Source organism: Catharus ustulatus, chromosome 29, assembly GCF_009819885.2.
Source record: "Catharus ustulatus isolate bCatUst1 chromosome 29, bCatUst1.pri.v2, whole genome shotgun sequence".
In the NCBI taxonomy this organism is placed as follows: domain Eukaryota; kingdom Metazoa; phylum Chordata; class Aves; order Passeriformes; family Turdidae; genus Catharus; species Catharus ustulatus.
This window is the reverse complement of record NC_046249.1, coordinates 5,580,606-5,649,110: the sequence shown is the minus strand read 5'-3', so window position 1 is coordinate 5,649,110 and position 68,505 is coordinate 5,580,606. Positions and strand designations below refer to the sequence as shown.

General features: G+C 58.0%; 2 protein-coding genes across 24 annotated transcripts in view; one reads left to right on the top strand and one right to left on the bottom strand.

The window, feature by feature from the left end:
* Positions 1-1,103, bottom strand: part of NFIC (nuclear factor I C) — a 40,643-nt gene extending 39,540 nt beyond the window's left edge. The window contains exon 1 of the mRNA XM_033082241.2: positions 801-1,103. Coding sequence (XP_032938132.1) covers positions 801-803 — 3 coding nt within the window. The 5' untranslated portion in view covers positions 804-1,103. The remainder of the gene's footprint in view (positions 1-800) is intronic.
* Positions 1,104-24,590: 23,487 nt separating this feature from the next.
* UNC13A (unc-13 homolog A) lies at positions 24,591-62,160 on the top strand. 23 transcript variants are annotated; one of them, XM_033081985.2, is made up of 46 exons: positions 24,591-24,697; positions 29,438-29,467; positions 29,785-29,884; positions 30,109-30,226; positions 30,409-30,532; positions 30,696-30,769; positions 30,849-30,903; positions 31,593-31,628; positions 32,185-32,395; positions 32,841-32,966; positions 34,349-34,972; positions 36,667-36,760; positions 37,732-37,778; positions 39,057-39,144; positions 40,133-40,138; positions 40,422-40,493; positions 40,793-41,012; positions 41,551-41,778; positions 41,962-42,103; positions 42,476-42,645; positions 43,505-43,620; positions 43,724-43,887; positions 44,618-44,768; positions 46,850-46,918; positions 47,029-47,118; positions 47,268-47,402; positions 47,667-47,800; positions 48,242-48,327; positions 48,561-48,687; positions 48,769-48,865; positions 48,986-49,129; positions 50,246-50,329; positions 50,561-50,638; positions 50,917-51,005; positions 51,131-51,283; positions 51,407-51,530; positions 52,873-52,878; positions 54,586-54,624; positions 55,582-55,611; positions 56,694-56,750; positions 56,966-57,046; positions 57,159-57,306; positions 58,401-58,457; positions 59,742-59,834; positions 59,912-60,071; positions 60,331-62,160. In XM_033081985.2, exons 1-46 carry the CDS (start codon positions 24,676-24,678, stop codon positions 60,617-60,619), a joined length of 5,388 nt encoding a protein of 1,795 aa, XP_032937876.1. In that variant the 5' UTR covers positions 24,591-24,675; the 3' UTR covers positions 60,620-62,160. The 23 variants fall into 23 exon arrangements, with proteins under 23 accessions (XP_032937876.1, XP_032937873.1, XP_032937877.1 ...); XM_033081982.2 differs by having other exon boundaries at positions 44,618-44,780; XM_033081986.2 differs by lacking the exon at positions 39,057-39,144 and adding an exon at positions 38,821-38,899.
* Positions 62,161-68,505: the final 6,345 nt, after the last annotated feature.

Below are 68,505 nucleotides of genomic sequence, written 5' to 3'. Positions count from 1 at the left end.
TTTTTGTTGTTTGTTTTGGTTTGTATTTTTTTTTTTCTCCTCTGCGGGGACGAGCCCCCGCAGCTCCTCTCTCCGCGCAACTGATTTTCACTCTCAACCTCTGCCGGCCCCCGTGGCCCATCTCCGCCCGGGGTTGGGGTTCACGCTACCCCCGCAGGAACATCCCCGTCCCCGCGGGATGCGGCGGCTCCGCGCAAACTTGCCCGGGCGGGCCCGCTCTCCGCATCCTCCCGGGGCGGCTCGGGCCGCGCCGCCGCGCTCCCCCCATGGCCTGGCAAGAGGCGAAGCGGACGAAGCCCCGCACTGCGGGGCCGGGGGAAATGTTTTTATTCTGCCATCGAAGATGGTGATTCCCCTCTCCCACCCCGCTTCGGGCAGGGCGGCCCCGCGCAGCGCGGACTTGAGCGCGACCCTCCCGGGCGTCACTTTCAAGTTCAAGTCGGTGCGGCTGGCGGCCTCTCCGCCCCTTTTTTAGCGGCCATTTTCAGCTCCATCCAGCCCTCCGCTGGCTGCGGAGGCTTCCCCCGCGCCGCGCCGCGACCTCCCCGCCGGGCGGCTCCCGCCGCCGCCTCCGCCCCCCGGTACCGCGGGGCGGGTGGGCAGGGGGAGGAGAGACGGCGGCAGCTTCCCCCCGCCCGCCCCCGCCGCCCCGCGCCCCCCCGCCCCGACACCGTATTAAACTCGCCCCGCCGCACCCTCCCCGGCAGCAACTTTTGCTCGTGGGGCACCCGCAAACACACGCACACGGGGGGAGGAGAGGGGGGAAGTAGAAGAGAAAACGAAAGTGTCATGGGACCTACCATCGCCAAGTGCAATTAACGGGCTCCAAGTTGCTGCGAAGCGCAAGGCAAAGAGGATGGATGGGCTGGTTTGGGATTTTGGTCTAAAACGTGTGTTTTCCACCGCGCCGAAGGAGGAGGAAAAAACCGCTGCCCCGCGAAAGAATTAAAAAATTAAAAACCCAATAATAATAATAATAACAATGATGGTAATTATAGTAAAAGTCCTCCGAGGCCAGCGGCACAGCACAGTGTCCCCCGCGGGCGGTCACCCTCGCTCCGGCTCCGTGGCGCTGCCGGGGGCCATGCTCCGGGCGGGGGGCCGGGCTGCGGGGCGGGGGGCGCGGGGCGGCGGTGACGGGCGGCGGGAGCGCGGAGCCCGCGCCCGGCCCGGCCTTATGTGCTGCGGGGGTGGCGGGGCTGGGGGATGGCGGGGGGGGGGGGAGGTTGCGATGGATATTTTTGGAAGGCAAGCAAAAAAAATATTTTTTCCTAAAAATTAATAAAAAGAAAAAAAACAAAAACTAAAAAAAAAATAATAATAAATAAAGCCCGGGAGCGGGGCGGGCGGGCGGCGCCTACGGCAGAGCAGCGCGGGCATCCCCCCTGCGCCCCCCCGGCGCAGCCCCACTCCGGCCGGGCACAGCTCCTCCTCGCAGCCCGCAGCGCCCCGGCCCCATCGCCGCCGCCCCCGCCTCCTCCTCCTCCTCTGCCTCCTCCCCTCGCCCGGGGCACCGGCGGCGTTGCGGCGGGGACGCTCCCGGTGCGGGGGCGGGGAAGGAGGAGGAGGAGGGAGAGAAGGAGGAGGAGGAGGAAGGCTCCGGCCCCGCTCGCCCGGCAGCGCGACGGCGGCCCCCGGATGGTGCGGGTAGGTGGCGGGGGCTGCGGCGCGGCCCCCCCCGGCCCGGCTGGCTGCGGGGCCGCCCCTCCGGCCCTGCCCGGCGCGGGGGGGCGGGGGGGGCGCGGCCCCGGTGCGGAGCTACCGCAGCGCGGGGAGGAGCCGCGGGGAGCGCCGGGCCCACCGCCCGCCCCCGCCGCGGGCATCCCCCGTGCGGCCCCGGCCCCGCTCAGCCCTGGCCGCCAGCCCCCAGCCCGGGCATCCCCGCGCTGCGGAGAGTCGCCCTCACCCTCACCCCCATCCCCGTTCCACGGACACACTTTACCACCCCGCTGAGGACACTCCCCGGTCACCCCAGTCCCCCGGTGCGGACACTCCTTTGGTCACCCCCCGCCTGTCACCCCTGTTCCCGGAGGCAGAAGCCTCCTGTGTCACCCCCCCGCCAGCCCCACCCCCGGGTGCCAACACCTGCCCTGGTCACCCTCCCTGCCCCCTGCCTGCCCCCCGACTCCAGCTCTCGAGCATCCTCCATCCCTGCCCCTCCATCCCCTCCGGGTTTCCCCACCCATCCCTGTCCCCCCATGCTCTCGTGCTCTCTCTTCCTTTCACCCCTTCCCCAGGAACACCCCCGGATTCCCCCCCTCTCTTAAAGCCACAGGCTGCTTTGCAGCCGGGGCTGGGCGGGCTGGGGGCTTTGCCCCCTCCCAGTCCCACTCAAAAGTTGGCAGCGACCTGGGTTTGGTCCGGGAGTGGCGAAGGGCTTGTGGGGTGGAGAGCGATTCCTTCATTTCTATCGACCCCTTTTGTGTCTGGACCTGGATTTTTAACCCTTGTTATCGAGTAATCCTTTAATCTCTTAATCCTTTCAAATAACCATATTTTTCTATAGGAAGGCAACAAAAATTAGATATTTTTTCAGTTTGCTGAGGGCCGAAGAATGCATCGTGTGCCTGGATTTTTCGGCACGCTCTGTAGTCCTGAACAAACAGGAGCATAATCTCTGTCTGCCTTGAGCTCAAATGGTTTCAGTGTGATAAATAATATGCTAAATAATTTATTATATATTTTAAAAATAAAATTAAAGCAAACTACTCAGTCATTTCGCTAGTTTTTATTCCATAATTTTCTCCCTCTTTTATACATGTATTTTTTAGAGGGGTGCTCTGAGCCTGATCATTTTTACAAGAGCTCAGCTCAAATTTGGCAGGGATTTTGGATACACGGGAGGTTTATTTTATCCATCCCCCATATCCCCTTTGCCTACTAAACCCACCACATACATACCAAGATACTGGACATTAATTTGCATATTCACAGAGTATTGTATTATATTATATAATATATATATTATATGTATAATATATATGCATATATTTACTGAGTTGTTTGTCAGACACAAGTACGTCCATCGGACGAGATCTAATTTTACTCCAGTTGTCTATAAAAAAAAGAGAAAAAATGATATAAAAAAAGAGAAAAATTCTTTAAATTTAAAACCTCCAGAACTTTTATTTTTTTTTTAATCACCATCTGCTCCCCCCCAAAAAAGCCACTTCCCTGTTTTAAAGATGAAAAAAAAAAAAAGGCTGAAATGAGCAGTTCCCTCGCCTCGTCCCAGCTCCAGAAGCCTTGAGGAATGTAAACTCGGCGGTAACTCTGCTCACAGAGCACAGTTTGCATTTTCTGCCCGGCTCTGAGCGCGATACGGCGCAAAAATAAACCCTGGGAAGAATTTGCCGATTTTTAACCGCTTCCAAGGCTGCCGTGGTGCCCGCTGGCAGCTCCTTCTCTCCTGCCAGGGTTTTATTTTTCTCCAGTGATTCCTTGTCTCCCCTAGCCTGGTGTGTTTTTGGGGGGGGATGTGGATGTTTGGGTTCAGGCTGTGGGAGGTTGCTGGGCTGCTACAGGCTGGCAGTGCCAGGGTGGGCAAAGAGAGAAAATGGGAGAGAAAGAGCAGGACTGGGATTTTATTTTCCCTTCTGCAAGGCCCTGGGGTGCAGGGTGATGGAAAAGGGGTTATTTATTTCTTCATTATAAAGAAGTTATTTCTTATTTCTTATTTCTTATTTCTTATTTCTTATTTCTTATTTCTTATTTCTTATTTCTTTATTATAAATAATAGTTTATATTTATTTATAATAAATAAACAACTGCTGTGGTTATTTATTTTTGTAATGCTGTTAAAAGTATTTCCTAGGTTATTCAAAGTTGGGGCTGAAGGGCTGCTGGCCTTGGTTTTTGAGACATCCCCTTGGGTTTCTAGTGGCCCAGGGGCACACCTTGTGTCCCCCCAAATTCATCCTGCAGTCTGTCCCCGCAAAATGATCCCATTTCTCCTCTGTCAGTGGGGACTCCTCCTGCAGGAACCATAACAGCAGTGGCCGAGGGAAGGAATAATTTCAGTGCAGTGAGTGACAGCTGTGCCCTGGCACTGGCAGGGCTGGAGGCAGAGCAAAGGGCACCCCAGATCCTGACCCCTGATCCGGGGCTCGCTCGGCCCTGGGGGTGCTGCAGGATTTGGGTACTGTGGGCTGAGCTGCCCATGGGGCCGGAGAGCTGCCACCAGACCCTGTGACCACCATCCCCATCCTGCTCACTGCAGCCCTCTCAACCTAAGCCTCAGTTCCCATTGTAACCTCAAGGCAGAAAATCACTAAAAATACAAAAATCCCTTTTTTTTTGTGTTTTCAGGCTGCCTGTAAACGACGTTTTGAGGATGGGGGTGGAATCCAAACCCAATTTAATTTTCCCATGCAGACCATCCCTACTGCCTCAAATAAAACAAAAAGTGTGGGGTGGATTTGGGGTGCAGTTCTGTTTCTCCCAGTGGTTTTTTGCAAGCATTAAAGCCCGGAGGTGGAAGCTGAGTTACTCCGGTTCTAGGGAGTGGCTGGATCGGGCCCTTTGTTCATTGCTTGGGTTTTTATCCCAGCCTGTTTGTGAGCTCACGACCCCCTGTCTATAAAACCATTGCTTAGAACAAGTGAAAATTTGTGGGCCCCCCCCTCAAAGCTGGATTTTATTTCTAAAGGGCATTTCATGGTTGATTTGTGCTGCTAAGACACCTCGATGCCAACTTTTGGGCTCAGCCAAGAGGGTTCAGATACCCATGGAGCAGCACAGGGCTGGATGCCCCCCCATTGCCACTGGAAAATATCCCCCAACCTCATTAACCCTTTTTTGGGGTTCATTTTTAGCATTTTTTCAGAGTTTTTTCCAGGATCCCATTCTGCTGGGCTCAACAGCACGGCCGAGCCACGTCCCCGCCAAAAAAGAGGGAGAGAAAGGGAAATAATCCATGTTGGGATAGTTTTGTTGCTGCCTTTCTTTGATTTTAAAATAACTTTTAAGGAGAATATTCTGGTTTTGACCAGAATTTATTTACTTTATTCCTGCATATGGCTCTTGGCCTAGGTCCCAAACAGGCAGAGGTCTGGCCTGGCTCGATTCAAAGCCAAAACGTGCAATGAAAAGAGATTTTTTTCCCCCTCCTTTTCTCTTTCTTTCTAAAGCAGGTTTTTAACTAATAAAATTGTTGCTGACAAGGGGGGGATTTCAGTTTAAAAATTGCTAGCAGATTTCAGGGAATTTTCTGCAGGAATTTCAAGGGGTTTTAGGATTTTTGCTGGGGGTTTTTATTGGTTTTTTCACTGCAAGTTAGATGTAAAAAGAAATACTATGAATCCCCAGTTTTTCCCCCAACTCTGTATTTTTTCCATTGGCTCAAACATCACCTTTTCCCTCTGGATTTGTTGGAAGACATCCCTCAAAGAGCTTGTGTAGCCCTTTCCCTGCTCTCACGCGGCGCGGCACAGGGAACTGTGACCTCACCAGAGGAAATCTCCCCCAAAAATGACCCTAAAACTTGGTTTTATATCAAAAGGGGACTTTGGGGAGGTTTCCAAATGGCTTCAAACACCACCACAGGGCCATGGTGCTGCTGCCCTCCCTATGCTGTGGACTTGGGCCGGGACTTTTGCATCCACGTGTGGATGGAGGCACCAGGAATTCTTGCAAGCCCTGAATTTCACTCATTTTGAAAAAAACTCCCAACAACAACCAAACCTCAAATGCAACCAGGAAACGTTTCCTCACTCTTTTTTTTTTTTTTTTTGGTTTTTTTTTGGTTTTTTTGGGTTTTTTTTTTGGTGGGTATTTTTGGGGTTTTTTGGGGTTTGTTTTTTTTTTTTTGTGTCCGCAGAAAGACATAAATCAAATCTGGCTACTCTCCCAGGGCTGGTTTGTCGTGTTGATGTTGGGGAATTTGGGGAAATTTCTGGAATGGGAGGAATGGGGAGGAATATGGCCCTGACTCTTTGTTTGGAGTGAGTGAATCCCAGTTTGTTTTTTGTCTCCTCCCTGCCGGCATAGCTGGCACTGGGGGGTCCTGCCATTGTCCCCATGTCAGGGTCACACTGCCATGGCAGCCCCTCGGCCCCTGCAGCTCAGTTTTGGGAGCAGGAGCACCTCAGTGGCATGACTGCAGTGACATCCTCGGCTCAGGGATGTGGCTCTGCACCACCACACTGAGCCCGGCACCGCCCCAGTGCCAGGGGGGCCCCCAAAATGTTTGTGTGCCAAGGGGAGCAGCACCCAGGGGTCAGGCGAGGACAAACACCCCCCAAATACAGCTTTGCTGGAGGGGAGGGCGGAGGAGCAGGGAAGCTTTGGGGAGCGGAAAGTGAAAGTGGTGAGCAGTGGGTGCGGCGAGCACGGTGAGTGTTTTGGGGACCCAGCTGGCACCCTGTCCCCTGCGGGATTCAGTCCCCAGGAGCTGGGCTGGGCAAGGCTAAAGCGGCCGGTGGTGTTTCAGAGCCCCAACAGAAGTGGGAAGGAATCCTGGGGGAATTTTAATCAGTTGCCAAAGCAAACAGAAGCGCAGGGAGGTAACGAGGTACCTGCTCCGCCGCCGGATCCAACACCTCCGGCTCGGCCCCCGCCCCACGGTGTGTGCTGGGCCCAGCACTCCAGGGCAATGCCGGGGCAAACACCCTGGCAGCAGCCACGCAGAACCACCATTGCCCACTTGTACCAGTTCAACACCAGGGCCAGGTGTGGGGTTCTCACTCCCAGTGCAGCCCTGGAGTGCAGCTCTGGCCTCGGACCCTCCAGCAGCCCTTAGATAAGGCCTTTGCTGTGGTAGGAAATGGTTTCTCTGAGGATTTTGTTTGCCAGAGGAGAAAACTGGGCTGGAATTTGCAAGAAGAAAGTTTGAGCGGAATGGCAAAGAATTATTATATTAGTTTTCCAGAAGGAGCTTCCAATTGTGCCGGCACACAGCAATGCGTCCCAGAGCGACACAAATGGGGGGAATACCCAAAAGTGATATTAGGTGAAGGGTCCCTTTCCTGGGAAGAATTTGGCAACTCTCAGACTCCGTTGCCAGCCTCTGTCTGCAGCTAAACTAATTACTGCAGACAAATTGGCGTGGACGTTCGCCTCACTGAGCTCTCGGCTGCACAAAGGGCTCGCTTTCCCTCCTCGCCTTCCCTCCTCGCCTTCCCTCCTCGCTTTCCCTACTCGCCTTCCCTCCTCGCCTTCCCTCCTTGCTGTCCCTCCCTGCTTTCCCTCATTTTCCCTCCCTTTCCCCCTTCCCTGACACGATTTTACGAGAGAGGAAAATTACTCGGATGCTGAGTGTACTGTAAGTAATAAGGGCTTTGAAAATAGGCTCCTAATTAAAAATGATACCACTGCTCGTTTGTTTTTAAGCACATATTAAACTTTTTCTCCCTTTCCTGCTGCATTCAAATGTTGGGGTTGCTGGCTTGGGTCTTTTTTTGTGAAAACTGGCTTTCCGTGCCGTGATTCTGGTTTGATTTGATTCCCCCCTTCTGCCCCTCCCCGGGGTCTGCTTCAAATTAACGAAAGCCAAATCCAAGAAGCTGGAAAGGGATATTATAGAATTTTCCATGTCCTTATTATTTTTTTTTTTTATTAGCGGGACCAGGCAGCTCGGCAGAGCAGGGAGGGAAAGTGGGGTTTGTGATTGGGGGGGCTGCGTGAGGCACTGGTGGGGGGGCGGCAGCCGCTACTGCAGCTCAAGGGCCTTGGGGGGATGTGGCCCAAGTGTTTAGCACAGGGCATGGAGCTGCACCAGGAGATGATGGGATGTTCTGCTTGAACATGGGGTTTATAGGGTCAGCCCTCTGCAGCACCCCAGGGTGGTGGCAGGGGACCCCCAGAGTTGGCGCGGCACCTGCCCTGTGGTGTCCTGGCATTCTCCAGTTTGGGCCCGTGGAGCAGGCACCAAGGGATGCTGTAACCTGCCCGAGGCTTCCTGGGGTTGTGGTGGCACTCGGGGGTGTGTTGCTGGCTGTGACAGTGCCCCAAGGCCAGGCATTGACCGGGGCAGGTGCCCAGTGGGCAGTGGGTGCTGTGAGACCCCATGGGGTCAGTGCCAGGGCCAGAACCCTCTGCAGAGTGAGGGGCCTTGGACAGCCCTGGGGAGGGGGCACAGGAGCTGTTCTGTGGTCCTGGCCCAGGCTTGACTCACAAACCCCAAATTATTGCAGGGCCAGGGCTGGGGGCATTACCGAACTGTGTGGGGACAAACACCACAGTTTCCCCACCCCGCCTGTGCCACGGCAAGGGGATTTGGTGGGTTTGGATTTGTTCCCTGCCTGTTTTGCACTCGGGGCACTCGGAGCAGGGCCTGGAGAGTTAACACCAGCCTCGCCAGCTCTTGGCCACGGGCACATGCTCTGCCCCAGCCCTGAAACGCCGCCAGCTCCCGCTCCGGCAACAACAGCCCCCATTGTGTGCCAGGCGCTCTGCGCCAGCACCCAGCTGCCGCCCGGGCCGAGGGTGCAGCGCAGGGCCACAAGTGGACTTTGTATCCCTGCTTTGGGCTGCTGGGTGGTGCTTTTTTTTTTTTCCTTTTTTTTTTTTCTCCCTTTTTTTTTTCCCTTTTTTTTTTTTTTTTTTTTTTTAATAGGAAGCAAGGAAAACAGGGCGTTTGGCTCCCGGCGTTTCGCCCAGCCGCTCTGCAGCGAGCCGGGAGGAAAATATTTTTTTAAAGACAATTGCTTGGCTCTTTTTGCCTTTTATTTTGCCTTTTTTTCTTTTTCTTTTTCTTTTTTTTTTTTGGCCTTTATTTTTTCTTTCTTTGGCCGTTCATTTTGCTTTTTTGTCTTTCATTTTTCTTTTCTTGCCTTTTGTTTTCTTTTTTTTTCCTTTCCCCCCTCTTTTTTTTTTTCCACCTTTAACCCATTTTATTCCTCCAGCTTTTTTTTCCTTTTTGTTTTTTTTTTCCTTATTTACTGCTTTTTTTCCTGTTTCTTAGGTCTCTCCCTGCCGTGGCCCCGGGTGCATCGCCTCTGAGGGGCTGTGTTTACCCAAGTGGCACCATGTTTGTCAACGGGGCTGGCTTGCTCCAGTGTCTAAATATGTGGTGGAGGCACGTGACAGAGGAGCAAACATCCTCTGCTGGCTGCCAGATTGGGACTGTTCCTTCTCCTCTAGGATTGGGGCTGAAGCTTCCCAGCTGCTGCACCCAAATGCTGCCTTGGGGCTCAGCCCAACCTTTCTGCTGTTTTGGGGTGAAGAAGGGGATCTGTGGTCCCCATTCCTCCTCCCAGGGTCTGAATCTCTCCTGCTGTCCCATTCTTGTGGAGGTGCAGGAGAAGCACCACATCCCTCTGTGGGGAAACTGAGGCACAGCTCCTTGCAGGGGCAAATCAGACCCACAGGGGATGATTTTCCTGCTGGATCCTGAATCTTTTAGAATCAACATTTTGGGGCCTTTTGGGGTGAAGGCTATTGCCGTGGCAGAGATAAGGGGTCTTGCAGGCTGCTTCTGTCTCTCATGTCATTTTGGACATGGGGGATCTCTTTTCAAGGAGCATCCCTGTCTGAGCAGGGCGGGTGGTGGGGAAGGTGCCCAGCCCAGGTGTGCAGGAGGGCACCTGGCAGCACAGAGCCAGCAGGACCCTCAGGCTCTCACCGAAATGCCCGCGCTGGCACTCCCCACCTGCCCGGCCATCCTGGCTGTGCTCCCAGAGCAGGGAGGAGGGGGAAGGCAGCGTCACGGGCCAGGAAGTCCAGCCAAATCTCAGCGCAGTGATAATGTTGAACATTGATTTCTGTATTCCCCTTCCTCCAGCCTGGCAGGACTGGGGGTGTGTGGAGCCAACAGCTCCTGCAGCCGGAGCCTCCGTCGTGGGGCATCCTGCATCCATGTGTGCCCTGCATCCCAGCCAGCTCTGAGGCCCAGACCTGCCAGGAGGAGCTTCAAGGCAGAAAGAGCCTCCAAATAAAGGGTATTTTGGAGGAATGGAGGCACCATTTCTGAACTCAGGGGGTTTTTGGCTGTGAGCAGGCCCTCCTGGGTGCTCTGCTGTGTCCAGCTTGTGCCAAACTGAGTCCTGAATCCCAGCCCTGCCCTGCCCTCTGGATACCCCTGACACCCCAACGAGCCCTGACACCCCCCATACACCACCGTGCTGCACCTGTGTCTGACACTGAGATGGGAGCAGGGCTGTGGGAAGTGCAATGCAATCCTTGGGCTCCAAAGTGTCTCAAAAATGTAGGTTTCAGGTCACATTCCCAAAACCCTGGGGACGACCCTGCAGCCCCAGCCTTCTGCATAGGGCATGGATCTCTCCAGCCTGGTGCATCCCAGACCTGCCAAGGTGCTGGTGCAAGTGTCACCCTGCTCCTGCCCCATCCTTCCACCAGCCGTGGAGGGGCCACAGCAGCACTGGCACCTCACAGCAACCCTGCAGCACCATAAACCCAGTTCCAACCTTGGAACTGGGAAGTCTGTCTCGAAACCAGTCTGACTAGAATAACTGGGAAGGCAACTGTGGTTTCTTTTCAGGAAAAAAGAGATCTCAAAAAAGAACTGAAACTGTTTTCATTTGGACAAAAATATTCCTAGACATTTTTCCATGTTTTGCCAGCAAGAAAGAGCATTTGCTTTTCATTTTTCAATGGAAACCCAGAGAAATGTAATTGAAAATGACGTTTTCCCTGAGAAAGAAGAAAAAGGCAATTACTGTTAAAAATCCATTTTGGTAAAAACAAAGCAACTTGGTGAAAGAAAACCCTCCCCACACCAGGCCTGGCCTGTGCTGACACAGTTCCCCCTGAGCTCTCATCCTGCTGGGTGCCGCACACTGGGGCTTCCCGACAGCCGCTGGTCATTCTGATTCCCTCGTGTCCGGAATGGCTGGGAGCTGGGAATGGCCAGGAGCTGGGACTGGCCTGACAGCGGGGGTGGGACACAGCAGGACACCCTCACCACGTCCCACCACGTCCCACCACGTCCCTGCAGCCCGTCTGCATTTTGGAGCGGGGTGTGAAGCAAACATGAGACGACCTCAAACACTCAGTCCCATGGTGCTTTTTGGAATAGTGATAATTAAATTCAGACTTTTTTCCTTTCAAAATGCCCTGGAAAAATCCAATCACTTTGCAAATCAAAATAAGCATTTCCAATTAATCCTCTAACTTGAACCACATGGCTTTTAGGGAACGCGGTTGCACTCTGCTGAGATGCTATTTTTAAACTGGTGACGACTCCAGCGATGTTCCGAGCGTGCTGCAGACAGGCACACACGGCCCAGGCCGTCAGGGGCTGCTGAAGGGAACTCGGGGGCACTTTGTTCTCCTACCTGTCCCCCAGGTGTGCAGGCAGTGGCCCCTGGCCAGTGCAAGGGCAGGTGACAACTCTCGCTGAGCACTCGTTGGCTGCAGCGACACAACTTGAGGCTTTCTGAGGTCAGCTTTCCTCCTCCAACAGTGATGGCCACTGCTGCAGAGGAGACACAGCCTCCTGCTTCCTCCAGCCAAGGGGTCCCAGCAGCAGCACTCCCAAATTCCTCCCCTGGGGGCTGAGGCTGCACAAACCCATGACAGGCTGGCTGGGCACCGGGGCTGTGCCAGGGACAAGGGTGGTTGGGTGGTGTGAGGACAGCACCCATGTCACAGATGGAGCATCTGGACATTAAAGCATCCCCCCAAACTTTCTCCTGGATTACTGCAGAGACTCTGCCAGCAGGGAAAAGCCCTGCTTGTGAGGCCACTATGCCCGGCAGCACTCCCAGTTGTGCCAGTGGGAGGGACTGGTGGCATACTGGGTCACCTTCCCCTCTGACACCTCTTTTGTCCCTGGGGACAGGAGCCCTGAATCCGTGGTAGGCAAAGGTACACAGGTGAGGGATGGGACCAGCTCCTGTGTCCCTGTCCCTGCCCCACTCCAGTGGTATTTCTAGGGCCCCTCCATGACCGTGCCAAGGTAGTGCTGAGCGGTGCCAGCTCCCACCCGCTGGGCCTTGGGGGTTATTTTTAGCCCTGGCTGGGGATTTGGGTGCTAAGCAGCCGGCACCTCACAAGCTGATTTGAGCACTAAGCTGAAAAGCTGGGGACGTGGCCAAGGCAGGCACGGATCCGGCCCTGGCCCCCACCTGCCCCCGGTGCTGGGGAAAGGGGAGCTGAGGCCTCTGGGGAGGGGGTGATGGGCGAGTCTGAGGTGCTGTGGGCTGGTGCCCCCATCCTTCTGCCTCTGTCTGTCACCCTCCCAGTGCCCAGGGGTGCCAGGGGCAGTGACGTGGGGGGAATGAGGCTGTCGGATCCCCTCCAGGCCGAGGGGACTGGCGCTGGAAACACCGCCATGGGCTGGGCGAGGTGGGAGCAAGCCCCAGCCAAAGTCAACTCAGCCACCGACATTCCCAGGCTCCATGTGCTGACAGATGCCCTAGTGCCTGGGGCCTGGGCAAAAGGGGTGCAATCCACCCCCCTAAATCCTCCTCTTCCTCACACGTGTGCTCCTGCACGTGTTTTTCCTCTGGGACTGTTTTGGGAGCAGCCAGGAACCTGCAGCATCCCCTTTCCTCAGGGGCTGAGGCTGTGGCGGGGCCAAGGCTGGGTTTGGCACTGCTTTGGGCATGGAGCCAACACCTGGAGCTGGGGCCATGGAGATGCTTGGGGCCCAGCTCATCCTACTGTGGAGATACTGTGGAGCACCCACATCATCTGTGCAGGGAAAAATTAGGGTGCTGAGCTGCTCTGGGAGCTGTGGCAAAGGAGGGACAGCAGGGCGAGACACTGAAGTGCTGAGTGCCCTTGGTCTCATCCCAAAACTTCTCACTGTGTCCCCTAACCAGCTCCTTGTCACCTTCATCACCTCCTACTCATTCCTTGTTGCCCATGCTGGGGTCCCCAGCAGCTGCTTGGGAAGGACCCATTCCCCTGGGGACACCCAGCATGGTGACATGCTGTGGGTGGCTCGTCACAGGGACTGAATGGCAGAAGTGTTGAGCTCGGCCTGTCTCCCTGTTGCCTCTCACCAGCTCCAGGGTGGTGCCCACTGCTTGCAGAGCCTGCAGCCTGCCTGCTATGCCAGCTGGCTGCCAGCCCTGCCTGGCACCGGGGCCTGCCCGCTCCTGCCCGCACATGCCAGCATCAGAGCTGGGCCCAGCCCTGGTGCTCAGCACCCGTGCCAAGGAGCACAGCCTGACCCTGCCGACACCGAGTCTGGCCCTGCAGGTCACACTTTGCTGGTCCAGCGATGGCGGGCTCAGTGCCTGCACCGGGGCCCATGGCACCCAGCACCCGCCATGCCTGGGGATGGGCAGCGTGGATCCAGCCAGCTCTGCCCCCACTCCCGAGGGAGAGCAGCATCTCCGGCTGTGCCCGGGCTGCTGAGTGTTTGGCAGACGGGCGCGGAGGCGGCTCTCGGCACTGTACCTGCGCCAAGCAGGCAGCTCCGAAATGTGGCTGGTGCCAGCGGGGCATGGCTGTACCCCAGTGGTGGCTGGGACTCCTGGGGGAGCTGATGGGGGGTGACAGCGGGGACCAGCCCCAGCTCGGGGTGAGCAGGGCCCTTCCCTGCTTCTGCCAGGAAGGGTTAGGGCTGTTTTGCAGGAGGAAGGATGCGACTGCGCGCAGCGTCCGGCCCTGCCGTGTGGGCTTCCCAAGCTGCTTGCCGTTCATTTCAGAGCTTATTAAGAGCTGGGCTTTGTCAATAAGGCACCATTTAAAGCACATTGTTGTCTCTTAGCAACCCTAACTAGTTTAAGAAGAATTTAGTTTCGGTTGTTTTTTTTTTTTAATATAGAAGAAATGCACCAGGAAACGGCTGCGCCAGCCGGGTTCATCCGGGAGCACCCGCTCTTCCCGCACGAGTCAGCGGCACAGCACAATGGCTTGGCCCCAGCTCCAGCTGCAGTCCCAGCTCCTGGCGAGCAGGGCCTGCTCCCAGTTACAAAATGGGAGTGCAGGGAGCACTGGGAGGCTACTGGGGGAAAGATACAGATCTGGGGATGGTGATGCTGGTGGTGGGGACATCACCAGGCTCTGCCAGATCCCATCTGGAAAGCCTGCAGGAAGGTGGGAAGGGTGTGGAGGGATCTTGTACCCGGTGTGAGGACAGCAGGCAGCCTTGGTCATGTCCCATTATTCCCTGTGTCCTCAGCCTTGGCCCTGCACAGGAGCTGATGGGGTGCCATGGCCAAGGGCACTGGGCAAGTGGTGGCAGAACCACAGGTCCTCCACTCCTGCCGAGTGGGACCAGAATGGATGGAGACAGGGCTCCCACCACATCTCTGCCTGGCTTGGACTGGGATAACTGGGCCCCAGCCTCTCACTCTGCATGGTGCTGGAGCTGGTTAATGGCAAACGGCGCCTGGGAGCATTAACCCAAGCGGGGGGGCGGGAAGCGGGGGTACAAACAAGCACTGAGGGTGAATCTGCAACCGCAGGAAGTCAGTTATTAATTCGAGGGAGACGTTTTGCCCCTTGATTTACTGTCATCGTGCCTTTATGTAACAGCAGGGCAAGGCTGGGCGATGCTGTGGGGAGGGGGTGAGTGAGGTGGGGTGCAGTCCAGCATCCCCCCAGTGCTCCCTTCTGCTGCTTCCTGAGCCCCCCCATTTGAAAGGAGAAGGGGATCAGGGTGGCAGCCCACTGGCTCAGTGTGCTACCGTATGCCAGGGGAACAGGGGGGACCCTGAGAGAATCCTGTGCCTTCCCCACGGGACTTCCTCCTCCTCTCCGCCCCCCGTAGTTCTCAGTCTGGGCCCCAGTAGGCTGTTGACATGGCTGGGGCCTCGTGTCCTCATGTCACCTCCTGGGTCGGGGGACAGGAGCTGGCAGAGCAGCTGCTGCCTGCGTGGTGCTGGTGTGCAAACATGGGGGTGTTTGTGCACGGATGCACTTGCACATGTGGATGGAGGTGCACGTGTGACCACGTGGGCAAGTGCACATGCCTGTGCGCGTGCAGCTGTGTGTGCACACGTAGGTGTGCTGGCACACCTGCTTAGATACGTGTGCACACGCGTGCATCGCTGTCCTCTCAGCACACACCACGGGCACCACCATGCACATGCCGAGGAACACGCATGCACATACAGCAGGGACATGGGACACGTGGGGTGTGGGACCCACAGCAGCCCTATGGCAACACTGAGTGCCAGGGGACATAGCAACCCTGTGGCAGAGGACACACGGTGTGTCAGAACCCTGTGGCAGCTCTGTGGTGGGGGGACACGTGTGGTTCCAGGGGACACAGCAGCCCTCAGTGCCGGCTGGCAGGTGGCCCGGGCGGGAGAGGGCTGGGGGATGCAACACTCCCCTGCCTTCAATTGGCTGAGCGATAAATAAATAAAAGGGAATTAAATAAATAGAGGCGAGTCAGTTTATATAATCGCTGGTACAGTTTGTCCTGAACCTCTGCACGGATTAGAGAGCTGGCACCAGCCGTGGGTCATTAGCAGCTGGGCTGAGCCCCCCCAGCACGACTGCCCTGGCCCCAGCCCCTGCCAGCGGCCCCCAGCCTTGCCCCCTATTTACCTACCCGGGTACTTTTTAACGAGAAACCTTGGGAAGGGCTGTGCATGTGTGTGCACGGGTGTGTGAGCGCTTGCAGGGATGTGTGAGCATGTATGAGCTCTGCAAACGTGCACAAGAGGGCACACGGCTGTGTGCGGGGTCCTGCCTGTGCCCAGGTGTGCCAGAGCAGGTTGGTGTGTGTGCAAGCAGCTCTGTGTGTCTGTGTCCATTGCGTGTGCATGTGGGGGGGTGTGCACAGCAGCGTGTGTATGCACATGTGTTTTCGTGGTTGTGTGCATGGGGGCCAGTACACACATGTACCTCTGCACATGGTGTGCCTGTGCAGATGTGTGTGTGGGCACCTTACACCTCTGTGTAGAAGCACCTGTGGTTTTTCCCCCTCTGCTCAGGAGAGCTCCTTTCTCCCGCAGCTCCAGTTTCTTCCTGGCTGCTGGGTTGTCTCTGCAAAATCGTTTGGTTTCTTGACTGTCTTTTGGAGCAGCACCTGAGAAGTGTGTTTTTGGGGTGTGCAGGGAGCCCCCTCAAAAAGTGTGGCACCCAAGGCAGCAGGTATCAGTGTCCCACAGGTCACAGCGGGTGGGTGCCAGATGGCCAGGGTGCCCATATCCCCCCGCCCCTCCCCAGACATCCCCGTACCTCCCCCCTACCCCACGGGCCCACCATCGCCTGCAAACCTCGGCTCCCCTCCTCAGCTGCCCCAAATTGCTCCGAGTGGGCCCCGGCACACCGTCCCGCGCCGGGGATGACCAGCGGGAACCCCGGATGTCGCCGAGCTCATCCCGGACTGTCCCCGCAGTGCCCCATTCCCGTGTCAGTGCCGGTGCCCGTGCCCGTGCCCGTGCCCCTCTCGTGCCGGTGCCCGTTCCCGTGCTTGTTCCCGTGCCTGTTCCCCTGCCGGTGCCGGTGCCGGTGCCCGTTCCCGTTCCCGTTCCCGTGCCGGTGCCGGTGCCGGTGCCGGTGCCCGTTCCCGTACCCGTTCCCGTGCCCGTGCCCGTGCCCCTCCTGTGCCGGTGCCCGTGCCCGTATCCGTTCCCGTGCCCGTTCCCGTACCCGTTCCCGTTCTCGTGCCGGTGCCCGTTCCCGTTCCCTTTCCCGTGCCGGTGCCGGCGCCGGTGCCCGCGCCCGTGCCCCTCCCGTGCCGGTGCCCGTTCCCATATCCGCTCCCCTCCCGTGCCGGTGCCGGTGCCCATTGCAATGCGCGCTCTTCTGCTGCCATCTAGTGCCCAGGCACGGGCGAGTCCCCGCAGGGCGCCCATCGCCCGGGGCCTTCTCTGCCTGGGCAGTGTCTCGGCTCGGTCTGCCCTGGAGAAGCCCCCTGTGCCTTGGGGACACCTTGGTGCGCTCTCTGGGGTGGTGCCGGTGGGCTGGGCCCCATGGCTTTGGAGCCCGAGGCGGTGGTGGGCCCTTGGCTCTGGGGGGATGGGGAGCAGCATTCCCTCTGGAAACTGGGAGAAACCCAGCAGAACCACGGTGCCCAGGAAGAGGTCAGTGGCACAGGTTGCTGCAATGGCACTCGGATGTACCACCACACCCTTGCCTGCAGCCACCCCCATCTCACCAGGCACAAGCTGAGATGGGGGGGCGCAGGATGCTGGTTTTACCCACCAGTGACTATCCTGGTGCTCTTTGTCCCTAGAAAGGACAGTGCCATGGAGGGATCATGGGTGGCACCAACCCCGGGCAGCACCAGCCACCTCATTGCTGCAGCAACCGTGAATGCCCGATCTACGAACCCCGGTGGAGCCATTCTATGCAGGATGCTGGGAGCAGCTTTCCTGCCTCTCTCTCCAGCTCCCTGAGATGGATGGACGGCCTCACCCTGCGCTCGATACCTGCTGACTCAGGGACTCCTGCGCCAGCATTGACGGATCAACCTCTGCATCGCTACCGAGGCTCAGCAGTAAATCGGCTGCGCCGGAGCCAAGCGAGCCCACGGAACACTCGTGTGCAGATGCTGGCCCTGCCCAGCGAGGAGGGGGTGATGGATGGGGTGTCAGCAGAAATTCTGGCTCCTTGGGTCTTTGCTCAGGGACGTCTCGGCTGGAGATGCCGCAGAGGTATTTTTAGCCACCTAATTCATAGCTACCTCAGACTGATTAATTTTTTTCTCCCTTGGTCAATCCATCACACATTCTTCCCCAGTAGATGGATGTGTGCTGGGAGCTGGGTGTGCTGGGAGGGACTGAGGCAAAACGTGGACACTGGGTCCATTTCAGAAAGCTTAATTTGATTGTGTTCTCCATGGAGTAAAACAAAACACGTATATGAGGGACCCCAAATGCTGAGAAAACCCCTGTCTCAGGTGCCTCCCAGCAGGCCAGAGTGGGTGCAGTGGTGAGCACCTGTGAGGCAAAATTGGTTCTGGGATTGTGTGCTGACCTAGACCAGCAGTCCTGGATCAGCTGAGCCTTTCCTAGACATAAATGACAAAATGGGAGCCAGGGAGAGGCTGCAGCATCCCACATCTGGTGTCTCTAAGGAAAGCTTTTTTACTCAGGCCTGATTCAGCAAAACAGCATTTTCCCAGTTGCTGCTGCACCCAGGATGAAGACACACAATCCTGGGGGCTGCCGGCATCTCCTGGGGCTGTGGGCATAGAAGGTGGATCAGGCTTGTCCCCTCGTTGGGAAATGTGAGCTTAGGGAGCTCAAAGGACAGGTCTGATTTGGGCTTTAAGCTCCTGTTTGTGCTTACACACCTCCCCCCCGCGACCCTTCTGGACCCTCACAGACTCTGTGAGTGCCACGGCACCAGCTGCCCGGCTGGGACCCAGCGTTTGGGGTGCACCACAGGGCACACAGCACTGGGGTCACCCCACAGAGGCCCTGGGCTCCTGCCAGTCCCTCTTCCGGCCGGCTGAGCGTCACCCACCGCCCCCATGTCCTGGCACGACCCAGCTTCCCTGTGCCAGCGGCTGCAGCGCAGGGCTGCGGGGGCTGCCTCAAAGGCCCGATTTTCTTGCTCTGAAGCCCCGGCTCTCTTTGGCGCCAGGCAGGGCAGTGGGATGCTGGGGCAGCGTGGGTGCTCCCGAGGGAAGGGGCACTGCCAGTGCCCCCCACATGCCGCCCTTTGATTCTGGCCCAGCCTCTTGCCCTGGAAACTGCAGCTGCCCACGGCAGGGTCGTGCAGGGGAGGATCTGATCTCCTGTCCCTATGTTCTGTGCCTGAGGCACAGCAGAGCTGGCATGATGCCAGGCACCATCCCTGCATGAGGAGTGGGACACCCCAGTGTCCCCAGGGTTTGGCTCTGACTGATTTTTGGGGTTCCCTTGCAAGCCTGAGTGGTAGTGGTGGCAGTGGCTTGTGCTTCCTAGCAGTAATCTCCTCAGTCTGCCTGCTTCCCAGTTATCCTGTCCTGGGAGAGCTGTGGGGACCCCTGCAAAGGGTGATGGGTTCTTGGGAGCTTGGGGACTGTATCCCCTGGCTCAATATTTTGCTGTGAGAGGTTCCTCTGCTTCCTAAAACCAGTTTGGGGTTGTGTCCAAAGCAGTCTTAAATCCAGTTTAAGGCAATTTACAACCTCTGCCTTGCTCTGCCAGCTCAGGTGCTGGGGGATGGGCAGACAAACACCCTTGCTGGTGCCATCTCAAGGTCAGGAGCTGAAGGAATGGGATGGGATGGGATGGGATGGGATGGGATGGGATGGGATGGGATGGGATGGGATGGGATGGGATGGGATGGGATGGGATGGGATGGGATGGGATGGGATGGGATGGGGCTGGCAGAGATGGGATGGGGCTTGCACCAGCAGACACCTTCACTGCCAAGCAGGGAGATGCTATTGCTTGCCAGGAGCAAAGATTTTTCCAAAAACCTGTGACTAAAGCACCTGGAGTGAACTGGGGCAAGGACAGACAGGTTGGGTTATAGGACAAGGTTGGGATCAGTGGAAACAATAGAAATCCAAACCCCTGAAACAGCAAGGTAACCACAGAGCACACATGGGGCAGTGGATTCCACCCCAACCCTCCCACCCTGCCTCGGTCCCAGCCAGGGCCATGGCACAACTTTTCCATCCTTGGCCCCAAGTCCCTCTTTTGTCCACGATCAGCTTCCCCCTCCGAAATCAAACAGCCAAGAGCTGCCCCTGCACCCCTGGCCCGGCCGCCCTCACTCACCATCCACCAGGTCCTGGCCCTCACGTCGTAGCAGAGCTGCCACCTCACTGAGCCCCCGGCTGCCGCTGCGGTGCCTGTCCCCTCCATCCCCACCGGCTACTCCGGGAGGTGGCTGGCATGATGCCCTGCTCCCAGTGCCATCACAGATCCTTTTTTCCCTCAAAAAGCACCCAGGGCAGCTCCCAGCCCTGGGGAAAAGCAGCTGGAGGGAGGCAAGGAATAATCCCAGTCCGGGAGTTCCTGGGCTGCCCCCGGGGAAGGCGGGTCGGCTGCTCTGGGTGGGCTGGTGGGTGGTCACTGCCGGCAGAGGCTTTGCCAGCGGCTGGACATGCCAGAGGGACAGCACCCACGTCAGCGGGACAGAGGGACTCTGATGGGTGGGACAGCAAAGGGATGTGCTGGGTCTTAGAGGGTTTGTGAGTTGCTTTGTCTGCCCAGAGAAGAGGCTGCTGCAGGTACCATCTACAGCCCACCCGCCTCCACTCCAGCGGCCCCGACATGTCGCTGTGTGGGTGATGGGCTCCAGTGTCACCTGTTCCAGAACTGTCTTGTGTCCCCCAACACACGTGCTCAGATCGGGCGGGGGGGGATTCTCCTTCTTCTCTCCTCCAGCTCTGTAGAATCTCAGGGACGAAAAGGGAGTGTGTGGGAGTCTCACTTGAGGATCTGGGGGAGCTGGACACCAGCAGGGCTGTGGGGGCTGATCTCCCAGTGTGGGGGCAGGATCTGGTCACTGAGGATTCCTGGCCCTGCCACCCTGGTCCCAGCGTGACCTGGCCCAAGGAGGTCAGAGGTGCCTCAGGGGTGACGTCTGTCTGGCCCCAGTTTCCACATGTGCTGTGCGGTTCCCCGAAGGATTCCAGTGGGGGTCACATCTGTCCTCTTCCCTCTGAGACTGCTCTCGGCTCCCTACACAGAGATGAGCCATCCTGGATTTTGGGCTTTGCCACAGGGAATTCTGACCCCAGTGAGTGCTCAGTGCTCTCAGTTGTCCATGTCACCGTGTCCATTCATCATCCGTTCTCCTGGGAATTGTGATTTAGTTTGGAGTTTGGGAGTTGTGGGCTGACCAACCCTGTGTGTGGCTGAACAGCTGGCTCTGGCTTTGTTATTCTCAGGGCCAACCAGATCCTTCCCAGTGCTGCCTACTGGGACAAACTGGTCCCTGCTGGGTACCCTGCCTTCCCCCTCTGCCCCCTGCCCTCCTGCCTGTTTCTTGCAGACTTTCCAACCCAGGGTTTTGATGTAGGGATTTGAGAAAGTTTTTGAAGAGGTTTGGGTTGGGTTTTTTGTTTTCTGTTTGGTTTTGTGGTTTTTTTGTGGTTTTTTTTTTTAATTTGGGTTTTTTGTTGTGTTTTTTATTTTGTTGTTGTTGTTGTTGTTGGTTTTGGGGTTTTTTTTTTGTTGGGGGTGCTTTTAGGCCCAGGAGTCATGGGAGAAACTGAGTTTATGCTGAGCTGAAGATTTGATGACATTTGGGGATATTCAGACAAGGTTCCGGGGATGGAGCCATCCTGGTGCCAATGCTAAAGGATTTTGGGAGGGTGAGATGGCTGTGTGAGAAGGGAAGCAGCATGAGGGGCAAGTTGCAGGAATTTAGCTCCTGGAAATAATTTATTTCAAGGCATGGATATTACTTCCTGATTTACTTTTTTTTTTACTAAATATCATATTTTTAATCCTTATTTTTGATCAAAAGCCAGGCGTTTTCTTGGGAAAAGAACTCTGAAGCTTCTCATGTACACTTTCCTTTCCAATGAGACATTTTTCATCCAAACAAGGGTTTGGGGCAGAAAATAAACCCAAAGGTGAGCCATGGTTGCAGCTCAAAGCTGAGTAGCAAGGCAGGAGGGGGGCATTGGGCTGCAGTGGGTGCTGGGGGGTGGGTGTGTCAGACTGTCATTCAAGATTGATCTGATGAGGAAAGTATTCCTGTTTAGAATTTTCCAGAATGGCTGTTTGGCTTGGAAAAGGTGGATTGCAAGTGGTGTGTGATAATGTGAGTCTGGGTGCATGTACTGGTGTGTGTGCACAAGCAGGTAAGTGTGTGTGTGACATGAGTGTGTGTGTGACATGGATGTGTGTGTGACATGAGTGTGTAACACGAGTGTGTGTGTGACATGAGTGTGTAACATGAGTGTGTGTATGACATGAGTGTGTGTGTGACATGGATGTGTGTGACATGAGTGTGTGTGTGACATGAGTGTGTGTATGACATGAGTGTGTGTGATATGAGTGTGTGTGTGACATGAGTGTGTGTGTGACATGAGTGTGTGTGTGACATGGATGTGTGTGACATGAGTGTGTGTGACATGAGTGTGTGTGTGACATGAGTGTGTAACATGAGTGTGTGTGTGACATGAGTGTGTGTGACATGAGTGTGTGTGTGACATGGGGGTGTGTGACATGAGTGTGTGTGTGACATGGATGTGTGTGACATGAGTGTGTAACACGAGTGTGTGTGTGACATGAGTGTGTGTGTGACATGGATGTATGTGATATGAGTGTGTGTGACATGAGTGTGTGTGACATGAGTGTGTGTGTCTGACATGAGTGTGTAACATGAGTGTGTGTGACATAAGTGTGTGTGTGACATGAGTGTGTGTGACATGAGTGTGTGTGTGACATGAGTGTGTGTGTGACATGAGTGTGTGTGACATGAGTGTGTGTGACATGAGTGTGTGTGTGACATGAGTGTGTGTGTGACATGAGTGTGTAACATGAGTGTGTGTGTGACATGAGTGTGTGTGACATGAGTGTGTGTAACATGAGTGTGTGTGTGACATGAGTGTGTGTCACATGAGTATGTGTGTGACATGAGTGTGTGTAACATGAGTGTGTGTGTGACATGAGTGTGTGTGTGACATGAGTGTGTAACATGAGTGTGTGTGTGACATGAGTGTGTGTGACATGAGTGTGTGTGACATGAGTGTGTGTGTGACATGGATGTGTGTGACATGAGTGTGTGTGACATGAGTGTGTGTGTGACATGGATGTATGTGATATGGGGGTGTGTTACATGACTCTATGTGTGACATGGTTGTGTGTGTCTGTGTCACACGTGTACCAGCACATACCGGCCATGTGCTGATGGTGAGTGGAGCAGACAATCTGGCTAGAGATAGCTCTGCTGCCCCAGGGCTGTGGCTCTGGCAGAAGCAGGGAGGAGATGCCATGAGACAGCGCCCAAAAATATATTGAGAGGTTTTGGTGGGGTTTGAAAGAGCCTTTGGCACATCCCTGGCTGTGGGGAAAGGCTCTGGGGGTATCTGGGGGGATCCCAAACCTCTTGCCAGGATGGTGGCTGTGAGTGTGGGTGCTGTGGAAGTGCCATGTGCCTGAGCTGGGAGTGCCACACAGTCCTGGTCCATCGCCAGGGCCATCACTTGGATTTTATGGCAGTCTGGAAGTGCTGTGACAGGCAATGCGGGCCAGAGTGAGAGATGGGAGGGAGGTAGCCTCAGTGCTGACATCCATCCTGGCATGGGTCTACTCTGCCATTCCTGGGGCAGGGCTGTCGGGAATAGAGAGCCAGGAGAATGGATGTGGTGGGGAAGGGACTTGGGGCTGAGCCAGCTGTTGCAGTCTGAGGGCCTGGGGGGCATTTCAGCACTGCCCAGGGTGATCCTGCCTCCCCTGGCTGATCATGGGTGCAAAGCCCAGCTTTCTGTGTCCCAGTTTCCCTGTCAGGAAGGGCTCTGCCCATTGCTGCCCACCGTAACCGTTCCTGGGGTGTCCTTGCACGCTGCAATGTCCCCCAGGGCTCTATCCCTGGAGAAGGGAGGGAGATGGCAGTGGGGCTATCCCTGGAGAAGGGATGGACGTGGCAGTGGAGCTGTTCACAGCCTGGCTCCATGGGCCTCCCTGCTGCCCGAACTGGGTCACCCTGTCTGGGCTGTCACTTCACGGGGCTCTGTGGGCACGTGTGTGGGGACAAGGGGTGTGCAGGTGTGTGAGGGCACACGTGGATGTCCAGCTTCTACATCTCTGCCAGCAGTGGCTCCAGTACTGCTCTGTCAAGAGGCTGACACACCCCAGGCCTGGGACTGCCTTGGGAGTGTCAGGCCCTGCTGCTCTTTTGGGACCACTCATTAGTGATGAGGGACCAGTGTGCAGTGTCAGGCCAGGGCACTCACTCCCACAGGTACCCTTGTGTGCACATCTTCCCTTGTTGTTCTGTGCCTCAGTTTCTCTTGGCATCTTTTCTCCCCCTGGTGTTCCTGATGTCACTTTCTGCTGGTCCTGCAAGATGCAGTGATCCCATGGGAATAACATGGTGACACCTTTGCTTGTGCCACAGAGCCACCAGGCTCAGCAGGATGGGAGTGTGAGCCCATCCCTGGCTCCACGGCAACAGGAGGCAGATGGGGACAGGATGGAACCGTGTCTGAGCTCATGTCCCCAGTGATGGAGATGGTCTCTGCTTTATTCTCATGTGAGACCCCCTTCCATGAGGGCCAGCACCTGCAGCTGGGTGCTGGTCCCTGTCTGGGACCATAGGAGCTTCTGCAGCCCCTGAGCTGGGATCACTGCCCAGATCTGAGCATTTCTTTGCGATGTCACATTTGGTGGCTGAGATGAGAGAGGGGACGACGATGGGGGTGACAATGACGGTGTGCGCGCACCTGCTCAGACCCATCTCTGAACACGCACAGCGCAGCCCGGGGGGCATGCCTGGTGGGGTGGGGGGCGGTGAGGTAAATTCTGCACTCCAAAACCACCCCCGCTTTAAGGCTGTGCAGGCAGGACCCAGCTCCCCTCACCCCAGCTGCACAAACGAGACGACCCCACCCTCCCGGGGAAAGGAGGGCACGACAGCCCCCCCGAGGCTGTCGGAGCCAGCCGGACCGCACCTCCCGCACAGCACGGCCCCCCTCTGTGGGCAGGACCGTCCGCCCCTTCCGCCGGGCGGTGCGGGTGTGGCGGACCCGCTCAGCCCCGCCGGTCCGAGCCCCCCGGCAGCCCCGCGGGACCCCAGCCCCGCCTGGCGCCCGCACGGCACGGGGGGAGCTCGGGGGGCGGCGCCGCGCGGGCGGGGGCGGGGGTGACGTCAGGCGCTGTCCGCGGTGCTGAGGGAAGATGGCGGCGCGCTAGAGCCGGGCGGCGGCCAGGGCCCCCCGCGCCCCCCGGCACCCACACCGCCGCCATGTCGCTGCTCTGCGTCGGAGGTAGCGGGGCACAGGGCACAGGGCACGGGCCGGGAGGGGGGCGCGTCCCGCAGCCGCTGTGCTCGGGGCAGGGAGCGGGGAGCGCGGGGCTGGCCGGGCTGAGGGGCTGAGGGGAGTGTGGGCAGCAGGGAGGCGGTGGGGGGGGTCGTGGGAACGGCTCCATTCACAAGCACCCGGCGCGTGGATTTATGAATGAACCGGCGAGGGCGCGCGCGCGGCGCGGGAGCAGGGAGTGGGGGTGGGGCAGGGGCGGGGGTGTGGGCGCGCCCTGCCCGCACAGGGATCCCCCGGAACCCCCCGGGATCCCCCCAGCCCTGACCCTGACCCCAAACCCCCGCCCGGAGGGACGGGGCTCCCTCCGCTCCTCCCCCCGCCCCATGGGGACGTAACCCTCCCTGGCTCTCCCCCGCCGTGGGAAGGGGGCTCCCCCCGAAACAACCCCCGGGCTTCCCTCATCACTTCCCACTGCCGGTGAGGGAGGGGACTCCCCTTGAAGTCCCTCTGGGCTCCCTCCATAGCCCTCCCCCGCCGGGGGGAGGGGGCTCCCTTCTCGTTGCCCACCCTAGCCTCTCCTGTCTATCCCTCTCCAGCTCCCCGCCCCTCGGAGCCCCCTTCCTCCCACCCTTCCCCCGCATCTCTTCCTGCATCCCCCCAAGCGCAGACCTCACCCCCTGCCCGTACACCCCCACCATCGCACCTCTCCCCATATACGCCCCTCCCCAGGTCCCCACCCCTCTTGCCTATCCTCAGGCACTCCCTGCAGACATAGCTCTGCATTCCCAAGCACCCCCTCAGCAAAAACGCCCCATATGTGCCCCCAACACACCACATCTATCCCAAACCGCCTAATTACACCCTCAAGCACCCCCGACCCCTAAAATTCCTCTACTCCCAAACATCATCCCTCCCCATCTATGTATCTCTACATCCTCATTCCCCCAAATAGACCCCGTGCACCCCAAATCCCACACTCTCCCCTCTTCCTTCTGTGAACCCCTAAATACCCCCCTCACCTGACAGCCCCAGCCCCACCTCCTGCAGCCCCCTATGCTCCTGCAGGTGTTGCCCCGACTGGGCATGGTGGTGCTGTTGGAGTCAGGGCAGCTGGGGGGGTCAGGGTGGAAACCTGGGGGTCTGGTGTGTGCCCAGTTAGGAGATCTGGGGCTGGTCACCCCATACTGGGATGAACTGGGGGGAGTGCACCGAGCACACTGAGTCCTGCCCAGCTTGGTGCACAGATGAGCCCTGCAGGCTTGGCTTCAACCTCGCTGGTCAGTCTGGATGAATGCTCAGTAAGAGGGGGACAGAGGTCAGGAGAGGGTCCCTTACCCTCTTCTCAAGGCCCTATGACATTCTGATGGGGATGGGGTAGCACTTGTGTGTTGTGGGGTCATAGGATGGAGGAGGCAGAGTGACAGCTGGGACAAGGTGGGCATAGAGTGTCTGGGATTCCCCCACCCCAGGCAAAATGTGGAGACAAATGGGGACTCTCCCAGTGCTGCCTGAGTTCATCAGGATGGGGGCTGTGCCCCCTTCCACCCCCTGAAATGTCCTTTAGGTGCTGTCACGGCCCCCTCTCTCCTGGCAGTGCCACAGCTGGTGTGCCCCTGTGTGCCCCCCAGCCAGCCCCAGATTTCGGGTACTCTCCTCTGGCAGGGGAGGCACCTCTTTACTCCCACGTGAAGGACTGTCACATGTGGTGACACCCTCGGTGGTGCTGGGGGTGGCTGCTGAGAAACAGCTCTGAGTGAGTTTGGGCTTCCCCCAGTGCCCCATCACCACTTGCTGGTCATGCTTCTCGTGCTATTTTTGGGGGTCCCGGGGACAGGAGTGCCACCCCAGAGCCTCCCCCAGGCTTTCCCTGCCCCTCCCAGGGGCTTTGTGCCAGGGGGTATCCCTGCATGACAGGCACTGGAGTGACCTGGGAGTGTGGGGTGTGTGGGGACAGGAGGGGGTGTCTGGAGTGGCAGGAGGCACATGGACAGATGGACAGGCGGGCGGACGGGCATCCGGAGAGACAGATGGAGAGACGGAGGGACAGATGGAGAAGGGGATGGGAGACGTGATCACGGAGACTGAGGGGTGGGTGGATGGACTGACAGAGGGGTGGAGGGACAGAGGGAGAGAAAGGACAGAGGGGTAGATGAAAGGACAGACAGAGGTGGGTGGGTGGATGGATGGATGGATGGATGGACAGATGGATGGACAGAAAGGTGGATGAAGGACAGACAGGGATGGATGGATGGATGGATGGATGGATGGATGGATGGATGGATGGATGGATGGATGGATGGATGGATGGAAGAATGCATGAGGGATGCATGGAGGATTGGACAGAGGGTTGGATGAAGGACAGAGGGATGGACAGATAGATGTATGAGGGATGGACATAGGAGTGGGTGTGTGGAGACACCAGTAAGTGCCCCCAAGATAGTGGGGTGGGCAGGCAGAGGCAGGGTTGGATGAACAGATAGGGGAGTGTATGGAGAGACAGGTAAATGGATGGACAGAGGAGTGGACACACAGGAGAGGGACACATGGTGGGTGGTGAGGTGCGGGAGTGGACAGACAGGTGAATGGATGGGTAGACAGAAGGATGGGTGAATGGAGAGACAGGAAAATGGACAGAGGGGTGGGTGGATGGATGGACAGCAAGATGGATGATGGGTAGGTGTGGGGTGGAGAGAGGGGTAAATGGACAAACAGCAGGATGGATGGACAGAGGGATATGTGGACAGACAGGCCCGTAGAGGCATGCCAACACTGCAGCCCAGTTTTCGTGCCATTTCATCCAATCTCTGCCAGCTGCCTCCTGCCTCGATTTCCCCAGCTGGCCAACATCCAACATCCCCTGAGATCACTCCAGCCTGGGAAGATCCCAGCTTGTTGATGTCATATGAGTGTCACACTGTCCTCAGGTCCTTGCCTGGGGACTCAGGTTGAATTTAGCCCCAGGGTGGCACCCCAGGATTTGTCACCCCTGTGCCAGCTTTGGGGACCCTTTGATGGGTGGGAGGGCAGCACATCCTGCAGATGGTGACAGCAGGATTTCTCCCTGGCAGGAGATGACAGCCAGGAAAGCCACGTGTTCCCTGGGTAATTGTTTGTTCCTGTCAGCTCGGGTATTTTTGGAGCTTTTCCTTCCTCTGTTCTCCCGTTCCTTTTTGGAAGCAGCAGCTGGAGAAGAGTAGTGGGTGCCCCTGGGCCCGGGGGAAGGGGGATCCCTGTCAGCCACAGGCAGGTTCTGCCTCCAGATGCTCTATTAGAATAGACTAATATCAATTTATAATATGTATAAATACATTATATTTGATTTACATAATTATTACACACAGCGGTGCCAGCCATCCCCAGATAGCCCGCGGGTCCCAGCCTGGTGTCACTCGAGGATATTTGGGATCCCGGAGCCTTGTGGCAGCCCCCCATTGTGAATTCCCCATCGATGAGTGAATCTGCAGCTCCTGAAGCCAGCCCTGTGATTCCCTGGGAACATGGCTGCCAGTGACGTAGCTGGTGACCTTCCTTCGGGCAAAAAGCCACCCAGGTGTCACCCTTTCGGTGGCACAGGGCAGGCAGCCGAGTCAGAGGGTCCGCAGTTGTTTTCCGAGGGGATGGATTCCCCTGCCTCAGTTTCCCCGAGGCTTCTGGTGCCACGTGGGCTCCTGCCAGCCCTGCCAGGCACGTGGAGCTGGCGGCAGCCCCGCGTCCCCTCCAGCGCTGGTGGCGGCTGATAAGCGGCTGGCGAGTGGCACGTCTCCGAAATCAAATTACCTTTGATGTCGCCAGGGCTATTTTCATCCCTCCTCGGTCACGTTGGTCCTGCACCCGCTGGCACTCGCGTCATTCACCCGTTCTCCGGGTGCTGTGTCATTCCCTCCCCGCCTGGTCCCCCTCTGGCAGCCCCTCGGCCCCGCCACCCCCGGCACTGGCAGCGTCGGTGCCCGCCTATACTCACCTCCGTTTGCCCCCCACTGCAGCCAAAAGTTGGGGACCGACCCCCACCCAACCGGATAAAGCTGGGGGGGCTCAGCCAGAACCTGGGGGGGAGGGTTTCCCATGGAGCTGAGCAGGATCGGAGGGCCCCCTGCACCCCCCAATGGGCAGGATGGGAACCAGCCCCACAGTGCCCCCACGGGGGAGACAGGGCTGGGGGAGGTATTTTGGAGCTGTATAGGATTTTGGGGGGCGTCTCCTCTACCCCTGGGGCTGTTTGTGGGCAGGGAGGGTTACAAGCCCCCGACCCACCAGGTTTCCTGTGGGAAATCTGGGTCAGTGGTTTGGGAGAGCCTTAACCCTGTTCCTGCTGGGCTGGTGCCACCCAGCTGGAACTCGAGTGGGGAACAGGGTTCCCCAGACCACAGGTTTTCCTCTGGATATGGATGGTAGCATCATCTCTTTCTCCAAATAAATCCCAAATCAAAAGTGTAGGGTGTGGGGGGTAACACCCCCTCAACAGAGGAAGGCTGATCATTTGGGGTTGCAAGCTGTCTCACAGTAACAGGGTTTTTGGGGGAGCCTTTTCTTCCCTCTGATGCCCACTTCCAGCTCATATCTGATCCCTCACCCTCCCCTGGTATGGGGAATCCCAGCACTTTTCCCACCTGGCAGCTTGGGGGCGGGGGAGGGAAATTGGTGGCAATCAGGACTGGGGTCCTCCCACTCCCTTGACATCCTGGTGGGGATCCCCAACCTTTCCCCAGGGTCTCACCCTGTTTTTCTTCCCTCCCTTTGTCCCCACAGTTAAAAAGGCCAAGTATGATGGGCCCCAAGGTAAGTGAGATCCCACCTGCCTGCCCACCTGAGGGGAGAGGGTGGGTGGCTTTTGGCTGGTTGGATGTGGCAGGGTCAGAGGAGGGGCTGGGGAAGGGGGTTGAGGCCAGCCTTGGCTCTGGAGGCTTCATTTGGTCACACACACAAATGGGGGTGCCCTGGATGGAGCAGGGGGTTCACATCCTACCAGCCCTGGCAGATGTAGGATCTCTCCTGGGACTGGGGTGCTGAGGGAAGTGTGTGTGGGGGTGGCAGTGGGTGGTGTTGCGGAGTGGGGACACACTGGGGATCATGTCACCCTCTGTTTGTTCCCACAGAGAAGTTTAACACCTATGTGACCCTGAAGGTGCAAAATGTCAAGAGCACAACCATAGCAGTGCGGGGCAACCTGCCCTCCTGGGAGCAGGACTTCATGTTGTGAGTGTCCAGGGGGTCCCCCTCGCTCCCCCATCCCTGCTGCTCCCCCTCACCCCCATAAATAATACGGGCAGTCCTCCACTGCCCTGACCCCAGATCTGGGGGGCTCACCTCAGTCCTGGGTCTGAAGGGTCAGGTAGAAGCTGGATTGGTCCCAGGAGGCTACTGAGGCCTGAGGGGGGTTAACTTCATGGGGAGTAACCTGATACTTTTCCTGTCCCCAGTGAGATCAATCGGCTGGACTTGGGGCTGACTGTGGAGGTGTGGAACAAGGGGCTCATCTGGGACACCATGGTGGGCACGGTGTGGATCCCCCTCCGGACCATCAGGCAGTCCAATGAGGTAGGGAGGCAGGCACAGGCATCTCCCTGCTGAACCCCAAGGGACATGTGCCACCTCCAGCTGTCCTTTGGGCCAGGCAGAACCTTCCCTGTCCTGCCTGGGGCCAAACCCTGTGTGCTGGGGTTGTGGGGCCATGAAAGAGGGGTTCTGGGAGCTCTCCTCACCCCATTTCTACCCAACAGGAGGGCCCTGGGGAATGGCTCACACTCGACTCCCAGGTCATCATGACCGACAATGAGATTTCGGGCACCAAGGATCCGACTTTCCACCGCATCCTCCTTGACACACGCTTTGAGCTGCCGCTGGGTGGGTGGTGCCCCCACACCCAGGCTGTGTTTGCCTTGCTCTCAGCCCCAGGGCTGCTCATGAGCCTTGGAACTGGGGCTGAGGGTCTGAGCCTGTGGCCCCAAAAGCTTGAAGGTTGTTTTGGGGGAGGTCTGTGCACCAACTGGGGTCTTTGCCCTCACAGATATCCCTGAGGAGGAGGCCAGGTACTGGGCCAAGAAACTGGAGCAGCTCAACGCCATGCGGGACCAGGATGATGTGAGTGCAGCCGGGCCTGGGGTGAGGGTGCAGGGGCAGTGCTGCCAGCAGGAGCCCTCACCAGCCCCTCTCTCCCCAGTATGCCTTCCAGGAGGAGCAGGAAAAGCCTCTGCCTGTGCACGGCTCGCAGTGCTGTAAGTGCTGCCCTGTCCCTGCCCCGCTGTGGGACCTCCACTCCCTCCTTTCTCCCCACTCCCACACCAAGGAATTTTAAGAGGTGGGCTCCACCTCTGCTTTGGAGCATTGGACCCCAACCCAAATGGGGCTCAACTTCACCCCATACCCCATCCCCATTCCTGTTACCCTTCCTGTGTTTGCCAGCGTTTCTTTGCTGTCTCCCAGGTCCACAGTGGGTGAGCCTTCCTGTGGGTGGAGGGGAGCAGGGCAATGAGAGCAATGGGGCTGATGAAGGCAGTTCCTCTGGGACAAAGGGCAGCAGGCTGCTGGATGGGGGCCCTGTAGAGGCATTTGGAGTAGCAGCTCAGTTTATCCCAACACATGCCTCAGTGCCCCCTTCTGTAACCATCCTAGGGACAGGCATTGTTCAGTGCCCCTGTGCCCAACCCCAGGCCCTGTCCCTGTCAGTGCCACCATGCCTGGCCGTAGCATTGTCCCCAGCCTGGGTCAGTGAGACCATACCCACCCCAGGCACTGTCTCCAGTCCAGCTTGGTTTGTCATGTTCAAGCCCAGGCAGTGTCCCAGTGCCACTGTGCCATCCTGTTCCCAGGGCAGTGTCCCTAACCCAGTGTGCCCTCTGGGGAGATGCTGGTTCCTCCCAACCAGCTGCCTCCATCTTTTTTGTCTCTGCCCATTTCTTTGTAGGCAACTGGAATTATTTTGGCTGGGGAGAACAGCAGAGTAAGTATCCTGCCCACTCCTCTCTTCCCAGCCTGGGGGTCCCCAGCACATCCCTCTTTGCCTGCCCCAGGGCTCAGAGGACCTGGAGCTTGGGTCTAGCAAGGACCTGTGGCCTTGTGCCGTGACTATACTGGGTGAGGACAGTGTCACCAAGTGTCACCAAGTGTCACCAAGTGCCCTGTCCTGGACAGGGCTGTCCCCATGGGCTGGTGGGGACATGGCCCCATGGGGCTCTGTGCCCTTGGGGTGACCCAGTGGCAATGAGCAGCTCGGGCTTTGCCTCTCTGGTGGGACATTGGTGGGGCAGAGGGAGGGTCCCTGCCCCCATCCTTTTCCCCCTTCTGTATGTCCCAAATTCCCCCTCCACCTTCCTGTCATTCCCCCAAAACCCTTCCTGTGCTGATAACATGTCAGCTCGCCCCTCATCCTGCCCTGGGCCCACCTCCTCAGCACAGTCCCACAGCGGTGGGGACACAGTGGTGGCACTAAAGGGTCTGTGCAGAGTGGGGAACAGATTTCGGCCATCCCCTGCCCCACTCATCATGGCCCCTTGCAGATGATGACCCTGATAGTACCGTGGATGACCGGGACAGTGACTACCGCAGCGAGACCAGCAACAGCATCCCCCCACCCTACTACACCACGTCCCAGCCCAACGCCTCTGTGCACCAGTACCCCATGAGGCACCAGCAGCAGAGCTCCCGCGACTCCTACACTGACTCCATGCAGAGCTACGAGATGGACTACTCGGATCAGGCTCCCATCAGGTAGTGTGACCACAGCCAACTCCCCTGGGACCGGCTCTCTCAACCTCCCCTGCAGGTGACAGAGGCCAGCAGGTCCCCAGGGTGATGCCAGGGATGGAGCTCCCATTGCGGTGGGTTACAGAGGGAAGGATGCTGAGGTGAGGAAGAGTGGGGTGGTGCTGGCCCCATCCAAGCCTTTCCTTCTCACTGGGAAGTTCTCAAACTCTTTTAGGTCACTGCCCTCTTCTGTCCTTACTGGGTTTGGGGCCCCCCACCCCTGGCTGTCCCTGCTGGGAGCTGGGCAGTGGAGTGTGGGGTGGCTGGGGACCCAGACGTGGCAGAGCCCAGCCCAAAGTGCCAGCCCCATCCAGATGGACAGAGCCTCCCTGCCAGTGTCCCCACGGCAGCAGGGGGTGGCGGGTGGCAGTGGGACCTCGCTGACCATGTTCCTCTCCTCCCCTGGCAGACGCTATGGTAGCGTATACTCTGCCGCAAACGGACGCAGCGACGCTGAGTCCGGTTCTGAGTCGAGCAGGCGGACCAGCCGCCAGCCTTCCCTTGAGAGCAGGCGGTCCCTAGACCTTTCGGATAGGTGGGTCCATACCTGTGCCGTGTGCTGTGTGCCGTCGCAGAGTGCTGTGGTCGGTCCTTGCAGCCATGGTGAGGCCAACACCAGTCCTGGCAAGGGCGGCCTCGTGCCACCCTCCCCGCCCCGGATCAGCCTTGTACAGGGACAGCATTGAGATGCTCCAGGTGTCCCCCCAGCCCCTCTTGCTACTGCACCCCACACGTCACATGAGGTGACATCCCATCATCCCGCTCCTGCTGGCTGGCACTGTAACTGTCTGGCAGCACTGCTGCCTGTTCCTTGTCCTGCCAGCGGGTGTGGGACTGGGCCCTCGGGGACTCACATGCCACCCCCTGTTCCTGGTCACCTACCAGGGTGTGCCTCTCTGGACAAAAGCTTCGTGATTTGGGATCCTGTGATGTGCCAAGAGCACCTCTCCCAGCTCTGGCCAGGATCAGGATGGGGAGGTGTGGAGTTTCCAGGTGTGAGCTGTGTTTCCTGCATCTCTCTGCCCCAAGTGCTCCTTCCCAAGGTACCTGGATGATGCCAGTACCCCTCCCAACTGGGGCCAGCCTGAACCATCCCCCAGCACTCTCTTCCCTGCCCTGTCCCCTGGCTCCCCACAGCCTGGCTCAGCCATTCTGGGCTCTGCCTGGCCTAGCCCCTCGTCTTTGTCCCCTCATAGACCCCCTGAGCCCTGGCTGCCAGTGCTGGAGACGTGGTGTCGGCCTCTTCCTCGGCATGTTCCTGTCCTGTCTGCATGTCTGCTTCTGTCAGCCTGTCCCCATGGAGCCACGGGGCTGCCCTGTCCATGGCAGCCTCCTGGGACACAGGGCCCCCATGGGCCTCCCAGTGCAGGCAGCTGTGAGAGGAGGGGGCTGGAAGGGCTGGGGTGGTAGATGGGATGGGGGAAGGAGTCTAGCCTGGCAGCAAGAGCAGAGAGGAAACTCCTGGGAAGGAGTGATTTTAAGAGGAGAGAGGGGGTTGAGAGGGTGTCCTGGGGTGGGGTGCCTGGGAGGGCTGTGGGGAACACTGGGACGTCAGGGTAGAGGCTGTGTGACATCTGTATGTGAGGGGCAAGACAGGATATCTGGCAGCAGCAGGGGGCAGGATCTGGCTGGGGGTGCTGCTGCTGCCCCCACCCCTGGCCGTCACCCCTGGTGACACTGTCACCCCCACCCCACTCTTGGCCCAGGCACAGGCAGGGAGGTCAGAGTGCCTCTGCTTGGGGGCTGGTTCCAGCCAACGGGGTTTCCTGGTTCTGTGCCTCCGGCTCCCCGGATGAGGAGCCCAATGCTCCCGATGGGACCTGCACATCCTCCCGCCCCTGCTGCAGGGCCCCGGGGCTCTGCCTGGGGTGACACGGACCCACGGGAGCCCTGTCCTTGTGTCCCCTCACCCCTCAGCCCCACAGGGAGCAGCCGCTATGCCTCGTCCGCCGAGCTGAGCCAGGGCAGCTCCCAGCTGAGCGAGGACTTCGAGAACGAGAGCCTGAGGGACTCGGAGCTGGATGAGAGGGACGGGGACTCCTACCACTCCTGCCACAGCTCCGTCAGCTACCGCAAGGACTCACCGCGCTGGGAGGAGGAGGATGATGATGATCTCTACCTGGAGGAGGAGGAAGAAGAGTTCATTGAGGATTACAGTGAGACTGAGGAAGGCTACCCCAAGGAAGAGGAGCTGGAAGAGGAGGAGGAGGAACTGCGGGAGCAGGACACGTATGAGCCCCCTGAACATGAAACATACCCGCCACCACAGAAACCCCTGCCACAGCAGCAGCAGCAGCAGCAGCAACAGCAACAGGTCCTGCAGCAACAGCAGCAACAGCAGCAGCAGCAACCCCAGCTGGTCCCACAGCAGAAGCCTCAGCAGCAGGAGAGGAAGGAGGAGAGGAAAGAGGAGAGGAAGGAGGAGAAGGACACCTCTGTCCCACAGGAAGCCCCTGAGGCCCTCAAAGCCCCGGGGGCAGAGGAAGAAGTTCCCGTGCAAGAGGCAGCCCCAGAGACTGAGCCCCCAAAACCAGCTGAGAGGTAGGAAGGGGAACTGAGCTGTCATGTCCCTGGGATGGCACTGTGCCTGGAGGCACAGAGGATGCTCTGGAGGATGCTCAGGGATGCTGTGGTGCTTGGTGCAGGACCAGGCACCTTCTGCTGTGTCTGGAGCTTTTCCAGGTGCCTGAGCCTTGAGGTGGGGGAAGCCCACCTTGTGCCAGCTTGGGCACACTGCCTGGCCCCAGCCACCCCCTGTGCTAAGCATGGCTCAAGCCCTGCTGGGGCTACAGTGCTGCAGGTTTATAACCTGGGACAAACATGGAGCTGGGGGAATGGGATCTCAGGGCTCTGATTCCTCTCTGACACAGGCTCTTGGCACCCTGGGTGGAGCTTGGTCAGAGGAGGAGATTTCCTTTACAGAAGTCAGTCCTCTCCCTAGGCATGGTAAAAGCTCATCCATGGCCTCCTGTGCTGTACAAGTGAATTTATTGGTTCAACATGTGAATAATTATTATCGTGGGGACAGATTATTCAAATATCATTATATCATTATTGACCATTTCCATTTTCAGTGAGTGTCACTCCTCTGTGCAGAGTGAACTGTGATGGTGTTTTCAGCCTTTTATTTAGTTTAAATTACACACCAGGAATGGGGAAGGGAATCTCTAATTGAAACCAATATGTAATGAGCTGTTTTTAAAAAAAATGGGTATTTAGGCCCAAGACCTGGCAGGAACTTGAGGGCCTCAGGTCATGTCTGCCAGCAGTGCCCACTGGGCAGGGGGCTTAGGGGCCCTATGCTAGGATTTGGGGACTGTGAATTAGTGCTGGGGACCCCAGATTGGGTTGGGACCCCCAGAGCAGTGCTGAGGGCCTCAAATGAGCATGGATGACCCCAAATTAGCTTTTGTGACCTCAGAATAGCACTGGGGACTGTGAATTAGTGCTGGGGACCCCAGATTGGGTTGGGACCCCCAGAGCAGTGCTGAGGGCCTCAAATGAGCATGGATGACCCCAAATTAGCTTTTGTGACCTCAGAATAGCACTGGGGACTGTGGATTAGTGCTGGGAACCACAGGTTAGCACTGAGGATCCCAGATTAGCAGATCCCAGACAAAGCCCCCCAAGTCTGAGCAGGTTCATGTCTTGAGCACCCCATGGCCTCTTCCCAGAGCAGTTCTGGATTCCTCTCTCCAGTGTCACATTACACCAGGCTCTCCAGGAGATTGGTATGCTTGGAGGATTTATTTTATTTTCCTCCTTGTATTGATTTTGTAGGAGAGGAGAAAAAGCCCCACAACACCCAGCATGTCCGGGCAGACACTTTTCCCTGGGCTTGGAACCCTCAGTTGTTGGGTTCCTCTTTGCCCCAGGAAGCTGTGGTGGGAAGTGACCAGTGGACATTGTGCTGGGGAGATGGGGGGCAAAGGATGTTTAATTCACATGCTTGTGTCATCAACTGTCCCTTGTGTGTGTCACTTAGGTGCCCAGGGTAGGGTCTACTGAGGGTGAGGAAGCTTCTGGCTTCTCCTCAATGCTCTGCCCTGATTGTGCTGCCCTTTGCAGCAGAACCCTCTGCCTTTTCAGGTCCTTCCTGGTACCAAGAGGCAGTTTTGCCATGGCCACTCTGTCTCAAGGCACATCAGGATCCTCAGACTTGCTGGGGGTGTGGGGGCTGCTCCCCTCTCCCTGGTGCTGTGCTGGGAGGAGACAGGGGATGTATGTGCTTGCAGGGAGCCAGGAGAAGAGGAGGTGCAGGACCCCAAGGCACGAGCCAAAGCCAACTGGCTGAGAGCCTTCAACAAGGTCTGCATACAGCTGCAGGAGGTGAGGACCCCCTGGCACCTGCCACGACTCTGGGCTGGGAGCACGGCCCCTTTCCACACCTGGGCAGCTTCAGTGACATCCACAGATGTGGGGGTACCAACAGTGGTGCCCACAACCCCATTCCCACCTAGTGGGACGCCCTGGAGGGGCCGGGAGTGCTGAGAATCCCCTGTGTGTGCTGCATGCGTATGCTGGTGTGAGCCCCCCACCTTCTCCCCTCTGTTGAGTTGACAATATTTTGTTTTGTTTTTAGACTCCATCCTCCATCTTTTCTTTTTGTTTTGGCTCTGGATTCGCTCCCCGGGGTCTCGATCCCCCTCCCCACCGCTTCTCTTTTCAGTTGTCCACCACCATGGCCCTTGCACCCGCGTCTCCCCTTCCTGCAGGGAAGGGGTGTAGCCTGCCTGCAGGTAAGCATGGCCACCTGGAACCTCCAGCCGTGTGTATACCTTCCCTTGTGTGTGTGTGTGTGTGTGTGTGTGTGCAGGGATTGCCCATGAAGGAAGGGTAATGGTCTCTCTCTGCCCTTCCCCTCCGAAAAGACCTCCCTGCAGGAGTAGGTGGCACTGCTGGAGGATCCCTGCACACACATCCTCTTGCATGTGCTCTGGCTCTTCCCTGCTCTTCTTTCCAACTCCTGTGGGTCCCTGAGGACCTGCTGAGCCTTTATGATGCTTGTTCACTCTCCCAAGCCCTGAATTTTCACACAGTGTAGCCATCCCCCCTGCTCTACCAGCCTCAGCTCCTCTGCTGAAGCCCACCCATTTGCTCAAACAGATCAGCCTCCTGAAGATTATTACTCCCAGTGCCAGCTCTTTGCTGGGAAGAGTCCCCTTGGTTTTGGAACACACTTTTCTCTGTCCACCCTGCTCATCCTTCTATACTCCCCCAGTGCTGTGAGCATTCACTGCCCTGGAGGGGCTGTCCCTGGTGGCTCCTGCTGTGCCCTTACACTGTCCCTTGTTTTCCAGGCCCGCGGGGAAGGTGATGGAGAAAAATCTCTGTGGTTCAAAGGCGGGTAAGTACAAGGGAAAGCTGGGTACACTCTGCCCCCGGGATCTCAGCCCCCTCCTCATTAGCATGTGATTAATGAGCTCAGCAGTGGGCTTGTGTGGGGAAGGGTTGCCATGCTGTGGGCATGCAAGGAGGCCAGTTTCTTGGAGCTGAATTTTGGGACTAGTCAGTGCTTTTGGAGCAGTCAGCAGACATGACATTGCTCTGTGACCACAAGAGCTACTGCTGAGGGGGAGGGCCAAGAGGTGAGTTGAGATGGGGATGAGGAGGGGTGGCAACTCCTGCTTCCCTCGTGGAGTGGTGTCATGGGGAATCCCGAACCTCTCACCTGGATGGGCTGGAAGTCTCAGTCCTGTCTTGCCCTTGCAGACAGCCCTGCCATGGACCTGGGTAGAACTTGGTAGGTTGCCTAAGAGCCCCCAGATCATTCCAGGGATTTCTTTCTGACAGGGCTGCCTTGGGTTCCCTTGCAGCAGAACTTGGGGCTCACCTGCTGTGCTCCCCTTTAGGGTCCCAGAGGGAACCCCAGCTCTCCAGCCTCACACTGCAAAGCCAAACCAGATGGGCAGTTTTTCTCCTGGGTTTCACTGTTAAGCTTCATGTGGGGAAAAATCACAGTTTTTCCAAAATCCCCTTCCCCTTAGGTTTTTTGGTTCAGTGATCTCTACCCTGTCTGGAGTGGTGGTGGGGATGGGGATCCCATGGGTGGGTCCCAGGCCACACAGGGATTGCTTTGCAGTCATTCACTAAGTCCTAGGTATTGAGAAGAAATCCCTTCCTGTGAGGGTGGTGAAGCCCTGGCACAGGTTGTTCAGATCAGCTGTGGCTGTCCCATCCCTGGAAATATCCAAGGCCAGGTTGGCAACCTGATCTAGTGGAAGGTGTCCCTGCCCATAGCAGGGCATGGAATGCAATGGGCTTTAAGGTCACTTCCAACCCAAACCATTCCACGATTCTCTGAAATGCTGAGTGACCATGGGGCAACAACCGGAGGCCCCTTCCTGCCTCAGTTTGCCCTTGCCCACTGACTCTACTCTCTCTTGCAGGCCTGGTGGTGGGCTGATCATTATAGACAGCATGCCGGACATTCGCAAGCGAAAACCCATCCCCCTAGTTAGCGATTTGGTGAGGTTCCTCCCAAGGCACCCCCATAGCTGCCAGCTTTGCTCCTGCTGTGCCCCACCGGACTGCGCCGCCTGTGCCCCGCTCCCCAGCTGCCTCTAACATGGCTTGTGTTCTCTGTTTTCTTTCCTGTGGCCTGGCTGGGCCTTCCCTGCGGCAGGGGGGCGGCTGTAAGGTTTCTGCGCTGCATTAACAGCATGCCCGACATTAAGCCTGGACGCAAATCTCTCCCTCTAGTCAGCGATCTGGTGAGCGCGGTGCGAGGGGTTAAAGAGACAGCGCCCTTGGGGGCTGCCAGCCAGCCCTCGGGTACCCCCAGCCCTGCCAAAGGGGGGCGGGGGTGTCCCACACTGCCTGGGGGGCTCCTGGCCCTCCCTGCAGTTGGGAGCTGGGCTCTCCCTACCCGAGGGTGCTTCTCTTTAACGGAGGTCTGGTCCCTACCCCAAGCATCAGCCTAAGGTTTCCCAGGGCTGCATCTGGTTTCCCATTTTTTTACTGGTGCTGTGGCCCTGGTCCTTTCCTGTCCAAGCTGCCATAGGTCCCTGCAGCTTGGACAGACAGATGCCCATACCAAGGGAGGGCTGGCAGTGGTTTTTTCAAGTTGCCCAGACCCTGTGCTCCTGTCACACTGTCTCAGTGTATGCAGCTGGAGACCCCTGATGTATGGGCCCCCCATGATGGGATAACCTTCAGACCCTGGACTGTATTTCACAGAGTCACTCTGCTGATCCCCTCCCGCTCCTGATGACAAGAGACAGCAATTTTGGAAACCAGACACCCTTGTCCCCCAGAATTAGGTGCCCTTCCCTTCCTTCCCCCTCTCTTAACACCTTGTCAGCTCCACTGTGTGCCTACCCTTGGGTGCCACCCTCCTGTTCCCAACCTCTCCCCATTCTCCCACCCCCTTGCTGTCCCCAACTTAGTGCCCCCACCCCAGCCCTCTTGGGCAGCTGCTGATGCTTCTGCACTGTGCTGTGTTGGTGTTTTGGGGGTGGGGGTGATGGGGTGGGAAATGTGTGGGGTTTGGGGGGGCTGCTGCCTTTCCCTGCTGGGATTTGCAGGCTGCAACCAGTGCTGTGGCTTGGGAACACAGTACCCCCCACCAGGGACTGCTCAGTGCTGGATGAGGGGGTGTTGCCCCAATTCCCACTGGTTCTGGCAGGGAAGGGGCTCTCCTGAGAAGTGTTTGCACTAATGGCTTTTTATTGCCCCCTTGCTGGCCCTGGCTGCCCACAGGCCATGGTAAGTGCCCTCCACCCCATATCCCCAGTAGTCTCAGACATGTGGTGAGAGGCTCTGCCCCACTGGAACTGAGCTGGGAATCTCATAGGCTGCTGAACTGGTTCCAGTCCCACTGCACAGCAGTGCTGGCATCAATGGGGGCTGGGTTGTCCCTACTGCCCCAATGCAGCCAGGACCCTTCTCTCTCTGGGATCAAGGTCCTGGGTGTTTCACAGCCACTTAGGGGTGTAGGAGGGAGCTCTCATGGTCTGCTGGATCTGGGAACTTGCTTTCTTTCCCACAGTCCCTGGTCCAGTCCAGGAAAGCGGGAATCACATCCGCGCTGGCCTCGAGCACCTTGAACAATGAGGAGCTGGTAGGTGCTGGGGTGGGCTGGGTTGGGGATGGTTGGGAGGGGGAAACTGAGCCTCGGGGACCAGGCCAACAATGGAGGTGCAGTCTGGGCCCCACCACCATCCTCTGGTTATTAGTGAGCATCCAGAATGCTCATGGCAGCACCTGGGGATAGAATCATGGGATCATTAGGGTTGGAAAGGACCTAGAAGATATCAAGTCCCTGTCAACCCAGCACCACCACCATTAAATCAATGTCCCCAGGTGCATCCTCTGTCCTGCTTCAGCATTTCTCCCCCTCTCTCCCCTGTCCCTGCACAGAAAAACCATGTTTACAAGAAGACCCTGCAAGCCTTAGTGTACCCCATCTCCTGCACAACGCCCCACAACTTCGAGGTGTGGACGGCCACCACCCCCACCTACTGCTATGAGTGTGAGGGGCTGCTGTGGGGCATTGCCCGGCAGGGCATGCGCTGTGCCGAATGCGGCGTCAAGTGCCACGAGAAGTGCCAGGACCTGCTCAACGCTGACTGCCTGCAGAGTAAGGACCTGGGACCCACAGCCTTGGCCCTTCTCACCTTGGAGAGGGAGGAGGGAGCAGCCCAGGAGAGCTCCACTCCTGACTTGGGCATGGGAGAAGTGGTGGGCAGGGCACACACATCCTGGGCAGGGGATAGATCCTCTCTGGGTTTGAATTAATTAGTGTATGGAATCGTAGAATTGTGGAGTTGTTAAGGCTGGAAAAGACTTTTATGATTATCAGGTCCAACCGTCAACTCAGCACCCTTGTGGTCACCACTAAACAATGTCCTCAAGTGCCACAGCCACATGCTTTTTGCACACTTCCAGGGGTGACTCCACGACTACCTGGGCAGCCTGTGCCAGGGCTGGAGATTTTGGGGAAGAAGTTTCCCCTACTACCCAACATAAACTTTCCCTGGTGCAACTTGAGGCCATTTCCACCTGTCCCTGTCCCCAAGCCCACCATGCCAACCTGAAAGAGCTCTTGTCTCTCTCCTGTGTACCAGCCCCCCACCCCTGATGGTACCACCATCTCACTCATGCCTGTCCTCTCCCAGGGGCAGCAGAGAAGAGCTCCAAGCATGGAGCAGAGGACCGGACCCAGAACATCATCATGGTGCTCAAGGACCGCATGAAGATCCGGGAGCGCAACAAACCGGAGATATTTGAGCTGATCCAGGAGGTGTTTGGGGTCAACAAGACCACGCACACGCAGCAGATGAAGGCGGTCAAGCAGAGTGTCCTGGACGGCACGTCCAAATGGTCAGCCAAGATCAGCATCACGGGTAGGCAGCTTGTTGCCTTCAAGTTTGGGGACCATGAGAATGTCCCCATTGCTCAGCCCATCATTCTGCCAGGCAGCTTCAGCCTGTGGGGGAACACAGGTGCAGGTGCCTGTTTTGAGGATCTTCATGTGGCTGTGGCACTGACTTCTCTCTGTCTGTTCTCTCTGCTGTGCTGTGCTGCAGTGGTTTGTGCTCAGGGCCTGCAAGCAAAGGATAAGACGGGTTCCAGTGACCCCTATGTCACTGTCCAGGTTGGAAAGACAAAAAAGAGGACTAAAACTATCTACGGCAATCTCAACCCAGTCTGGGAGGAGAATTTCCATTTGTAAGTTCACCCCCGGTCTCCCCATTCCCCTCCCTGGTCGCTCATGGTTGTGCCAGGGTGTGCTGGCTCTTGCCATGCCCGAGTAGGGTGGGGGAGCCAGCTGGGCCTCATCCTGCTCCCACTGAGGTGCTGGGGTCCTTTGGGGTTCTGTTTTATGCCACGAGGGTGTGACTACAGGGGCTGATCCAGGCTGTGCCAGGGCTGCCTGGGTGTGGCACAGAGCCCACTGGGAGGGGATTGGTGCCCCCCCATCTGCTCTCTTCCCCAGTTCCTGCTCCGTGCTGGTCCCTGTTGTTTGGGGAAGTAGTGCTGGGGAGTAGCTGGAAAGGTTTTGCTGCTCATCCTGGGGCTTGCTCTTTGTCACCTCCCCAGCGAGTGCCATAACTCCTCTGACCGCATCAAAGTCCGTGTGTGGGACGAGGACGATGACATCAAGTCCCGTGTCAAGCAGCGCTTCAAGAGGGAATCCGACGACTTCCTGGGCCAGACCATCATTGAGGTCCGGACCCTGAGCGGGGAGATGGACGTCTGGTACAACCTCGGTAACCAGCACAGTCTGGGACCCCTGCCCTGGCTCAGGGGGTGGCACATCCTGCTCATGCTGGGACCCCTGCCCTGGCTCAGGGGGTGGCACATCCTGCTCATGCTGGGACCCCTGCCCTGGCTCAGGGGGTGGCACATCCTGCTCATGCTGGGACCCCTGCCCTGGCTCAGGGGGTGGCACATCCTGCTCATGCTGGGACCCCTGCCCTGGCTCAGGGGTGGCACATCCTGCTCATGCTGGGACCCCTGCCCTTGCTCAGGGGGTGGCACATCCTGCTCATGCTGGGACCCCTGCCCTGCCCTCAGAAGTGGCACATCCTGCTCATGCTGGGACCCCTGCCCTGGCTCAGGGGGTGGCACATCCTGCTCATGCTGGGACCCCTGCCCTTGCTCGGGGGTGATGCATCCTGTTCATGCTGGGACCCCTGCCCTGCCCTCAGGAGTGGCACATCCTGTTCATGCTGGGACCCCTGCCCTGGCTCAGGGGTGATGCATCCTGTTCATGCTGGGACCCCTACCCTGAGCTCCGAGGAGAAGTGCTGCCAGCCGTAGGCTGAAGGCTATTGCAGCAGGGTCTGCTCTTAGAAACATTCAATGTCAAAAGCCATCAGGATAAAGTGTTTTCCCGGGTCATTTTCAAAACCCTCTATCCTAGAGCACCCTGCAGAGGGGAAACCAAGGCAGAGAAAGGCCATGTCTGTAGCAGCTGGAAATGTGGCCAAATCCTGGCTGCACGCAGTGCTGGGTGTCCCCTCAGCCCTGGCCCTGTGCTAGAGCACTGTGCCCCTCTGTGGGGCTGGCAGTGAGCAGAGTTGCCCAGGGAAGCCTCACACCTTGTCCCTCTCCCTGCACCCACAGACAAGCGCACAGACAAGTCAGCAGTGTCAGGAGCCATCCGACTGCACATCAGCGTGGAGATCAAGGGCGAGGAGAAGGTGGCTCCCTACCATGTTCAGTACACCTGCCTGCATGAGGTGAGCAGCCCAGACTGGTACAGGGGGCACAGTCCCCTCCCCAGCAATGCCACCCTGCCACCACCTGCCCCAGGAAGCTGACAAGACTCATTTGTACCTCCAGAACCTGTTCCACTTTGTGACGGATTTGCAAAACAACGGGGTGGTGAAGATCCCCGATGCCAAGGGGGATGATGCATGGAAGGTGTACTTTGATGAGACAGCACAGGAGATCGTGGACGAGTTTGCCATGCGCTATGGAGTGGAGTCCATCTACCAGGCCATGACGTGAGTCCCGTGTCCCCATCTGGTTCAGAGGGGCTGTACTCGTGTCCCAGGTGGAGGGTTACTGTCCCCATCTTCCTCTCCTGCTGCCATTGGCACTCACCTCCCTGCCACAGGTGCAGACTTCCCCAAACCTGTGCAATTCTTTCCCTTCCCAATGCCCTCTGGTATAGCCTCACCTCAAGTCCTATGTCCAGTCTGCGCACCACAATATCAGAAAGATCTAAAGCTATTGGAGAGTGCCCAAAGGAGGAACACATAGCTGGAGAAGGGTTTGAGGACCAGCTGAGGGCACTTGGCTCATTCAGCTGGACCACAGGAGACTCCTCCGGAGGGGAGGGGAGGGGAGGGGAGGCAGAGGGGCAGGGGCTGAGCTCTGCTCTGGGACAGGGACAGGAGCCCAGGAAGGGCTGGAGCTGTGTCAGGGCTTGGCATGGAGCTCAGGGAAAGGTTCTTCCCCCCGAGGGTGCTGGGCACTGCCCAGGCTCCCCAGGGAATGGTCCTGGCCCCAAGGCTGCCAGAGCTCCAGGAGTGTTTGCACTCCTTTGCACCGCTCTCAGGGATGCTCAGGGTGGGATTGTTGGGGGAGTCTGTGCAGGGCCAGAGGCTCAACTCAGTGATCCCTGTGGATCCTTTCTAATTTGGGATGCTCTGCTATTCAATGACTTATGCACTCCAAACCCTGCATCCCCTCCCATAGCCCTAAACCCTTAGCTGCCACCTCTCTCTGTAGGCATTTTGCTTGCCTCTCCTCCAAGTACATGTGCCCCGGGGTGCCGGCTGTGATGAGCACCCTGCTGGCCAACATCAATGCCTACTATGCCCACACCACTGCCTCCAGCAACGCCAATGCCTCTGAGCGCTTTGCCGCCTCCAATTTCGGGGTAAGTCCCATGGTAAGTAAACACTCTTTTCTTTTTCTCTCCTTTCTTTGGGAGGGGGGTGGGGGGCTCGGGGAGCAAAACGAGCTGTGCAAAACACCCCGCTCCAAACTGCAGCCAGGCAGCACTGGGGTCAACCCCTGCTTGCCCCCAAAATCATCCCACTCCTGTTTTTCAGGAAGGAAAAGAGCCACCACCTTCCCAGGAGAAGGGCTAAATTTGCTCCCCTAATTATTATGGGAGCCTGAGCAAACTGGGATGCTGGGTGGCAGTGTGCTAGGAGCGGGGAGACCTTGGTGGCAGAATCAGAAACATGTGGCCATGAGCCACCCCTGCACTTTGTCAGGGGTCTTGCACAGCCTCGTGTGCTTTGGGGAACCCCAGCCTGCTGCAAACTCAGCTGGTTGTGCCAGCACCACCAGGTACCAAGTGGGGTGAGTTTGTGGCAGGACCGGGTGCCCCTCGGGGACATGAGCAAGGAGGGGCTGACCCCTTACCTTGGCTCCTCCCATGCCATCCCAGAGGCACAAAATGGTCACTCTGGGTGTGCATGGGTCGAGCCAGGGTCAGTGGCCAGCCCCAGGTGCAGCAAGATGCTGGGTAGCCAGGGAAACAGCCAGGGCCGAGCACAGCTCCGGGCGGCTTTGGCTCACCACCCCATTCCTGTTGCAGGGGGTAGCTAGAGCCCAACAAGCTGTGCCTCTGGATCACACAGGAGGAGGAAACTGTACAAAACCCCACCTTTTCTCTAACATGGAGGATTTTAAAAACTTGTCTCTTTCTCTTTTTTAGAGAGCCTATGGTTGGGTCCTAAAGTGCCCGGCCGTGTCGCTTTAACCCCGAGTACCCGTCGTGTCCAGTGTTAGAGTGCTGCAGCCGTTCCTTGGGTGCCGGGGACGCACGGTCCGGCCCAGGGCCCGGCTGGGCCATCCCTGCCAGGCCGAAGGTTTGCGGCGGCCAGCACAGGCTGTGGGCATGGCCGAGCCATGGACTCGCTGCCCATCCCACCCCGTGTTCTTACCCCAGGACTCCCCAGAGCCCTGTGGGTCAGCCCTGACCCGGGTCAGCCAGTGCTGAGGGGGGAGCCCAGGGCTCTCATGGGAGGCCCACATGGGTGTCCAAAGCCTCCCCACCAGCAGGAATGCAAAGGGAAATGCTTCCCAACAACATTTTGGGGCCAATATTGGGAAGAAATTCTTCCCTGTGAGGGAGTGAGGACTGAGGCTGCCCTGAGAGCAGCTGTGGTTGTCTCATCTCTGGAAGTGTTCAAGACCAGACTGGACAGGGCTTGAAGCAACCTGGGATAGTGGAAGGTGTCCGTGCCCATGGCAGGGAGTGGAATGAAGTGGTCCTTAAGGTCCTTTCCAACCCAAACCAGTCCGGGATTCTCTGATTAGTTGCTTTGCCATCAGCTTTGACCTCTGATCCAGTCTGCAACCCAAGATGGGATTTGCATCCTTCTGGCCTGTGCTCCCTGGGTGGGAGCTGGGCTGAGCTGAATTGCAGCCCCAGTGGAGACCCCCACATGGGGTGTTCCCTGCCCATGTCCCTTGATGCAGCCCTATGGGGTGAGTGAGGAGTCCATGTAAATGTCCAATTCTGGGGCCACCCTGAAGATGGGCAACCTCTGCACATCCTTTCCCTGCCCTTTTTCCTGAGCTGTTGGAAAGTCCCAATGAAGGGACTACTGATCCCGCAGCCCCTCTCCCAACTGTTGTCCTGAGCAGGGCAGACAGTGCAGCCTGTCAGCCTCCCAGCAATAATAGGGTACACGTGGTGTCACCTCTCCATCTTGAACCACACCTGACACAGCCACATGTCCCCCAGGAGCTGCTGAAGGCTTCAAATGACTCCCCCACCACCAGGAAGGAGATGCTTTTTTCTGCAGGCAGGCCCTGCTCATGGAAGGAAGGAAGGAAGGAAAGAAAAGAAAGAAAATAAAGAAAAGAAAGAAAGAAAGAAAGAAAAGAAAGAAGGGGATGAGTGAGGGCTGGGCTGAGAGCAGAGAATAGAGACAAGGATGAGGGGGGTTGGTCCCTGCCACCTTTCCCCTGTTCACCTACCCTCGGGGCGTTTCTCTGCAGAAAGATCGCTTTGTCAAACTCTTGGACCAGCTGCACAACTCCCTGCGCATCGACCTCTCCATGTACCGGGTAAGGTGCTGCCCTGCCTTAGTGTCCCCACCTGAAGCAATGGGTGGCTGTTCCCTCACCCTCACTTGCCCCTGTGAATTTTGAGGGCAGCTCCTCTCTTTCCTTTTCAGAACAACTTCCCTGCCAGCAGCCCCGAACGGCTGCAGGACTTGAAGTCCACAGTGGATTTGCTGACCAGCATCACCTTCTTTCGGATGAAGGTACTGCTGGGGCCCAGCTCACCCTGTCCCTCAGGGGACCTGACTCTCTTTGGCCCTGCTTCTCTGGGAGTTGGGGTTGCACTGGCCTGTGGTGCTCCTGGGTGGGTGTCTGGGGGTGCTCCAAACACCACAGCCTCCCTGCACGCCAGGTCCAGGAGCTGCAGAGCCCTCCACGAGCCAGCCAGGTGGTGAAGGACTGTGTGAAGGCCTGTCTCAACTCCACCTACGAGTACATCTTCAACAACTGCCACGAGCTCTACAGCCGCGAGTACCAGACAGACCCGGTGCGTGGGGCAGGGGGGATGCTGGGCACTGACCTCCCCAGCCCATGCCCTTCTCCTTTTCCTCATGCTTCTGCTCCCTCTCCAGAGTGCTTAGTCCATGCAGAATGATCCCCAGGCCTTGGGGTTTGAGCTGTGGGGTTGGGATCAGGACAGGAGGGGGCTGCATGGGGCCCCCTGGCCCTCCTGTCCCCTTGTTAGCCCCGACACAGAGTTGAACCCTGCACTGGGGTGACTGAAGTCTCCACTGTGTCCCCACCCCTCCAGACTAAGAAAGGCGAGGTGCCCCCTGAGGAGCAGGGCCCCAGCATCAAAAACCTGGATTTCTGGTCCAAGCTCATCACCCTGATTGTCTCCATTATCGAGGAAGACAAGAACTCCTACACACCCTGCCTGAACCAGTGAGTAGGTGCTGGGGAAGGGGATACTGCTGTGCCCACAAAGGGTACCCATGTGGAGGCAGTGGGATCTTGAGGCCTTTGGAAGTGGTTGCAACATCCATTCCACAGGTGGGAAAGCTGAGGCTGCTGGGAGGTGTGTGAGGGATGTCTGTGCACATGGAGGGCTGATTCACCCTGTGTTCATAGCCTCAAGCTGCGTGAGGGGAGGTGCAGGTTGAACATCAGGAAGAATTCATGGAAAGGGTGATTGGTCATTGGCAGGGGCTGCCCAGGGAGGTTTGGAGTCCCTGTCCCCAGAGGTGTCCAAGGAAGGCCTGGATGTGGCACTCAGTGTTTGGGCTGGGTGACAAGGGGGGGATCATTCACAGATTAGACTCGATGACCTCAGAGGTCTTTTCCACCCTAAACAATTCTGTGATCCACACTCTCTCCTTGCCCCAGGTTCCCCCAGGAACTGAATGTGGGGAAGATCAGTGCTGAGGTGATGTGGAACCTCTTTGCTCAGGACATGAAGTACGCGATGGAGGGTGAGTTCCACCTGCCACCCTGAGCCAGAGAAGGGGGAACCAGGCAGGAGCTGTCCTCAGCTCACACCTCACATGTTCCCTGGGCAGACCCATTTAATCTCCTCATCACCATGCTAAGCTTAACCACCCCCAGAACCACCTCCACCTTCACCCTGTTACTCTGGAGCTGCCCTTGGGGAGCCACACTCCAGATTTGGGACTCAGAGTGCCCCCCATACCCTTTCCCCGTGCAGAGCATGAGAAGCACCGGCTGTGCAAGAGCGCAGACTACATGAACCTGCACTTCAAGGTGAAGTGGCTGTACAACGAGTACGTCACCGAGCTGCCCTCCTTCAAGAGCCGCGTGCCCGAGTACCCCGCGTGAGTGCAGCCCTGGGGCCAGGCAGGGGGACTGGCACCACCTGGGCTGCTGGCCTCACCACCCATGGGTCTCTCTTCCAGCTGGTTCGAGCCCTTCGTCATCCAGTGGCTGGATGAGAATGAAGAGGTGTCACGGGATTTCCTGCACGGAGCACTGGAGCGGGACAAGAAGGATGGGGTATGAACAGGACTAGGGATGCAGTCTCGGAGGCGAGGGGTTTGTCCCTTGATGCTCAGGATGTCCTGATTGGGGCCAAAATCTCCCCCACACATCCTGACACCTCGTCTCATCCCACAGTTCCAGCAGACCTCAGAGCACGCGCTCTTCTCCTGCTCCGTGGTGGATGTTTTCTCCCAGCTCAACCAGAGCTTTGAGATCATCAAGAAGCTGGAGTGCCCCGATCCCCAGATTGTGGGGCACTACATGAGACGCTTTGCCAAGGTGGGCACCTGCCAGGGCAGGGGTCAGCATCATTCCTGGGACCCCAGTCCCAGCCCTGGCTGGGGCTCCTGGGCTCTCTGTGCCCCCTCCATCCAGCTGTGGGCAGCAAATATGCCATCAACACACCCTGGGACATTTCCAGCTCTGCTAGCACAGGAGATTAATTAATTGATTATGAGCTAATTGATGAGTTATTTGCTTAATTAATATATATTAATTTAAACTGGCTTGCTGCAATATAGGAGGGAGTTGCATGCAGGTTTGGTGGCTGTTGCCTTCGCAGCTGTGCTGGAGCTGCCCATGGAGACCAGTTGTGCTGAATCTGGCTTCCAGTGGCTGTGCCCATGTGGCTCCTGGTGCATGAACAAGAGCCAGGTGTGCCCAGGTGGGCAAGGAGGCCAATGGCTCCTGGCTAGTACCAGCAATGATGTGGCCAGTAGGACCAGGGCAGTGATCACTCCTCTGAGCTGGGCATTTCTGAGGTCCCACCTCGAATCCTGGGGTCAGTTTTGGGCCCCTCACAACAAGAAAAACATTGATGGGCTGTAGCATGTCCAGAGAAGGGAACAGAGCTGGGGAAGGGTCTGGAGCACCAGGGGCTGAGGGAGCTGGGGAGGCTCAGGGGAGGCCTTCTGGCTCTGTACAACTCCCTGACAGGAAGGGACAGCCAGAGGGGAAGTCAGGCTCTGCTCCAGGGAACAGGGACAGGAGGAGAGGACAGGCCCTCAAGCTGTGCCGGGGGAGGTTTGGGTTGGATGCTGGTAAAATTTCTTCACTGAAAGGTTTCTCCAACCCTGGCACAGGCTGCCCAGGGCAGTGGTGGAGTCACCATCCCTGGAAGCATTTAAAAAACGTGGATGTGGCAGTTGAGGAAATGCTTCAGTGGTGAATATGGTAGTGGTGCTTAGCTGGTGGTTGGACTTGAATTTATAGAACTTTTCCAACCTTAATGATTCCATGATGCTATGATCCATGAGGCCAGAGGGTCTGGGGCTCCCCATATGTATCCAGATATGAGATTGTATCAGTGCTGTGGGACTCATGGTTTCCTTCTCTCCCTCCTTCCCTTTGTTGCTGCTGTCTGGATGCCTTTGTTGGTGCACTCTTTGGCTGCAGACCATCAGCAATGTGCTGCTCCAGTATGCTGAGATCATCTCCAAAGATTTTGCCTCATACTGCTCCAAGGAGAAGGAGAAAGTGGTGATGTATCTCCCTTTTTCTATCCCCACATGGTGACCCCAGCTGTCACTTCAACCCTAGGGCGGGTTGGTCCCTTCCTCATGGCAGTTCCTGTCACACTGCCAGGGTGGCTTCCATGCCATCCCTGTCCTCATGTCTCCCAGTGCAAGGTGGGAGGGTCCTGGGGCTGTGGGCAGCTGTCCCAGCCATATTTATTGTTGCTGACCCCTCCTGTGCATCCCACCCCTCCAGCCCTGCATCCTGATGAACAACATCCAGCAGCTCCGTGTCCAGCTTGAGAAAATGTTTGAAGCCATGGGTGGGAAGGACGTGAGTATGGGGGTGGTTCCAGGAGGGAACCCAGTGTGGGGGGTTGGATCATTCCCTTCCCCCCAGAGGTAACCCCTTGCCCAGTTCCCCAGTGCTGGGCGCATACCCATTCCTCACTCCTGGGTGGGATCACACTGTCCCACCCCATGGCACCCTGCTCTCCCATCACTGGACTGGGAAGAGCTTCACCCTGCCCAGGGATGCATTTGGGATGCAGAAACTTCCCTGAGGGCTGGTTCAGGGACCCTGTCAGCTTCAACAACCTCTCCTTCCTGCAGCTGGACACAGAAGCGAGTGATATCCTCAAGGAGCTGCAGGTGAAACTTAACAATGTCCTGGATGATCTGAGCCGAGTCTTTGCCACCAGGTACAGCTGAATGAAGGGGCAGGAGCAGTGGGCAGAGAGGTCTGGGGGTCCAGAAGCCATGGCTGGGGCCAGGCTGTGGGCTCTGGAGAAAATGTGCTGAGCTGCCTGTGTATTGTGGTCCCCAGTTTCCAGCCACACATTGAGGAGTGTGTGAAGCAGATGGGTGACATCCTGAGCCAGGTGAAGGGCACCGGCAACGTCCCCGCCAGCACCTGCAGCAGTGTCGCGCAGGATGCTGACAATGTCCTGCAGCCCATCATGGACCTGCTGGACAGCAAGTGAGTGTCAAATCCCCACCCTGCCCCTCCTGGCCTCATCAGGCAGTGTAAGGGACCTGCAGAGTCTGGGTGACATGGGAAGGGTGATGTGTGGGATCCTGCAGCGCTGTCTCCCCTGCACAGCCTGACACTCTTTGCCAAGATCTGCGAGAAGACTGTGCTGAAGCGGGTGCTGAAGGAGCTCTGGAAGCTGGTGATGAACACCATGGAGAAAACCATCGTCCTACCCCCCCTCACAGACCAGACGGTGAGTGATGGGGAGAGGGACCAGGGACCCTGAGACAGGTGACTGACTGAGGCCAGTGTGGGACACTGCTGGCCAGGTGCCCTCACTGGCATGTGCAAGGCTGGGGACTTCACTGTCATCTCCAAATCCATGTCCAGCTCCTAGCCAGGGAAAGGATGGAAGAGAGATAGGTCATCCTTGCTTCAGGACCTTCTTGTTGGCTTTGCCAAAGGATCTTCCTGCCATCTCCACTGTGGCACTGGCCCTTTCTTATCCATCCTTCCCTCAGAACAGGGACAGCATCCCATGCCACACTCATCCACACTGGCTATGGGCATGCTCCCTGTGCCAGGAGGTGAATCCAAAGGCTCCTGGAATGTGAGGAGATGCTGCCTGTTGGCCTTGCTGAGGGGCTAGGGGTTTCATGAGGATGGAGGAACATATTCCCCAGCAAGGGGAGCTGTTCCTTGCTCCTGGGGGTTTTAGGAAAGCAGAGCAAACCCAGGGAATGCTCCTTCTCTGAGGCTTAATATTGCATTGCTGTTTGTCTGCCCCCCCTGCACCTGAAGCTTCCTGGGGTAGTTCCCTCAAAGTCATACAGGTAAAGGGTGACACTGAGTCCTCTGGACCAGCCACACACCTGTTCTGTCACTCTTCGGTGGCTTTTGTCACCGTTACAAAGCTGTCAGGCTCTCCTTGGAGTTCTTGGAGCTGTCAGCCTTTATGTCACCTTTCTGGGGCAGTGGAGGTCCTGTGCTGTGTCTGTGAGGGACAGCACCGTGATGACATGTCAGCCCTCAGTAGTGCCACCTCACTGTCACCGTGTCCCAGCCCTGAGCCTGGCTCAGGTCAGCCCCACGTTGCTCTGGGCTCACACACCCTTGGCCAAAGATGGCCAAATCTCGTAGGAATGCTGAGTCCCAGTCCCCATCCCAGTCCCTTTCCAGCCGTTCTCTGGAGACTGTGGGGCCTGTGCTAGGGCAGAAGAGGGGACATGGGCATGTGGCTCTGTTGGGTGATTTTCCTGAGGGCAGGCAGTCCCTGGAGATAGCTGTGATGGGGACAGGGGACATCCTGCCCAGGTGTTCCTGGGTGCCAGTCCACAGGGTGGCTGGACAGGGTGGCAGTTTGTCAGAGCCAAAGTCTCCCCCAGAGTCAGGAGGGACTGGACAGGTGAGGATGGGGCCCCTCGGGGGCTGTGGAGGCCTGCAGGGCAGTGGCAGGGCAGTGACACTGAGTGCTGTGGATATGGCCCTGGGGGAGGGGGCAGCCAGGACTGGCACTGGGGAGGATGGAGGAGGCGGGGCCGACACTCACGTCACGGTTGTTCTCTCCAATTGCTCCTCTCGCCTCTCAATGGCAGATGATTGTAAGTACGGCAGCTCCCTGTCTGTCTGTCTGTCTGTCCGCTCTGTGTCGGTCCTGGCCTCGCCGGTTCTTGTCTTGTGTGGCTGCCCGTGCCCTGCCCACACCCTCCTTCGGCTGCTGACCTGGTCCAGCTCCTGGTCCCCACCCCTGCCTGGCACTGGCTCCTGGCTGGCACATGCCAGCGGCCCCTCCGGGATGTGGTGGGTGGAGAGGTCTCGGACAGATGGGCAGTGCCGGGATGTGGGGAGGGACGGGGAGAAGGGGTGGGAGGGGACGGTGCAGTGCCATGTCACCAGGGACTGCCAAAGCAGGGCTCCGTGCTGAGGGCAGAAACACCGCGGGAGGCACGAGAAGGGAGCGGTGCGTGCCTGCAGTCAGGGCTGCTCTTCCTTTCCCTCGTGCCTCAGTTTCCCCTCGAGGCCCTGGCTGGGGTCTGGCTGTGGTGGTGGTGAGGGCGGAGCCTTTCCCTGCCAGGCCGAGGAGGAGTCTCTCAGGGACACGGCGGTCCCTGGCCCGGGTGCTCGGTGCTGGGGCAGGCTGCTGGCACAAGTTGTGAGGCTCCTTCCCTGGTCGGGGTATGACCCTGGGAACCTGGCTATGATCCTGGTTCCCTTCTCGGCATCGCTGTTGGGTCCTTGCATGGCTTTGACTGAGCAGTTTCCTTCTGTCCTCTTCTGACCAATCTGTGGCTGTGGGTTTATGCCCCTGGGGGCAAGGGAAGGGCAATTCACTCCCCAGTCCTGTCCCACCCCTGCTGTGACTCAGGCACTTGTGCAGGAAGAGCAGTGGGAGCCAGCTGCTGAGTGCTGGTGCCAATCCCTGCAGGAACAAACACCCCTCTGCTGTCCCCCAACACCTTCTGCGTCAACAGCAGCATTTGGGGAGGCCTTGAGGGCAGTTTGGGGCTGAGCATCCCCTCAGACCTCATGGGGACCTTGTGGGGACCCCATGTCCCAGTTTTGCTGAGGCTCTAGGGGACAGAGCAGTGTCAGCTTTGTGTGGTACAAGCTCCTCTTGTTCACTCATCACCCTGTGCCAGGGCCAGAACCCCTCCTGGTAGCCCTACTTGGCCCTACCTGTGTTGCTTGTTCCTTCTGAGGCTTCCCAGCCAGCTGACTCTGTGCTCCCCTCTCCTGATTCCAGCAGTCCACCCTGAGAGCTGAGTCCACCCTGGCACTGCTGCCTCATTTCACACAGTTTCTCTTGCCTGGATCAGTGTGGGATTGCCACTGGGTCACTGTGGGTTGCCACTGCGCGCAGCCCTGCACAAACCAGAGCTCTGTGTGCCAAAGCCAAATCCCAGCTACTCCCTCCTTGCTCCCTCCCCAGTGCTAGGAGCACCTGCCAGAGCTGGAGCAGGATGTGTGGGGGCACCAGAGCCTGCCCACACACAGCTGGATCCTGTATTGCAGTGAGGATCGTCCCTCATGGATTCAGCATCTGTGTGTCCCAGCAAGGATCATTCAGCATCCCTGCATCCCAGCAGTTTCCCAGTGTGAGGACAAGTTCTCCAGCAGTGCAGCATCCTGCTTTCCAGTGGGGATCTGGCACCCTGATGACACCAGGTCCTCACTGGGTATCCCAGAGGGGACTAGTCCCCCACTGGCTGTTGTTCAGGAGCTCGTGATGTCTCTGCCACCTGTGCCCCTGTGTCCTGTCCCATGCTGTCCCCCCACCCCACACTCAACCTCTGACATTGCTTCTACAGGGCACGCTCTTGAGAAAACATGGCAAGGGGACAGAGAAGGTAAATAGCTGTGGGCTCCGTGTGTGTCACCACCCTGGGGCCACACTCGTGGTCTCACACCCACCTGCTGTGGAGGTCCAGGCTTGTCCGTGCTTCCTCTGTCGTGCTGTCTGGATGTGCTGTTGCCTGCGTGGTGTCGTGGTGAGGTGTGCTGTGCTGTGTGCTGGGGACCACCCCGGTTCTGTGTGTCCCTGGGGTAGGGAGTGGGGCCTCTGTGGTGTTTGGTCCCTGTGGGGTGGATGTGGGGTGTCACCCATGGGGGACACTGCCCTACAGCCTCAGCACCAGCTACCTGGCTGGGACGGCAAGGGCTTGAGACCCCATGCATGGGAGACCACGCAACCCCATCCCACTGTGGGGAGCTCAGGAAGAGGGGTCCCCCCCCATGCTGGGCACAGTGAGGGCCCTGGAGCTGCTGAGATCCCATGGATCTCTGAGCCAAATCCCCCTTCCTTGCTGAGCCCCAGCACTGCTCCAAGGGCTTTGTCCAGTACATGGGTTCTTGCCCTGTCTGGGGGCTCCTCACCATAGGGTGGGGGCCCAGCAGTGATCCCAGCCTGCTCCCCAAACCCTGGTTCTTGGGAAGACCCATGCCAGCATCCATCTCGGCAATGCCTGCAGCTCCCCCTCCATCCTGGGGGACATTGCCTCCTGCCCAGTTTGCTGAGTGTGCTGGGTGAGCTGATTCCATCAGATTTGCTTCTCAGGGAGCAAACCTGCCCACCAGAAGGGACCTGGCACACTCATCACAGCTCCACCAGCCGAGCATGGGGCTTTTGCATTGGAGCCTTTGCAGCTGTGAACTGGTTCTGAGCCAGCAGCACCAGCAGAGAACTGGGCAGAGCCAGATGAGAGTACAGGGCCAGAGCCCTCATGGCCAGGGGATGTGGGGGGCCTGGAGCCGCGACTGAATGCTGTTGGGGCCACCAGTAACTGTCCCTTGCTGTTCTCTTCCAGAGCAGGGTGAAGCTGCCCAGTCACACTGAAGTAAGGACATGGCTCTTCTGCTCCCCACTTGGCACTGCTCTCTCCCCTTCCCTCCTCCCTGTCCCTTGTGCTTTGGGCTGGGGGCTCCCAGCTCAGTACAGTGTCCTTTCGTGCTCTGTTTTGGGGACACCAGTATCCCCAGCTCCCAGCCTGTCCACTGACTGGGGGAGATGGGAACAGTAAGGGCGGAATTAGTGGGTCAGAACTGGGTGGGCAGAGGGGTGGGCACAAAGACTTAATTGGGGAATACAAAATGAGGGCATGGAGGGGACAGATCCCCACAGAAGGTACTGGTTAATTGGAGAGATGCTGAGGTTTCTGTGTTGGGAGGGACTGGAACTACTGGTGCTGGGAGAAGGAAGGCTAGGGAGGTCTCTGAGCCCCAGTTTATCAAATTGCATTTGCACACTAGAGGAACTGAGGAGAGCTTGTGCTTAGCCCAGTCAGAGGTGCCAGCCTAGGGCAGTGAGCAGAATCTGCCCATCCAGGGGGGTCCCATGGAATGGCTCCATGGCCCCTGCCATGGTGGGGGCAGAGGTCAGGCAGAGGCAGTCTGGGTCTCCCACCTGGGAGCTCCCTGGAGTGCCAAGGGGCTAGGAACCTCCCTGGAGTTAGGCAGGGCTCCGTGTGGCCGGGGGCTTGGTGGCTGTGGGGTACAGGCCACATCCTCCCCGTGCCTGCTGTCCCTCGTACTCGCTCTCTGCTCCCACCGTGTCTGGTGTCCCAGTGGTCAGTGCCGTGCTGTGCCAGACCCTGCTGGATGCAGGAGCAGGTCCCTGGAGCACAGGAAGCAGGATGGGACTCTTGGGCCGAGCTGCTTGTGCTGAGCAGAGCATGAGGCACCTGATGCCAGGGTGATGTCCTGCCCTGGCGTCCCCAAACCTGCAGCCTCACAGCTGTGCTGAGAATTTGGGCTGAACCGGGGGGCTACCGGCCTGGTATCTGTCTCCTTCCTGGCTGCTTTCCCCCGGAGGAGCCCCTGGAACTGCAGCAAAGCTTCTGGCACAATGTGCCCAGCCTGGCTCTGCCACCCCGAGCCCAGCTGCTCACCGGGGCTGTCCCTGTCTCTTTGCTCTCTGCAGGGCACACAGATGATTTTCAACGCAGCCAAGGAGCTGGGGCAGCTTTCCAAGCTGAAGGTGAGGGCTGGGGGGCTGGGCTGGAGGTCACTGAGCTGAAGGTGAGGGCTGGGGATGCTGGGTTGCTGGGTTGCTCTCTGTTCTACAGTGGGTGCCAGTGCCACTGCTGCCAGGACCCCACCACTGTCCTTTTGCTGGCTGGGCTGGGCTGGGCTGGGCTGGGCTGGGGTCAGCACAGCTGGTCCTGTGGTGAGAGCAGGATTTGTGTCTCCCAGGACCACATGGTGCGTGAGGAAGCCAAGAGCCTGACCCCGAAGCAGTGTGCTGTGGTGGAGCTGGCACTGGACACCATCAAGGTGAGGGCACTCTGGGACATTTGGGGTGCCTCCAGGGCTCTGACCGTCAGGCCCAGGTACGGGGACCACCCTTGCAGAACTGCTGAGCGTCCTGAGGCCTGTCTCCCTCCAGCAATACTTCCATGCCGGTGGTGTGGGACTGAAGAAAACATTCCTGGAGAAGAGCCCTGACCTGCAGTCACTGCGCTACGCCCTGTCCCTCTACACCCAGGCCACAGATCTCCTCATCAAAACCTTCGTGCAGACCCAGTCGTCGCAGGGTAGGACGTGCTGCCCTGGCCCCCATGGGGCCCTCGTCCTCCCCAGGAGCTCAGCTGCTCCATGGCCAGGAGCCACCTTGGCTCTGTCCCAGTGGGGCTGGGGGTCCCAACCAGGCTCACGGTGGGGGAGAGATGGGTGGGGAAGGAAGGGCTTTTTCCTCCCATACCTTGCAGGTGAAGAGGGGCAGTGGGTGCCCAGCAGCAGCAGCATCATGGCACTCCCCAGTCCCTCACTACAAGAACAGTGGGTCCCCAGTGCCAAGGCATTGCTGGACTGGCATGGAAATAGGATCTGTGGGTGGGGGGAAGGTCACCCTCTGATCAGGTGTTAGAGTGTTTGTCCCCTCTGGATGGCCCCAGGCGCCCAGCACAGACCAGTCCCAGGGCCATGGGATCTGAATGCTGTGCCAGGGCCTGTCCTAGGCATTCTGGGTGCCCAAGCCCCTGATCTGGGCTCTGGGGTGCTGGGGTGCAGTGCAGGATGCTGGGCACCTTCCAGGCAGGATCAGCCCTCAAATCTAAATACTACCCTTTATTCTGTCCCTTGGCTGCTGGAGGAGGGTCCTGAGATGCTTGATGGTGGTCATGGGCCACCACAAGGTGCCCAAGCCAGGCTTGTCTGCGTCCTCGGGGAGAGGGACGTGCGTTTGCTGTCCGTGAGTCTCCTTCAAGGGACGTCTGTCCTGTCTGTGCCTTCTGTGCCAGCCATGTCGGGGGTGTGGGGTTGGGTCTGGTGGGTGCCAGCACCCCTGGGTGTACCCTGTCCCCAGGAGCCTGCACTCAGAGCTGGGGGTGCCTGGCACTCCTGTGTCGCTGCAGTGTTGTCCGGGTGCTTGGCCGTCAGTCTGTCTGCGAGATCTGATCTCTCTTTCTCTTTGTTTCCCCCCCTCCCTCACTGTTCCTGTTCCCCACACACGTCATCCCCTCCCTCCTCTCTTCCTCATCTCCTTCCTCCTCTCTTCTTCATCTCTTCCCTCCTCCCTTCTTTTGCATCTCCTCCCTCCTCTCTTTGTTGTCATCTCCTTCATCTCCTTCCTCCTTTCTTTGTGTACTCTGTGCTGTGTCTCTGTCTCTTTCTCTCTCCTTCCCACTAGTTCATGGTGGGAAAGGGATTAGGTTTACCCTTAGTGAAGAGGTGTATCCTGAGAAGGGTACGTGTGCTACTCCCCTGCACCTGCCTGCCGCCGGCCTGGGCTAGTAACAGTCCCAGCACTGCGGGCTAGGGTGGCCTGGGGACCCCCCCCAGCATCACCAGCCTTGGGGACCCCCGGAATGGGCAAACTGCCACTCCCGGGGCTGCTCTGGGGGGAATTTGGAGGAGCTGTGCTCAGCCATATTGACCACCCCCGGAGTGGGTTGGGGGCTGTCCCCATGGGAATAGGGGTGTCTGCCCACAGGCTCTGGGCACCCCACATTGTCCCCAGCACTGCTGCCTGGGGGTGGGCACCCACCATGACCTCCCCCTGGGACATGTGGCCCTAGGGGAGGCCATGCCACATGCTGTCCCCTTCCTGCCCACCATGCTGCCCTAAGGACCATTACTAGCCCTGCTCCAGCGTGCTCCGTCTGCCTGTCCTGGGGTGCAGGGAATGAGCCCCCCATGGGCCCTGCTTGGCCTCCATCACACCCTGCTGAGGGCCGGGGCTGCATCCTGCTTGGCCTTCCATGCCCAGACTCCCCTCCCCACCCACCATCGCCTCCATCCCGGCTCAGCATGCGAGGGCAGGGGCCGGGGGGATGGAGGGGAATGTGCCATCGCCAGCCTTGGCCCGGCCTGGCGCCCTCAGTGACATGTGGGGACGTCCTCCTTCTATTGCTATTCCCTCCCTGAGAGCTTCCCACTGAGCCCTGTTGGATCTCTGTGACCCCATCAGACCCACAGAGCCTGTCCCTCTGCCTTGCACCCCCAACCTTCACCCACAGGTGCATGCATGGGGTGGGCTGAGCTCTTGGCCAAAGGTCACCAAAGGTCCCCAGGCTCAGAGACCGTTGGGCTGTATGTGGTCCCTGGGATGGAGGGGTACAAGGGGGTGGGTCAGCCTTGAGACACTGGTGGGGCTGTGGCTGCCCTGGCTGGGTCCCTCCTGCCCAGTGCTGTGCCCATGACACTGTCACCCCTCCATGGCCAGAGCACAGGGAGCTCTGGGCCACTGTCCTCTGCCCCATCCTGGACAGGCCCCTCAGCCCTGCCTGGGCAAAAGGGGGTTCACAGGGGTGGGATGGCAGAATCAGCCTGATGCTGGGGCTGCCCTGCCATGTCCATCACTCCTGCTGCACCCACACTGCTGTGCCCACAACCCTTTGGGACACACCCTCATGCCCACCCCTTTTCCCCCTGCGGCGGGTGACCTGCATCCTCAGTGGGGTCAGTGTTGGGCACAGCATGTCAGCAGCACTGGGGAAACAGGCACTTCCATTTCCTCCCGCTGTCACAGGTGCTGGTGTGGATGACCCCGTTGGGGAAGTGTCCATCCACGTGGAGCTCTTGACCCACCCCAGCAGTGGTGAGCACAAAGTCACTGTCAAAGGTGGGTTCTGCTGGCCAGAGTGCCAGGGTATGGCAGGTGACAGTGCTCCCTGAGCCTCACCTGTCGCCTCCTTGCAGTGGTGGCTGCCAATGACCTCAAGTGGCAGACCTCGGGAATCTTCCGGCCCTTCATCGAGGTCAACATCATTGGGCCCCACCTCAGTGACAAGAAGAGGAAATTCGCCACCAAATCCAAGAACAACAGCTGGGCCCCCAAGTACAATGAGAGCTTCCAGTTGTAAGTGGCACCACGGGCTGGGGATGTGGGGATGGGCTGGGGGACATGTCCCCAGCATGTGGGGACCTCCTGGGGTCTGCCAGGTGGGATGTTTTAGGTGTTTTCTCATTGGTAAAAGCAGGGAGGGGGGAACAGGAGGAAAAAGGAAAAGGCTTTTCTAGGGGTGGGGACAGCAGCCACGTAGGGACTGTTACACAGCCGGGCTAGGGGTGAGGTGTGACCCCCTCTGCCAACGCTGCCTGTCCCTTGGCCCCCTCAGCACGCTGGGGACAGAGACGGGCCCGGAGTGCTACGAGCTGCAGGTGTGTGTGAAGGATTACTGCTTCGCCCGGGAGGACCGCACCGTGGGCATCGCCGTGCTGCAGCTGCGGGACATCCTGCAGCGCCCCGGCTGCGCCTGCTGGCTGCCCCTGGGCCGCCGCATCCACATGGACGACACCGGGCTCACTGTGCTCCGCATCCTCTCCCAGCGCAACAATGACGAGGTGGCCAAGGAATTCGTCAAGCTCAAGTCGGACACGCGCTCGGCCGAGGAGGGCAGCAGTTAAAGTCCTTTGGCCCCCCCAGCCCTCACCCCCCCCCCCGCTCCCGGCCCCCTGACAGAATCCTCTAGCCGTGTATAAGCCATAGGAGTGGCCACAGAGGAGTCGCTGCCCCGGCCCTGGGGAGGGGGTGCTGTGCTGCAGTGGCAGACCCTCCCCTCCCTCCCTGGTCACGAAGGCTAGGTGACAGCGGTCCAAGCAAAGCCACGCCCCCGTCACACCCCGCAGGAAGGTACTGGGGTTTGGGGGGCTGCAGGGAAGGGCTGCAGCCGAGCCTGGGTGAGGGGAGCAATCTGCCCTTCCCCAGCCTGTCTGAGATGGAGGAACCCCAGTGGCCCATCCCTGAACCTCCACTGTCCCAGCCAGCCCCAAACCTCACTGAGTGACACAAGGAAAGGGCTGCGGGCAGTGTGTGTGTCTCATGCTATGTGTGAGTGTTGGTGAGTGGCTGGCACAGTGTGATGGCCCCTTGTCCCCATCCCTGAGCGTTGTGCTGTGTCCTGAGGGCAGGGCAGCTGCCAGCCCTGAGCACATATGTGTACATATGTAAATAGCTGTACATACAGGGCAGCTGGACAGGCTGTGTCCTGCACCCGGAAGGGCTATTGGGGCTGTTGGGTTGGTGAGTGCAGCCCCCACGGGCCCTGCACAGGGTCCCCTCCCTGGCTGGCAGCAGCATCATCAGGGTCGGGAGCAGCAGGGAGCAGCCCCCGGCCCAAATCCTGTCTTCCCTGCCTTGCTGCCACCGTGGGCTATCCCACTGCCCCCCACAGAATGCCAGGGTTTAAGGAGGCAGGGGCTAGGGGCACCAGAACAGAGACTCTCGTTCCTCTTTGCTCTGGCTGGTGGGGAGCAGCATCCCTGAGCAGCACAGCCCATGGGATCTCCTTGGCGCAAGCAAAACCCTTCCCACCCTGCCCCAGAGAATCCCTCCCTCCAATCCCCCAGTAAGCACCAGTTCTGTGCCCCCCAGTTCCCCAGTGAGCACCATTTCCGTGTGCTAAGTGGTGTGCATGTCTTGTGCGAGTGCCTGGGAGGCCTGGGTGTGTGGTGTTGGGGTGGCCACCCCAGCTGGCCAGTTTGCCCCGAGTCCTGGGGCAGACAGAGGCCTCATGACCCCACAAGTCAGTACAGCTCTCTCAGCCCCCTCCCATCCCAAAACAGGGTACCCCAAGTGTCCCCCATGCTCCTTTATCTAGAGGGTTTGCCTGGGACCAAAGGGTTTCACTTTGTTCTCTCGTTTCTGTTCAATGTTTACACCCTTTTTTCTACCGGCTGCTCCTGCCTGGCCAGGCTGGGGCTTGGCCCCGCAGCCTGACCGAGGTGCCCCTGGCCCTGTGCCCCTCCCCAGACTGTCCTGTTTGGCATGTGATTGAACTGACCAATTCTGCTCCTGTAGCACAGTGTCACCGATGCCTGTGTGTCTGTCCCGCCCATGGCGGCGGCTCCCATGGATGCATGACAGTGAGATGTTTTGCACTATTTTGAATTTTTTGGGCTCTGTAAAAATATTTTATTATAACTGACATTAAAAAGCACACCCTTCACTGTGGCTGCTTGTGGGCAGTTGGGAGGGGACAGGCACTTGGGGGCTTCCCAGCCCCACTCCCACCCCAGTGCAGCACTTCCACCTTTAAAGGGAAAACCAGGGATCTCCAGCCTAAAGGAGAACCAGCTCCAAGGAGAACCAGCTCCAAGGACCAATAACCCAGGGATGATCCCTCTTGCTACTCAGCCTCCTTGAGGGTGCCTTCACAAAACCAAGGATCAGTGTTAAATGGAATCACAAGAACACAGAATCCTGGGATATCCTGAGCTGGAAGGTACCCTCGGTGCGGCCCCTGTCCCTGCCCAGACCCCCCAACAGTCCCACCCTGAGCATCCCTGAGAGCGGTGTCCAAACGCTCCTGGAGCTCTGGCAGCCTTGGGGCCGGGACCATTCCCTGGGGAGCCTGGGCAGTGCCCAGCACCCTCGGGGGGAAGAACCTTTCCCTGAGCTCCATGCCAAGCCCTAACACAGCTCCAGCCCTTCCTGGGCTCCTGTCCCTGTCCCAGAGCAGAGCTCAGCCCCTGCCCCTCTGCCTCCCCTCGGGAGGAGCTGCAGAGCTGGGACAGACGTGTCCTGGGAGGTGACACTACTCCCAAGCACAATGCTGATTATTCCCAGGCATGAGAGGGATCAGGGACAGCCAGCACAGCCTCATGGAGGGCAAACCCATCCCTCACTGATCTCGTTGCCTTCCATGATGGGGTGACTCCATCAGCAGATAAAGGATGAACTATTGATGGCAGCTGCCTGAACTATGAGGGTTCTGACACACTCCCTCAAAACACTTTCTACACTAAATAGGATTGATGTGGATTTGATGAATGCAAGACCCTGATGACTACAGAGAGAGCTGGGGCTGTTCCTGGGCTCTGGCAGAGTCCTGCTTCACTCTTGAGAATTGTGGGGCTGCCACCAGGCTTTGCTAGAATCATGGAATAACTTAGGCTGAAAGGGAGTCTAAAGCTCAAGTCCAACCCAATCCTTGTTCTTGGGCTCTTGTCTTTTTCCAGTGATCCTTGATGGGAATGCACCTTTTCTCGAGGTTTTCTAGATTAATTAATTACCTTTACTCATCATAATTTCACATGGGGCTCCTGTCCCTATGTGAAAAGAGAGCAGCGGTTCCCTGGGAGGCCATGGCAGCACACGCTGTGCCCCTGCAGCCCAGGGAAGGGCATGGGAGCAGGGATGCACCTGCAACCCCTGGAGGAGCCTGGGCAGAGCAGGGGGATGTGCCCTGGGAGAGCTCTGAGCCTGTGCGAAGGCTGTGCTGGGACAGGCTCCTGGCAGTACCTGAGGCAGGAGCAGCTCATGCAGAACCTCAGTGACCCATCCACGGTGAGGTTCCATGGATGGTGCCCATGGGAGGAACCTCATGCTAGAGGAGGGGAAGAGGAGGAGGAATAAGGAGCAACAGAAACAAGGGGTGATGGACTGAGCACAACCCCCATTGCTCATCCCCCTGCACAGCTCTGGGGAAGGAGGTGAAGAATGTGGGTGGGAAGTTGAGCCTGTGGAGAAGGGAGAGGTGGAGGGAAGTTGTTTTATGACTTACGTTTATTTCTCATGACCCTCAGAGTTGATTAACAACAATTGAAACATTATAATCCTTTATGCACCAGTTGCCCACTGTGAGCAGGACAATAAATACAGTCCGTGAGATAGTTGCTCTCAAACCCTGTTCAGTTAGTCCAAGTGAAGCTCTGAGTGAGCCTGGTGGCCTCTTGGTCTGTGAGTTCTGGGATGCAATGCTGGACATTGGAAAACCCAAACCCACCTCAAGTGGGAAAATGGAGTCCTCACCCAGCCATCAGGACCTGGTATAACCAGACTCCTTTAAGCCTGGAGAAGAGAAGGCTCTAGGGAGACCTCAGAGCCCCTTTTAGTGCCTAACTTTGAACAAGGGCCTGCAGGGATAGAACAAAGTGAAATGGCTTCTAACTGCCAAAGGACAGGATTGGCTGTTACTGGTCCATCTTCCCATCATCAAATCTCATCTCAGTGACAGAGTGGAAAATAGTTGGGTTCTTGAATTTAAATTCAAGTCCCTCTGAGCCCTGACTCTCATGACACTTCATCCTACCACCTTCATGCACCTCACACTCCTAAGGTTCCCAAAGTCATTATAACTCAAGACCAGGACACAACATTTTCATTTTCTACTCCTGAAATAGATCCTGTTTATGAGGAAAGGGAGAGGCTTGGCTTCAGGAAATACTGCAATTCCTCAGAAGAATTCCTTGAGAGAGGATGCCATGGGACAGTGTTTAACTGGAACTGCACAGGTGGGTCAGGAAGGACTGTACAGTTCTTTATTCCTCCTCACGAGAAGCCCAACTGTCATTAACTGCACCAAAGCTTTCTAGAAATACCCCTGTTCCAGCTGGTGGCATTATTCCTGCCAACACTCTTGACCCTAACAGGCTGAGCAGCTCTGCATGTCATCAGCTAAGCTAGGTCATACAAATAAATCCTCCCTGGAAAGATTCCTGGATCCCAGGAAGCAGATAAGTCTGTTCCAAGCCTGCTGACCACCCCTTCTCTAGGGGCTAAAGATCTTCCTCACACCTCCCTCCCTCCTTAAACTCCCACCCAGCACCCTGCAAACAGCCTCAAGGCCAGAGTTACAGGTAAAGACGTTTATTAGCTTCAAAGGGTTGAAAGGTGGCCAAACAACCCAGTGAAAACTCAAAGGGTGCTGCCCTCATGGCCTTCCTAAAATTCAGAGGGTTCAGGTACCTCAAAATGGGACACTGGCAGCAGCCCAGAGGCAGCTCCAGGCTCAGAGGTGGCCAAGAAAGGCCATGCTGGGATCTCAGGGATGTGGAGCGCATCCAGGTGCAGGAGAGGGGGTAAAGAGCAGATGCACAGGGGAGATGTGGTTGGTGTCCACCAGGAGATGGTCAATCCCTCCCCGTGCTGGTCCTGCAGCTGCCTCTGTGGGGACAATGGTCAGGTCAGGACTGTCCCAGTGTGGGGGTGCCCATGCAGGGAGCCCCCCCAGGCCCCATTCACCTCCACACTACTGAGGAAGCAGGGGCTGACATGCTGCTCCAGCCCCATGGCCGGGGTGTACGCCCGGAGGATTTTCACAGCCTGGAGGAGAGGGTGGGGACATGGACAGGGAAGGGCTGGGCACATCCTGGCACTCCTGGGTACAGTATAGTCCCCAGCCTGGGGCAGCCAGGGAAGGCTCCAGCTTGGAGGCTCCAGTTTCCCTGCCAGGCCCTCACCCTGTGCAAGGCCACCTCATCCTGCAGGTTCCCATAGTCCTGCTCCAGGTGGGCACATTTCTGCACCAAGCTCCAGCCGCGCTCCCACTCCTTCTCCAGCTCCTGCAGCCGCCTCTGTCTCTGCTGCAGCTCTGTGGGGACAGACACAGCACAGTGGGGACAGACACAGTGCAGTGGGGACAGACACAGCACAGTGGGGACAGACACAGCTCTGTGGGGATAGGCACAGCTTTGTGGGGATAGGCACAGCTTTGTGGGGATGGGAAGAGTTCTGTGGGGATGGGCATGGCTCTGTGGGGACAGACACAGCACAGTGGGGACGGGCACAGCTCTGTGGGGACAGGCACAGTGCAGTGGGGACAGACGCAGCGCAGTGGGGACAGATACAGCTCTGTGGGGATGGGCACAGCACAGTGGGGACAGCCATGACCACTTGCAGAGGGGCTGTGTAGAGACACACCAAGCCTGCAGGACCTGTCCATACCCAGGGGCATGAGGGGGTCAGAGCACCCCTTTTACCTTCCAGGTCCTGTGATTGCTCCAACATGCGCTGGATCAGAGCATCCTTCTCCTTCCCCAGCTGCAGCTTCACTGCCTCCATCTCCACCGAGCACTGGGGGAAGGCAGAAGGGAGGTACAGCCTGATCCATGCCCAGTGGACTCCTTCCAGGCACCATTGCACATTCCCAGGAGAGCCCCGTGCAGCCCCAGAAGAGCAGGAGCATCCCCCAACAGACCTGCCCAAGCTCCTTGACCTCCTGGTCCAGGCAGCTGTGCCAGCTGCTGGATCTGGGCACCAGGGGCCATGTTCTCCTGCAGCCACTGCATCTCATCCCACAGCACTGCAGCCCTGAACCCTGAGAGCTGCTCCTGCTCTCCTCATCTCCTGAGCCTGAGGCGAGGGGCAGAGCTGATGCCCTTTAGTTTTGCCTTTTTCTTTCTTCGCTATGTTATCTGTACTTGTCACACGTATATTTGTAACTCTGTAGCCTATTGTATTAGTAACTAGTTTTCCCAGTACCTTTCCATGGCCTTCCCCTAAGCAGAAAGACAAAATAAATTCCACAGCTCCAAGCCCTGGGAGATGCAGGGCTGCTCTGCTATCTTGGCTCTTCCTGGGAACCAAGGCCGAGAACAACTCTTTGAGACACATTTTCATGGACAAAGTACAGCTAGTACCAAGGCAGGGGGCTCAAGAGAAGGGGCTTGCCCTGGGAGGAGATTAAATCACCACTTGTCCACCTAATTGGTGCTTTTTATCAATTATGCTAATTTCCTAAAATCTATAAATATGTACTCATCCCTGTGGGGTTTGGCTTTTGTGGACATCTTTCCATAACTGCCTCTGAAGGCCTTTATGATGGAATAGAGAAAATAAAGATCTACTCTTACATTACCTCCTTACTAAAATTAACTTGAGTTTCATTTCCAGGTTAGAAAAAACGCAACAGAGCATCAGGCAGGGCTGGGAACAGGAGCAGGGACACATTGCCACTTGTCACATCACTGAGAGCCCCATGGACTCAGAGGCTGCCCCTCTGTAATGAGACCCCATTTCCCTCCTTCTCATTGGAGTTCTGAGCCTTGGAATCCCCCCACACAGAGCTCAGGCCTGGGAGAGCAGCTCTCCCTGACCTGCCACCCCCATGGGCTCTAAAGCCATGGCAACGCTCATGGGAGAGTCCCTTCCCCACCTCCAGGCTGATCCAGCAGGATTACCCTGCCCTGGTTCCTCCAGCTCCCAGACAGGATCACACCACCTCCCTCATCCTCCAGAGACACCCCCAGAACTGGAGCAGTGACAGAGCAGAGAAACCCAGACGGTGAAACAGGATGCAGCCAGCAGCAGCAGACTGAAACATATCACACCAGAACTGTCCCTGGCACATAGCACGGGTGCAAGGCTGCGCCCAGGAGAGTGCCCCACCCATCCCAATGCCACCAAGGAGCACAAAAATCCAAGAACAAAGCCCAGAGGCACAACTCCTCCTGGGGACCCATGTCAGGGAATGAGACAGGGGGACAACTGGGACAGGGTCAGGTGAGGGGTGGTCAGCACAAAGCACCTGCCCCTGCCCCGGGACCCGCGGGCTCATCCAGCCTGCACGTAGCTGGAGCGCCTCCATCTCCTGCCCTTGTGTGGCTGCTTGTGCTCGACAGAGGCAGCAACCTGGATCAACACAGCCCTGCAGAGCCACACCATCTGTGGGGGCAGAGCCAGGGCAGTGGCACCACCAGCACCCCCAGAGGGGACCCAGGCATGCCCTGCCCTGCTGGGCTCCCAGCTCTTGGTAACGGCACTGGGCAAACAGGCCCTGGGCAAAGGCCTGGCTGGGGCTGGTGGCCCAGTGCAGGAATGAGCATCAGGTCACTAGGGTCTGCAGAGTTCTCTGTGGCACCAGGGCAGCTCTGGTCCTCTGCAGCATCACAAACCTGTGGGGAAGGCAGGGAGCCGGGCAGGGAGCACAGAGCCAGGAGGGGAAACAGAGAGCTGGGCAGGAGGTGGCAGAGCCTGGAGGGGGAACAGAGCTGAGCGAGGGGTGGCAGAGCCCAGAGAAGGGACAGTAAGGGCTGAAAGAAAGGGCAGAGAGCTGGGCAAGGGGCAGCTCCCAGGGCAAAGCTCTGGGCAGAGCCTGCACCCCATCCCACGGGGCCAACCCAGAGCTGGCAGCACTGCCTTGTGTCCCCAGCCCTGTCCCCCCGGGTCAGGGCCAGCCCCGGGCACGGCACTGCAGGCACAGCACGGCTCCACCAGCACAGCCACCTGGCCAGCCTGAAAAACACCTTGGCCTTCCCACACTCATACTTGCTGGGGTCATGTCAGTGCCAGGACAGAGCACTCCCCAGGTTCCTCTGAGAGGGATCCTTCCCATCCAGCCTCCCTAGAGGCAGAGCTCATCCCTGGCTCACCCATTTCTGTGCCTCACTGGGCACCAACACATGAGGAAAGCAGCTGCAAGGGATATTCCGGTGCCACAGCTGCATCCCCAAGCAGGACCTTTACTTGAAGCCGTCTCCCAAGGGCAGTGCTGCAGATCTGCTTCGTGCTGGTGCCCTTCAGCTCATCTCTGCTCGCCAGAGGCCTCTCCAAGAACTCCTGGTACATCCAT

Bases quoted from the DNA above. Each gene is read 5' to 3' on its own strand.
- UNC13A (XM_033081982.2), top strand. From the start codon at position 24,676: ATGTCGCTGCTCTGCGTCGGAG. The intron at 32,396-32,840 runs GTAGTGTGACCA...CTCCCCTGGCAG, and splicing joins TCGGATCAGGCTCCCATCAG to ACGCTATGGTAGCGTATACT. The intron at 54,625-55,581 runs GTAAATAGCTGT...GTTCTCTTCCAG, and splicing joins ATGGCAAGGGGACAGAGAAG to AGCAGGGTGAAGCTGCCCAG.